The sequence below is a fragment of the Mangifera indica genome, chromosome 1 (genome assembly GCF_011075055.1).
Source record: "Mangifera indica cultivar Alphonso chromosome 1, CATAS_Mindica_2.1, whole genome shotgun sequence".
In the NCBI taxonomy this organism is placed as follows: domain Eukaryota; kingdom Viridiplantae; phylum Streptophyta; class Magnoliopsida; order Sapindales; family Anacardiaceae; genus Mangifera; species Mangifera indica.
Genome location: NC_058137.1, coordinates 19608129 through 19680217, shown reverse-complemented (window position 1 = coordinate 19680217; position 72089 = coordinate 19608129). Strand labels below are relative to the sequence as shown.

The 72089-nt window shown below is 32.1% G+C and overlaps 1 long non-coding RNA gene and 1 pseudogene across 1 annotated transcript; one reads left to right on the top strand and one right to left on the bottom strand.

Moving 5' to 3' along the window:
• Window positions 1-39692: 39692 nt before the first annotated feature.
• LOC123215592 lies at window positions 39693-40499 on the bottom strand. Its single transcript, XR_006502119.1, has 2 exons — window positions 40014-40499; window positions 39693-39925 (listed from the first exon to the last, which is right to left on the bottom strand). It is a non-coding gene; the product is annotated as an uncharacterized LOC123215592 (long non-coding RNA).
• A 14390-nt stretch (window positions 40500-54889) lies between these two features.
• LOC123221759 lies at window positions 54890-64216 on the top strand (annotated as a pseudogene).
• The last annotated feature ends 7873 nt before the right edge of the window (window positions 64217-72089 follow it).

The window sequence follows — 72089 nt, the reverse complement described above, 5'->3', positions numbered from 1 at the left end:
TGAATCCTCTTTCCAATGATATATAGCTTGTATGAATTAGAGATCATTTGGACTGTTAAATATTGTATGAACTAAAAGGACTGTTTTACCAAATAAACAGTAAAAGATGTTTTTTGCCACTAATTTCATCTCACGTTTTGACTATCTTATCTAATGAAGTATGAGTGCTATTATAGCTTGTTGGAAAGCTCTTTGAATCCTCGTTTCAACGATATATAGCTTGTATGAATTAGAGACCATTGTGACTGTTAAATTGTATGAAAAAGAAGGTTGCCCTACCATATGAACAATATTTTACAGTTTTTGGAAAGAAAGAAAAGGAGAAAAAGGAAAGGAAGAAAGGAAGAAAGGAAAGAAAGAAAAGAGAGAAAAAGAAAAGAAGAAGAAAAGAAAGAAAAGCAAGAAAAGGAATTTAGGACTCAACATTCAGGGGTTGTCCCAAAAGTATGGTTTGGTGAGTTATGGATAGTTTTAGATGGAAGCAAGATTAGTAAGATATAATGCACACTGCATACTATGAACTATGAGGGGGCACTATACAGTACACTGCCTACAGTAGGGCACGTCCACAGTAGGACACGTCCGTAGTAGGACACATTCGTAGTAGGATATAGACCCCTAGTAGGGTCCGCTTACAGTAGAACATGCTCGTAGTAGAGCTCAATTCAGATTCAAAAATAGTATAGTGCGAGAAAGGAAGAGAGCTCGAGTTTAGAAAAGTGTCAAATCCTTATAGGCAACTTCCAAAAAGTATCAAATAGATACCAGATAGGACAAAGTATGACCCAAATAGTAAAAAATGAACTAGATTATCCCTTTGATTTCTTATGGAGGTTATGATGTGAGGTTGAGTCCCAAGAGTGAGTTAGAATAGGAAATGAGATAGTTTATTTAATTCTTTCCCTTTACTAACTGTTCTTATCTCTCACTTCCTTTTCTTTCATGATTGCAGGTACGGATGATCGAGATAGCTACGAGGCAGGGTTAGGCCAACGAAGATAGACCCAGGCTAGGGTTGGTTACCTATAGTTTTTGTTACATACATATGATACTATTGATTTTTAGCCTTATTCAGATAGTTGTATAGTTGTATCTAGGGGCATGTATATGATTACTCTATGATCTTAGATGTTTCAAATGAGTTTTCATATGGGATATATACATCTTTTGTTCGCTTCCAGATTTTCAGTTTTATTAGAATAATTTCTAAACACTTTTAGTGATGCATTCATTTTAAAGTATTTTAAAAGAAAAAAATAGACGCTCTGGATATTAATTCATAACATTTCTCCTTCGGTGGATAGTACTTTTAGGGAGGGGTGTTACAGAAGTGTTTATATTAGTGATAATAGTTCTATTCAATCTTCCATACCAAGCTCTATACAGGAAGACTAACTTATATTTAGTTATTATACAATACAATGGTCAAATTAGTGCAATATATAGTTCACTTATATTTATGATATAATGGTTTAACTAATGCAATATTTAATTCACTCATTTATGATATAGTGGTCGAAACTAGTGTAATAATTAATTCACTTATATTTATGATACAATGGTTGAGCTGGTGTAATGTTTAATTCACTGTTAGTGAAATTTTTAACTCACTTATATTTATGATATAATAGTCAAACTAGTGCAATGTTTAATTCAATTATATGCACATTTACATTTACATATATAACGTCTTGATTTACACATGTATGTGGATTTATTGATGACATTGTCAAGACAAATAGGCCTTATAATGTCAAGTTATTGTACCAAGAGTTTTTCTCATATACACATGTAGTGTCTTGATTTACATATGTAGTACTATAGCTTGTTATGTACATATACATATATAGAGTTTTGATTTAAATTTGTAAGTTTTCTTAATTTGCATGCGTTATGTAAACCCCCAAAATAGACCAACTTAAAAAATCTCCCTTAGGGGTCGTCTGGTTCAAATTATCAAATATTATTTTAATAATATATATTTTGTTATTGATATTACTTTATTTGATTTATTTGGTAATAAAAGATTATAATAATTTTGTATTACTAAAGATAATGTGACAAATAATATAGAAGGTAATTGGATTACTCCCTCAACTTTAGTTATTAAAAGTTTATTAATGTAATTTTGATTTTGTTACAATTCTATCCTTATTAATGAATTTTTTAGGACAAAAATAGTCTTATTTTTAATTAATATAACAAATAATGTGAAAATACTTTAGAATAGTTAAACTCAACAATTTTTAAGGAAATTAACTAAAATAGCCTAATTTTAAACCGACTATATTTTTTAGCCTCTTTTTTAATTGTATCTTTTGAACTAAGATCCTAACTTTATGCCTATGGTTAAGATCCCTAGTCTTTCTACAAATCTTTCATCCACGATCTTAACTAGAAAACTCACTAAAAAAAAGGATGGTTTTTGCATTAAGATCATCATATTCCAAACAAGTCTATTTCCCATCAGTTTAAATCAAAGATTTTTAACTTATATTCTTAGTGTTCATACTAGTGATAAAAACATTGAAAAGAGATGTGTTTTGGTGTCATCTGTTTTCAGTTATGTGAACTTAAATTTGTTATATTATAGTTAGAGTTATATCAAACACATTTTATATTGAAAATTAGACTAGTTTTAGTTATTAGATTAAAGAAAAACATATTTTTCTTTAACTGCACATAAATGGATGTGTGAGTAGGCGAGATTGGGATTAAAATGAATTTTTTAACTATTTGGGAGGATTTTAATATACATGAATTCAAAGTAGTAATATGATGTTTTATAGAAACATAAATTCCATATGAGAAATTAATTTATTATTTTCACTTTTTTATGAATGTTGATGCATATATGAAATTGTGTTATCAGTTAGAAACCCTAAATTGACCTTGTGTGTTTTTGTAATCTTAGAAATTTCAATTCATTCTTAAAATGGTTGAGATAAATAATATGCTCGGATTTGGAAGGGAGTATATTACTAGTATTAATAATAAGCAGACATGCAAAGGTGGAGATCATAAATTGCTAGTAGTTGACTGAGAAACTAGTTACGACAGATTGATTGACGTCATGTTCTTATTTGAGAATCAATAGTTGTAGTGAAGTCCACCTATAATTGAAGAATGCCAGTGAATTGTATTCATGTTTCTATAAATTATCATATAACTCCTCTAAATTCTCACATATTAAATCCACCCAAATAGTTAAAGAATTTCATTTTTAAACCCAATCCCTCCTACTTGCACACCCGTACCCTCTTTTGGAAAATCATATAATATGTTTATGATAACTGAAATTAATCTACTTTTCAATCTAAAATGTGTTTGATAAAACTCTAATAGTAATATAACAAGTTTAAGTTCACACAATGAAAAAATAAAAAGTATCAAAACACATCTTTTTTCAATGTTTCTATTGCTAAAGTATGAACACTAAGAATATAAGTTAAAGATCTTGGTTTAAACTAATGGGAAATAGACTTGCTTGAATGATCTTGATGTAGAAACCATCCTAATTTTTAGTGAGTCTTCCGGTTGAGATCGTGGATAAAAGAATTGTAGAGAGGCTAGGGTTCTTAACCTTAGTGATAAAGGTAGAATAGGAATAAAGTTTGGATCTTGACTAAAAAAGTATAATGAAAAACATATGGGCTAAAAATGTATACAGAGTTAAAAATTAGACTATTTTAATTAATTTTCCTAATTTTTATGACATTTAAATAAAATAATATTTTAGTAATATTTTTATTACTTCCAACTAAGTACAATAATTATTTACTCATAACAATTTTTATTAAAAATAATAATAATTTATATTTAGTAATATTCTAAATAATCTACCTTTGTGATAATATTTTATTTTTTATAAAAATATTACCTAAACCAAACACACTTTTATGATTTATGTAATACTTATAGGTATGTCTCGAGAGTATTCTAGTCATTTTATTTTATTTAAATTATTTAATTTTGAAAATTTGTGAAGATGAATGGTTATGCATGTTGGTTGTGCGCCCGTGCATGAGCTAGAATTGTTCATGTAGTGTGAATTGTCATGAGTCCGAGCATGGTTGATTCAGTATAGTGTTACTAATCCATAGCTTAGATTATGGAGTCAAGGTCTCACTATGAGATATGATTACATACTCAAAGGTTTCCCTTTGACCAAAAGATTTTCATCAAAGGAAAAGGTTAATCAATCTTTAAAAAACTGATGGATTGGAATATCATTGATGTTTGCTAATGTTCTATCACAGTGGAAGCATTGGTGGGCACATACAGTAATTTTATGTTGTTTAAGGAACGATTTAACTATATTGCAAATGGAAAATTGTCGGAGTATGTGCTTTAAAGCCAATATTCTTAACAATATAAATCTATAAAGAGTCATATTTGAAGATTCAAATGATAATTTTTATTTGCAAGTGCATATGTTTACATGTATGTCTGGATAAATGTCTTTACATTGATAAAACTATGACAAAACAATTTGATCGTGAGAACCTTATATATAAGCATATATGGTGGCAATTTAAAAGTGTTTATAGTTTTAGTATTATCATGACCTAGAACATAAATAAAACGATAGACTATCATAATATTAAACAATTTTATCAAAAGATAATAACAAATTTCATGTATCGAGATTGTAGATGTTAACCTGGTGCAACACACAAGTGCATGTTGGGAGCATTTCTAATGAACTAACTCGCAAAGAGCAACTAGATTATTATAAATGGTGTCCTGTGTAGTTTAAAATTACAACACAAATGAAAAACCCATAAAAAAAATTTGGTATTAATTAACCATCTAGTTGTCCCTAAAAAAAACATTTTGACAAGTTATTTCACATTCACAGAATTTCCTAAAATGACAAAGGCAAGGAGCCACAATGTATGATAACCTTGCCTTTTACTAAAAGAGAAATAACTTGTCAAGTCTTGTTTCCTCTATTAATGCTTTGACCACTAATTGAAAAACAAAATAGTTTGTCAAGTTATTTCACATTCACATAATTATATATATATATTTTAAAATATATAATTATATATATAGATAATATATTAATATGTGATTAGATATTATTTTATTTTTATATTAAAATTATTTAATTATATAATAATATATTATTTATATATTTAATTATATATTTATAGATATATATATATAATTTTATTGTTTTGAAATAAATAAGCTGAGTTTGTATTATTGATGTCCTTGGTATGACGTAACCTACAGGTATAAGGGGTCACGCCAATTTAACCCAATACAAGTCATTGCCGGGTCCACAACTTGATATTAAAGAACCGTTCTCTCAGATGAAGGATTCTACTGCTATGGGGTGTTCTCTAGTCAAACCAAAAAATTTCATTTTGCAAGCTAATACAAATTTTCCTTTTTCCAACGCCACCTATGATTATGTACGTGCACGTCTGCTCACCGCACAAATGCTTACGCCCACAAAAACTGGTGACACCAATGTCCGAGCTAATACAAATTCACCTTATTTTGAAAATGCCACCTCTAATTATGTACCAGCATGTGCTAGCCGTACGGATGCATATGCCTCCCACAAACATTTTCAAGCCCAATAGACACCAGTTTGACCATGACAGACCCCCCAATATTGCGAAGTAATCAAGCCAGAGAATTACTCTAATTTGAGATATTAATTAAAATAAATACAAAAATTTCCACCTAAATATTTTTGGATAAGTTTTTGATACAGATATTTTTTTAAGTAAATTTATCATTTATTCTAGTAATATTATTTTTCTTTAATATACCTTCTTTTTAGTTATATTTTTTTTTTATACAATCGATGACGTTATATTCTAACAGTATATTATCACATTGAATACAAGATAGTTTAATAACTTATATTAGAATAAGTTCAAACTTTCACTCACTTCTTTAGTTTCCATATTTTACAAGTATAGGTTATTGTTATGATTGTGCGTCAAGTGATAGTTAATGAGCTTGATCCAATATGGGGCATAGTCATCATTTACTAGTTTCTACTTATGTTTTTAGTTTATAACTTGATTGTCTGGATGTTATTTATGTTTTATGATACACACATGGGATATTTATTTTGATGTTGTTTATGGACATACTTTGTATGTTTCTGTAAATTTCATCAATAAGAGTTCTTACATAATTTTGCAATGTACGTTGAATGTTTGCGAATCAACTTTTTAAGTGAATGCATGTTTAGTAGTTTAAGTTAGTGAAACCATTTTTTAGAGGACACTTTTCTTTAAAGGGTTGTTACATATTCCCTTCCTCACAAATAATAGGATATTTAAACCCTTTTGACTTATCTTTTTTTTATGTTGATATTTGAAATTAAAAAAACAAAATTCATTATAATTTAATTAAATTAAATGTTAAAAAAATAAATAAAATTTAACAAACATACTTCATAATAAGAATTTGCAGAAAAATATAAAAATATGAAATGATATTTTACCCCTTGGCAGAAAATATTATTCGAGGCCTTCATAGGTGTGACATAACAAATATCTTTGTGTCCTGTGTGAACACTATGCCTAAATAGATATAATCATATAATATTAATCAATAAAATTATATGTATATATTTTTATATATAATTTAAATATATAAATAATATCTTACTATGTAATTAAATAATTCTAAATTAATAATAAAATAATATATAATCTAATGATAATATATTATCTGTGTATCTAAAGTATATGTATATAATATTACTCAATATCAATAATGGTACAATATCTAACCGACAATTTATAAGCTTAAATTATACAATAACACTAGGATAATTCCTGATAAGTTTATGTTATGTTCACAATTTATTTATTACTTACAAAATAAACTTAATATCGAATCTATATTAGTAGGAATCAATTATTAAACGTAAACTTTTTTTACACGAACGGTAAGACTTGTGATATAAAAAATTATAACATGGTTAATAGTATATCGTTAAATTCGAAAATGGTTCTAATATTTAATTACAAGAAGAGGACTGATCCATCTTTATCAGTAGATAGGAAGCTGGTTGCAGTCTGATCAGGGTTCATTCATCATTGACTTTCATGACAAGCAAAGACTTATTAGGGCAAAAAATTAGGTGGAATTGACGGATGCCCAATGGCAATGCAACGGCTTACCAAAGGTCTTTATCATTGTGTTGAAACTAAAAAATTTAGCTGTGTGATGGCACCCACTTCACCTCTCCTTTTTCTTTTTTCTTGCTCAAGAAAATTGTTGGACATAAGTAATAGTAATAGTAATCGTAATCATAATCATGCGTGCTAATTTATTGCCCAAAAATTTATCTTCTGTAAGGAAGATTTCGTTCACATTAAACTTCAGACGGCCGCAAGCTTTTTCGGAGTGTTTTTGACCTTGAGCAATTCAACTACCTTTCTCATCCAAGGCCTCTTGATGGGAAACGTTTTAGAAAGGAACCTTTGAAGCCGTAGTTAGTAAATATGTATATTATATACATATTATATACATCTATTGTATTTATTGTTTTAAATATGTTTCATTGTATTTTCGACCCAAAACGTATAAAATACATATTTTATGTACACTTGATATATTAAAAATGTGATAAACAATTATATTTTATGTTATTATATTTTTTTTTGACAAAAGAGAAAATAATGCCTTACAAAAAAGAAAGACATATCGTTTTACAAAGCTAAAATTCTTGTTATATAAAATCTAATCAAAACAATTAAAAGTGTGATTATTTTCTTCCAAAATTGAAAATTCCTAATAATCCTATATTTTTTCTTTACAATTTTTGTTTTCACAAACAACTTATCACTTAATTGTTTAATTTGTTGATGCCAAAAAATAACAGTTCACTTTGGTGACCCAATTAAAGTAAAAATTTATTACTTTGTCAATTTTATATTAAAATACTCTTGTAATGATAAATTTTGGCCTTCATTATTTCTATTGCAAAGAAAATTTTGAATTTGATTAATAGTAATATTAATAATATATTTTTTATTTCTATTATTTGGCCTTAGAGCTCAATTTTGACCTATTTCTGAAAAAAAACACATGTTTGATTATTCTTGTTTTGTAGCATACAATCAAAACTTAAAGTTCTTTTCAGTGTGGGGCAAATATGTAAGACAAGCACATATTTTAGGGATATAATTTAATTTCCATATGATTATTTTTATTTATGGTTCAGAGTTTTTTTTTTAATTTTACTTATGAATTAATTTTTTTGTATTATTAATGTTGATATCTACATGATTTAAATCTGACTTATACAGAGGTTGAATTTAGGATGTAAATCATTTATTATCATTAAATCTGTTTTTTTATTAAAAATAGAAAAATCAATTGTCGTCATTTATTGATAATTCTTTCAGAAATTCTTTTTATTGAATTCTAAAGAAGTCAGTATTAGTGTTGAGTTCTAGTATAAACAAAATGGTTTTAGATATATTTAATGTGGGAAAATTCCTTTTATTGAATTCTAAGGTGCTAAAATTATAATTAATATTATTATATTTTTTAAACGTATTATTAACGATGTGTTGTATTTAACGTGTCTATACATGTTCTATGTTTTTCCCGTATCTGAATTTTATTATAATATTTCCACAAACTTACTTTTCATTATTTGTCATATCATACCCATATTATTTTCATACTATTTTTCCTGGGATATTAATTAAAATAGGTAAAATTTTATCCGCTTAAACCTTTTTAGGCAAACATACAATCATTTTACCTTTATAAGCAAATTTATTTGTAATTCCAAAAATACCCTCTCAGCCCTGTAGGTGTCATACAGGATAGGCGCGGGAAAGAATGCTTGAGTGCGTGCGGAATGCATGGGTGCGTGCGGGATGCGTGCAGATTGCGCGGTGCGTGAGGAATGCGTGGTGCGTGCACCCTCATATATATATATATATATATATATATATATATATATATATATATATATAAATAATATAATATAACTCTTTCTTATATATATATATATATATATATATATATATATATATATATATATATATATATATATAAGAAGTGCGCACACTTCGTACGCACCGCACACTCCGCACGCACTCCGCATGTACCGCGCGCACTCCACACACACCGCGCACTCCGCACGCACCCAATCATTCCTTCCTGTACCTACGCACCCTGTATGACACCTACAGGGTTGAGAGGGTATTTTTGAAATTACAAATAAATTTGCTTATAAAGGTCAAATGACTGTAGGTTTGCCTAAAAAGGTTTAAGCGGATAAAATTTTGCCTATTTTAATTAATATCCCATTTTTCCTTTTTTTGTATTTACTAATTAGGTTATAACCAAATTCATTATATCCTTATTCTCAACAAAGAAATGATCATTTGGCTTTTTACCATTTAATAAAATTATACATACAAACAAATTATATAAATTTATTTATACAAACTAAGACGATAACTTATGATTAGGTGATTTGACTATTTACTTTTTCTCTTACTTCGAAATCACTCAATTAAATATTACTACCTTAGTTTGTACAAATAATTTTTTATGATTTGTTTATATATATAATATTAATCTTTATCGTTATAGTGTTGTATCAACACTACACCAAAGTTGTAAACATTGCTATTTTCTTCTTCACTTTGGATGTGTATGCATACTTTGTCAAAATTCAACACATAGATATTACAATTCAAAATTGTTGTGTGGCCACACTTGACTACATTAAAAAAACAGCTTACTATGAGACTAACAACTAGACATGTTACTTACACACCGATCGACCTTGAATACGGGCAAAAATCCTCAAACTTAGAAACATTAGGATTAACAACTCTTAGTAGTTTCACACATTCTCATGATCTTCTCAACATGTCTTCCAATCTCTCAATATATGAGATCACTTTCCATCTTTATTTTATATCTTTATGGGATTACAATCTTCTCTTTCTTTTTTTTTTTTAGATCACACAATTATGCAAATTTTGTGGAAAGAAAAATGAATAAAATTTCTAAATTCATTTTATTAGGACTTAATTGATCCAATTATATATGCATTCAACCTAGACACGTCAATTGGGTCGGGTCGAATGGAGGCTCAGCACGAAGCACGAAAAAAAGTACGACACAAGAAGACCCGACCCGATACTATAGCGTGTTGGGCTAGGCACATGAGCTTATTGGGCCGGGCCTCGATCTTTAATATTAAGCATGTGGGTTGGCCCGACCCGACCTGATACTATTTTAAAATAAAAATAATTTTTTTTTCTTGCTTCTACCTTGTGTGCTTCCTTCTGCCTTGTGGTAGAAGCCTTGACCTCCTTAATTATTTTTTTAAAATTTTAAAATTTATTTATTTTTTTAGCCTATATAAACCTATTCAGTTTTTCTTCATTTTCACTTTCATTTACAAATCTTTCAATCTCAATCATTTCATTATATTTTCAATCTCATTTTCTCTCATCAATTCTCTTTTAGAAAATATCTGAATTCACAAATAATAATTTTTTGTATTTATAATTTCATTTTTATTTTATCATTACAAAATATTACAAATGGATCAAGTATCAAATAAATTCAATCCATTTGAATATTATCATAGTATATATTTATATAGTATGTAAATTAATTTATTTATACTATGTTATCAATTTATAATATTTTTCATCATGTAACCATAGTATTCTTTAGGGCTGGACTCGAGCCGAGCCAACTCGAGCTCTGTTCGGCTCGGTTCGAGCCCGAAATGAGCTGAGCTCGAGCTCGAGCTCGATAGATTTTTTTAAAAAATTTTTTATACAAAAAGACGTCGTTTTGATCCATATATATACAAAACGATATCGTTTTGATTTGAAAAATGAGCCGAGCCGAGCCGTAAATGAGTCAAGCCGAAAACGAGCCGAACTCGAGCCGAGCCGAGCTCGAGCCGGCCATAAATAAACCGAGCCGAGCCGAGCCCGAGCTGGCTGCGAGCCGAGCTCGGCTCGGCTCGAATCCAGCCCTAGTATTCTTCCACCATAAGTGAGAGATTATAAATAAAATATTCGAGGTGCTATCTTCAGTTTTAATAATTGAAAATAATTTGTGTTTAAAAATTTTAAATAAAATTTTTTAAATATTGATTAAATAGGTCGAACTGACCCATTTAAAGCTTGACCTGACCCACTTCAAGCCCAGCTTGGCCTGACCCGATTAAGGCCCATTATTATATGGGTCGGGCCTTTATATATTAATGGCCCCGCTCAACCTGAAAGTCTATTACTGTTTGAGTTTCGGGCCTAACCCGACCCATTAGCCTGATAGGCCGAGTTGGCCTGACCCATTGACACCTCTAATTCAACCATTTTTCTTGTCTTATAAATATAAGATTGTACAAAGGAAAATGGAGAGAAATTTGTAATTACTATTGTTACTCTGCCAATTTACACAGAAGAACATATTAAGATAACAGTTGATGTAAGGTTTGAGTACCCAGCCAAACCATCATAAAAATATCCAATTTTCATTGTGTCTTGCACCAAAGTGCACTTTATATTTTGGTGTATTTCTCATTAGTGTGATTTTTTATATCAATAATTTGGTGTTAGAATGAGAGCTTTTGAAAAGCTTTTAGTATTTTTTTTAGCAAAAACACACATTTCTTTCGTCAAATCTCTAACAACGTTTTTTTGATGGTCCATGGAAGAAGGTCAAAGAAAGTCCTAAGTGGCCAAACAATTGAAGAATCTTGATTCAATATAACTCACATCAAGATGATGCCAACCATTGATGTATAAAACATAATTCATGTCTCAATGGTGTTAATCAATGACAAGTTGAATATAACTCATGTCTTGATGACATCAATAATTGATGGAAGAATATTTCTCGTCTAGCAATGACATATAAATCATAATTTACATCTTCATGATGTCAACCACTAATGTGTAACACATAAATCATGTCATGACAATATCACCCAACAACGTATGATATCAATAAATGATGTATGGACAATAACGCGTATTATGTAGGTGTCAACCTACATCATCTAGGTATCAACTTACACCATAAGACACCAACCTCTGATATGTAAACGATAACTCATGTCTACACATTATTGATTGACATGAGATCACTTAGACACCTTAAAAAATATAATGGAGCTTTACTAGGTTTTTTGAGATGGCTAGATGCAATTGCCTAGTGACTACACTCATTAGAGGAGCCAAAAGATGGTTTAAGAAATTATCCATTGTTCTATAACTTCTTAGAAGTAACTATCTACACAATTCCTTCGATAATTCCAAGACACAAAAAAAATCCTTATGTTGATTAGCACCTAGAAAATGTGTGACAAGAAAAAGACAAAACCCTAAAGCTTAGGAATGCTTTAATTGTAAGCACTCCAAAGTGGACTAAGCCCTAAAAGAATCAATTTGAGCACAAGAGGAGTAGGAGCCAGTCTAGCTTTTTCAAGCCAAACTTATTCAAAACTTTCTAGTGAAAGCCATCTAGGAAAGATATAACTTTCCATTTGGTCTATTTCTAATGATCTCTATCCCAAGGATTTTTTAACAGCTCCAAAAACTTTCATATAAAACTTAAAACTCAACTATTGTTTTACCTGTTTAGTCATGTTAGATGTTTCAACTCATCCATGTATACCAATAAGTACATACTAGTAACATCTGGAAGTTTATTAAAATAGATAGAATTGTCATAATTGGATCTCTTAAATCCAAATCCCTTGTTAGGGCTGGATTCGAGTCAAGTCAAGCTCGAGCTCTGCTCGGTTTATATATAGCAGAGCTTGAGTTTGTTGAGCTCGTGGAAACCAAGCTGAAACTCAGCTCGAATTCAACTCAGCTCATTTCAAATTCGAGTTTTTAACTATTTCGTTATTAAAACGACGTCGTTTTAATACATATTGGTCAAAATGACGTTGTTTTGTATTAAAATTTTTAATTGAAAAATCTGGCAAGAGCTCGAGCTCGACTCGACCAAGCTTTTATAAGGCTGACTCGTTTTATGTTCATTCGAACTGAACTCGAGCTTGAACCGGCTCGATTCTAATCCAGCCCTACCCCCTATAAAAGAATCAAATCTCTTGTACCACTACCTAGACAATTCCCTAAAATTATACAAAGACTTCTTTGATAAACAAATGTGATCTTTTTCACCTAGGATTTCAAAACCCTCCAGCTAACTCATATAACTCTCCTCATCAAGATCACCATATAGAAAAGTTGTTTTTACATCTAGTTCTAGCTCTAAATCATTCATTGCAATGAAAGATAATTAAATAATAATAGAAGAATGCTTAACAAAGAGTGAGAAAATGTCATTGAAATCAATGCTTTGTACCTAACTATAGCCTTTAGCTACAAACCTAGAGTGTATCTAATGTTTGGAACAATTGAATTGTCCATCTTTCTTTTGAAAAACTATTTACAACCAACAATCTTCTTCTTTTCTAGAGGTTTGACAATTGTCCGAGTTTGATTTCTTTATAGGGATTAAATTTCTTCTTGCATAGTTGAGATCCCAATTTCCATTTGTTTTTTTTTTTTTTGAAGATATGGCTTCTTTATAGCATTGAGACTTGCTATACTCCAGCTCCTCAGCTACAACAAGATAATAAGTGAATTCTAATAGCTTGTACTTTTCTAGTGGTCTAATGGTTATTCTAAGTATGTATCATGCAAAATTGTAAGGTTTCTCTTGCTGATTTTCTAAAACCTCCTCTGACATTTTAGAACTTATCATTAGTTTGAGAATCACTTTATGCTAAAGTAGAACAAAAAGGTTGATTAGGTTGAATAACAATTTCAAAATCCACTTGTTCTTGATATTTCTTTTTATAATAAATTGATGAATTCATTGTTTCACTCTTGCCTTTAAGCATGGAAAATTCATCAAATGTCACATCTCAACTAAACATGAACTTGGAACCTTTTTTGTATGGACATCATATTTTGTATCCCTTCACACCAGATGAACACCCAAGAAACACACACTTTCTTGCTTTAGGTTCTAGCTTTCCTTCATTTATAAGTAGGACATCCAAACACCTTCAAGATAAAGTAATTAGTTGGTTGCCTCACCCATACCTTTTCTATAGTCTTGCATTCAATGGATGTGTTAGGAGATTGATTAGCTATCCATGTAATTGTGTTTATGACTTTACCCTAAAAAATCTTGTCAAGTCTACATTTGAAAGCATATGCCATGCCTTCTCAAATAGTGTATTATTTAACCTTTTCATAAATCCATTTTGCTGAAGAGTTCTCACAAAAGTTGTGTCTTACAATGTCTTCATTCTTACAAAATTCATTAAACTCTTCATGATAGAATTCAAGCTTGCTGTATGTTCTAAGTCTCTTGAAGTTCTTCCCTGTTGCTTCTCAACTAAAATCTTCCACTGCTTGAAATTAGCGAACACTTGACTCTTATTCTTTAGGTCCAAAATTTTCTGAAAATTCATCAAGATGAGTATTTATCTAGTTCTACCTCATTTAGAAAGAACATGAGATGACCACCGAATGTTTGAATGGATGTAGTCAAGAGTTCCCTTGATCTTGTGTATGGTTGTGTTGAAACTCAATCTCTTCTATTTCGCAATTACACCATGCTCCTAGAATGCCAATTTGCCTTAATGTTATCTACATTACAAACCTCTTTTACTTAAAACTACTCTCCCTTTCTCACTCATGTGACCGAGCCTCATATGGCAGAGTTTAGTATTATCTAAATCAATTGTAAAAATGGTAACAATTGTTGAACTTATAATGGTAGAACCATGCAGAATTACAAAGTACCAACTTTGTCTACTTTTATCAACAATATAGCACTCTTAGAAACTTTAAGAACTTCATCCTCACTTCTAAACTTGCAACCATGTTTTTTCAAAGATCATTTTCTTCTTCAAATTTAGAATGTACTTAAAACTTGAAAGTGTTTTGATCACCCTATCGTGCATTTTAATTTGTACTGTGTCTATTCTAGCCACCTTGCATATGTAATGATTACCCAAAAACACACCGCTATATAACGACTTATAAGTAGTAAACCAATCTCTATTAGGAGTCTGTTTTGTGAAGCTCATGTATCCATAACCTAACTCATCTCAAATTTGTGCTTAACATCACTAAAAAAAGTCAATTCATTGATTTCGTCATCAACGATGTTTGCTTCTTCTGGCGTAGACTTATTGTGATATGTTTTTTTTTTTTTTATCTATTCTTCAATTTAAAGTAGTTGACCTTGATATGTCTCTTCTTCTTACAAACATTATAAATCAAATTTGAATGCTTTAACTTGGACCTAGATTGTCTAAAACTTGAATTTTTATTCTTTGTTCTTCCTGTATCAACAAATAAATTGACACTCCAATAATTCTCTTCCAAAAATGTCAAATTCTTTTTAATATTTTCTTTATTCTCTAAATTTGACTTAATATTTTTTATAGAAAGTTCATCTCTTCCATATATCATCAGACTCTAAATTTTTTATAGGAAGCAAGTAATAAACACAACAGTAAAAGTGTTTGATCCTCATTCTCAATTTTCACATCAACCTTACCCAGGTTTGCAATAATTAAAGAGAATTAAGCTAGACGTGAATTTAATGAAGTACCTTCTGACATTCGTAATGTAAAAGCGTTAGGCATTTATTCTTCAACTTCATCCATGCTCTTGCAACGGTATTTTCCTTGACAATTTCTTGGAATACATTGGCACTCAAAACCAACTTGATCTCTGAAAGGGCTCTTTCATCTATATCATTCCATTCATCTTCATACATATTCTTAGGTTGCCTTGCTTTTCCACGCAGTGCCCTTTTGGTACCTTCTTTGGTCAAGACTACCATTATTAACTTGCTAGATGGTAAAGCTTATTGTACCATCAAAAATTTCAATTTCAGTCTTAATAAATGATGCAGAAACCCAATAATCAAAAAATCAAAGCAAATAACACAAGCAATGCAAGAGCAAAAGAACACAAGGAATTTACGTGCAAACCCAAAATTGGAAAAATCACATATAGAGGATGAAAAAATAACTAATACTGAAGTTTTATATACAAAGAGAACACAAAGGATTGAAAACTGTTTCTAATATCAACTGCAAAACCATAGCCACTATCTTAAGCCTCTAAAAATCTTAATAAAACGTGCGAACATAACAAATTTATATTCACAAGGAAATGACCATTTCATTCAATAAGATGTCCGTTTTGGAACTTTAAGTCGTGTTCGTTCAAAACAGGAATTAGAAAATTCCTCTAGTCATTGGACATTCTGTCCAAAATTAGAAATTCAGGGGAAATGCCCATTCATCACAGTGGAACACCTACGTTGCTACTGCAACACCTGTTATTCACCAAAAATATCTATTTCAAAATTAAGATTACTATATCCAACAAAATTAGGTAGTAAAGTATGTGCCACAATCCATCATTTTTCCCTCCCATAAGAAAAGGAAACCCAGCCCACACTCTAGTGCAAGTTCTAAACATTGCCGATTAACATCACTGGCTTAGCTTGAGACAGATAATTAGATGAATCAAATTGTTACAAATTATATTACCAAAATCTTAGGTGGAGTTATATAAACCCAAAATGCGCTCTGCACCTCCTTTTCTCGATTCATTTTCTTTTACTATTCACAATCTTTAAAATGACAAGACTAAACTTAGTTTCTTCCTTTTTGTATTATATAATTTTTATACACCAGTAAAATATAATCGCGTGTTTCACTTGGTTAAGAAATTCAAAACATGAATGAACACTCTCATGCTATTATGTACCTCATATAAGGTTAAGGCTTCCATTTATTGCGGCTTCCATGAATCGTTATGTCTGCTAATAAATTTCTTGAAGGTTGAGCAGCAGTTATGTTCTCTGATCAGAATTGTTAATCCAACGTATAAGATAATACGAAATACACATTAACATTGAAAATATATTAAATATGATCTAAAGAGTAATGATGTTGTATTTAATGAGTGTTATTTTGATCATTAAATAAATTATTTTAAGTTATAGTAATAATTTGTTTATTATCTTTTTATATAATCAATTGTAGAATTAGAGGTACGCACGGTTTGATTTGGGGTTATCTAAGAGTTTTTTTTCAAACCAAACTAAAAAATTGTTTGAAAAATTTTCAAATCAAACTAATTTATTTTAGGTTTCAAACTAAACTAAAAAAAATAGTTTGATCTGGTTTAGATTATGATTTGAACATATTAAAACCATTCATTTATAAATATATATTATTTTATAAAATTAATTGAATTATAGTTTTCTAGAATATAATATTAGTATGTTAAATAAATATGAAACATATATAAAATATACATTTAAAGAAAATGAAAAAAATAAGTTATACACCTAATTGCTTATTAAAAAAATTTATCAAATATAATTATATATATGTATTTAAAAAAAACAATTTATAGTTTGGTTTGATTTGAAAATCCCCTATATCATAGCATAAACTAAAAACTATTTTTAAAAAAATTATCAACCTAAACAAAATCATTTTACAAATCAAATCATAATTTTTAAATGATTTAGTTCGATTTTATAGTTTGAACCGAATTATGCACACCTCTAATAGAGATAAAACAATAAAATATCATAATAAAGAACCCAAATAACTCTATAATTTTAATTTTAAAATAAAGTAATTGATAATTAACGAGATTAACAGTCATTTGTTAAATATTTTAAATTAATTTTCAATTCACATGATAAATATGACTATCGTAAATATTAAAACTATTAACAAATATATGACACATTAAACATAAGAAATTCAAATCAGTAGTACTTTTAACAAAAAAAATCTATAAATAGTTTTTTACAATTTTGTCAAAAAGAGTTATTAATTAAAATAAATATTTTTAGATAATGTGAATTTAATCTTTGGTGATATAATATCAATTTCTTTATTGATTCAAATTAGCAATAAAGATTTTGTGGATCTCTTTTATCAAACGAAGAAAATAAAGTATATTAGATTTTTTATTGGTATGGTGTTATGTAATAGGTTTTTTTAAAATGTTCGAGTAATTGGTTTTGCATCAACTTTAACCTGATTTGACTTTTTAAGGTGTCAATCCGAACTTGACTCAAACTATTTTTTGTGTAAAAAATTATAATCCTAACTCAATTTTTTTTGTATTATCTCATATCAGATTAACGGGTGGTGTCATATTTTGTCCGTTCTAATTTAAATGATATAAATTAAACTACCTAAAATTTGGTATTTATGAGTGCAAATCAGTCATGGACTTTAATTAATTGGACCGAACCAACAGGCTACATATATCCAAGGCAATTAAAATTAAACAAAAGATATGTAGTTGGATAGAAATCTATTGATTATAGAAAGGCAATCAAGTCATATGCAAACAGCAATAGCTGAAGAGTAGCCCAGCACTGGTATGACTTCCTTCTAATACTGTTGATAACCTTTTCAGTTACTTGTTGATTTGGGAACTTTAAGAAATGGGTTTAAATGACTCGAAACACGAGATGAATTGAATTTCCGGGCAAAGCTCTATTCTCAAAGCCAATGAAAACATAGGTTGAATACGACTGGTAGGCATAGAAATGCCCATATAGTTGTAGTCATTCTAACCTCTTTCGCATATATTGGTATTTGATAAATTATCTGATTAATCGAAGCAGGTCTGCGTCGTCGTGAAGAAGCCGTAGTTTGGGGCTAGAGGTTGAAGAAATTTTGTCCCTCGAGGCTCTTTAACGATTGGTAGTGTGAGATAGATTAGAATAATATGAAATGACGCAAATTCCTCATAGTATCCTGAGATTTGCGTGGAGCAATGGGAATTGTGCCTGGAACCAACTACCAAGGCGCAAAGCCGAACACAAAATTTTTTTGTTTTGTGTGTCTGAAGTTTTGAATTTGAACCATAATCTTAGAATGAAAAATTTCCTCTTACAAGTTGAGAGAAGAACCATAAAATTAAAATTAAAAAAAAAAATCATTATGTTAAATAATAATAGCACGATTGGATAAAATTAAAGAATCTGAGAAGCATGTGACAGAATTAATAAAATGATGTTTGCTTTCCATATAACATTCACATATTTGAAACCGCGATATATTGTATCTTACAAAGTGAAGTGAAGTGAAAGGCATTAATTTAAAAGAAAAACTTAGCCGCCCTAACATAGTGAATGGCTTGAACACACTGGCACATTTTCCACTTCTGGGGCGACATTTCTTTGTGTCTTTAGACATTTGCCACATCTAGGTCACCATATTCATGCTACTTTTGGAACATGTACCACTTCTAAGGCCTTTGTTTTTTGTATGGCTTGTGTCTTTTCAAAGGCATAACCCCTCCTAGACTTTGTCTCTTCAATACACACACACACACACACACACACACACACACACACACACACACACACACATATATATATATATATATATACAGCTTTGTTAACAACACTACTGTAAGGTTTTTAGTTTATTTTGCTCTTCTAAGAAAAAGTATCATTGGATTTAGCGTGTTTGTCATGCTTTAGTATAATAATACTATACACACAATTTTTGTAAATAAATAATGATGAATTTTATGTTATTAAATAGTTAAAAATTAGAGATAAAATAATATTTAATCACATGATAATACATTATTGTTTCTACACAAAATTGTACATATAACTTTATTAGCTTTTGCATGCAACAAATAAATAATTTGTGGCCACTTTAATACATTGTTAAAATTAGAATAATTATATATGCTAGATTATTCTTTGCACTTCACATTTCACATTAAGGTGTGTAAGAATTCAAGCAAGACATATTATGCCTATTTCCATTAAAGTTTATGCTTTATTTCATGAGACTTTATCTTTTTCCCTAAATGTAAGAATATTGTCAACTATGTTTGTGCTCCCTTCAAAAGTTTAGAGCCTTTTTTCGGTCGGCGATGGACTCTTTCTCTTCTAGGATCAAGGTAGCTTGGGAGGATATTTGTTTGCCCAAAGAGAAAGGGGCCTTGGGGCTGGGTTGTACAAAGGAGTGGAACCAAGTAACGATGACGAGGCACATTTGGAATATTGTGAACAAGAACCATAAATCCGTTCAGGTAAAATGGGTCTATGCTAACTACATAAAAGAGAAATCCTTTAGAGATATCAAACCGTCCCAAAGTGGCTTTCGCACTTGGAGATTGAGAAATTTAGTGAGAAAACATATTTTTTATAAAATGGGAAATGACAAGAACATCTCTTTTTGGTTTGATAATTGACATCCTTTCGGGCCTCTTGTTGAAAAGTAGAGGGAAAAGATTCTCTACAATTCTCGCATCAATAACTATGAGAAAGAGCGTAAAATCATTAGAAATAGTGTTTGGTTTTGGCCTTGTGCTTCTTCTAGGGAGCTTAGGGAGATTCGTAATACGCTTTCAAATGCTCCTAAAAAAGAGGGGGTGGGATTGTGCGGGTGGGGAGAGGAGGGAGGAGATGATTTGGTACCAAAAAGATCAAGTGTGTGTGTGGGCAAGTTTAGTATTAAAAAGGCTTGGAACTTCTTGAGAATTTGTAAGCCTAGCGTTAATTGGGCTAATCTTCTTTGGTTCGAATTTCATATTCTCAAGCATTCGATTATTCTTTGGTTAGCCATTAGAAAAAGGCTCCAAACCAAGGATAAGTTGATGACGTTGGGCACTGTTGATAACAATTTATGTTGCTTTTGTAAATCTCAAGCGGAATTGATTGACCATCTCTACTTTAGTTGTGCTATAACTTTAGAAATTTGGAGAAGTATTCTTTGGTTAACTTTGAGTATGTTGTTGAGCCGTGGTCCGTCTTCATTAGTAAAGCTGGTTGGTGCTGGATTTCGCATAGTCTGCAGCATTTTATGGTTAAGATGAGCTTGGCTGCCATTGTCCATGCCATTTTGATTGAGAGGAATCGTCCGTCCTTTTCAAATAAAGAGAAAGAGACTACTGTTATTGTCGATTCCATCTCCAATATTGTTAGAGAAAGGGTTGTTAGCATGTCCAAGATTAAGAAGCTGGCAGGTGATGACCAAGTTAAGTGCGAGTGGAAGCTACCTAGTTACATTTTCGATGGTCCTTAGTGTTGTTGCTGGTGTCTGGTGTACAGGCGCCCTGTTTTCTCTAACTCTGTGTTGTTTTGCAAGGTCTTCTGGTGCTCTCTGGTGTCTTTTCTAGTCCTGGATTTTTCCTTTTTGGATTGGCTGCAGTTTGCGGCTTTTGTTTCTTTATTGTTTCTTGGCTCGGGAGGCCTTGTTCCGGGTGAAGCTTTGTTCCCAGATTGCCTGTAACCTTGTCCCCATTTCCTGCTGCTATAGTTTTACGAGTTGCTGTTGTCTACTTTTGCTTTTGCTGGCTGTGTTAGCATGTCACCTGGTGAGCCCTGGTGTGGTTGCCATTGTCTGCTTTTGGTGCTGCTGTTGTCCTTGGAGTTTCTTGCTCTCCTCTTATAGGCTGCTTTGGGGTTCTAGCTTCTGGTTGTTCTGTGATTTTTCCCCTGCTCTGGAGTGCTCTTTTTGCTTGTGCTGGTGTCGCCTGGTGAGCCTTGTAGTGGTGGTCCTTGTTTCCTCTTGGAGTTACTATCTTCCCTGGAGGTTCTTGGGCTCCTTTTGCTGCCTTGGAGTACTGGCTGCTTGTTAGTCTGTGAGCTTCCACCTTCTTAGATGCTCCTTCTTCATGTGCTGCTGGGCCTCCTGTTCGCCTTGCTGTTCTGTTTGTTTTGGTATTGGTTGCTCTGGTTGCTTTGGTCTCCCTCTTTCTTCTCTTTGACTTGCTTTCTCTTGAACTCTATCTTTGACCTGTTTTTGAGAGTTCTTTAAGAGAAAAACAAGTCTTTCTTGTTAGTTGTAACCTAGAGGGCATCTTATGCTACAACGTGTTGTTCAGTTCTCTGTTGTTTTTATCATTTGTGACTTAAACGAACTTAAATTGTTTGGATCACATTAACCCTTTTCTTTATCTATACATACTTACAAAAAAAAAAAATTCCACAAAAGTGTGCACAAATGATTGATTTCACCAATATCAAATTTAATATTGGGTGGTTATCAGTTAAAACAAACATAAATTCTCAATTTTTGTATCAACAAAGATTACAATAATTAGAATATTTACTTAACTCTTTCGGGGTAATTTATCCCATATAATCATCTCTAAATGCAAATTTGACATTTACCGGAGAACTGATTTTCATTTGCAACTTCATTTTTTCCTCTTCTAGCAATCTTATGTTCCACCAAGCCATAGAACACGCCTCCAACACTGATCAATTTTATAGTCCTTCTGGGGTTTTAAAATCATGTGAACATTTCAATTATGGTGGATGCTAAAGTTGTATTATCATAAATTATTCAATATTCACTTTTGGGTATGGTGAAATAATCGATTGGCTATGACTCGTAATTCTGAAAGCTCATTAATTATTCAATAATAGAGAGATTTTGCAACACCTCTAAATATTTGTAAATTGGCACTTAAACTTCAGGAGTGAAAAACTACGAATATTTTGTGAAAATAAGCAACAAGACACATAATAGAATTGAATCGATTAATCACAACTAAATACATTTAGGGTTTTTACACAAACTGAAAGATTACCGCTGAAAAATTCGTAAAATATCAACTTTAATCACAATAATTTATCTACCCATTGATGTTTCATACTTTCATTGTTACTATTTATAATAGGAGAGGAAAAATTCATCACTAAAAACTGCTTTGTGTATCAAAATTCTTTCATTGGTTAAAATCCAAGTGATAGTAATTAAATGACAAATTAACCAAAACAATTTTTTCATGAACTATAGTTTTAGTGACCATTTTCGTGGTGTTGACTCTTTAAATATTTAGGTAAAGGCCAAAGGACTATTTCTCATCCAAAGTATGCTATTTTCTCAAGTTTTTCTTTGTTAACTTTAAAAATCTCGTTTACCCACCTATAAACAGTTAAAATTAATAGTTTCAAAGGTAAAATTATCATTATATCTGAAATATTAAAAATAAACTTCAATTTGATTTCATTTTTTCTCTCTAAACCTTAAAAACTAACAATTTTTTTCAACTCAAGTTTTCAAAATTAGCATTCTCCCCCCTAGGATTTCCAATTTTTCAGATTCAATTTTCTGGCGATGTCTCTTCCTCTCTAGCAAGACCTCTTTTTGGCGGTCCTCCTCGACATAGTTATCGATGAAGACTTTACGTTAATGAAGAGTCTTCGTTGTCAACGAAGACCTTATCTTTGTCTCTAGATGAAGACGATTTGTCTTTGTCAAAGATGAAGATGATTTGTCTTTGTAAAAAACAAAACGGTTCGTCTTTGTAGATGACGACACTGAGGAGAATTGCTAGAAGAAGGCCACGCCAGAGAGGAAAAGATGTCACCTGGAGGTCGTCGAAGAGGAAGAAATGTCATCAAAAAATTAAATCTGAAAAATAAAAAACCCTAAGAGAGAAAATACTATTTTTGAAAACTTAGATTTAAAAAAAATTATTAATTTTTAGGGTTCAGGGGGGAAATAATATAATTAATAGACTCAGTTAATTTTAATCATCTATAAGTAGGTAAATAAAATTTTTAAAGTTAATAAAAAAAATTTGAAAAAACAACATACTTTAGATGGAAAATAGTCATTTGGCCGTAGGTAAATGTTTAAATTCTTTTGTGTTCACCATATTAAATAATTAAATTCAAGGTTGTAATAATTGTTGTGCATTAATAATAACTTTTCGTACCTTATATGCCCTATAACATAGACATGGAAATGCCACTCCAATGGACTTGATGTCAACAAATACAATAGTTTCCACCACCATTAATTTGCGAGCAAGATTATTAAAAATTTGGCTTTTAACCTAATTAAATAGGATATTTGTATGAAGTGAAATTTGCTCCAGAGTAATATTATATGTATATATTTTTTATATATAAATAATATATTAATATATAGTTAAATATTATTTTATTTTTCATTTAAAATTATCTAAATATATAATAATATATTATTTATATATTTATATTATATAAAAAATATATATTGATGTAATTTTATTGATTTGAGCAAATAAATTTATTATGGCGCAAGTTTCTATTCATGTAGAGGAAATTACCGTTTACAAAAATCCATTTGCTGCACATATTAATGCTTTGAAGCTGAATCTATAGCTTCATATATTGGGTGAGTGGAGGCTGTCAACGACATCAATAATTCATTATCATTACGCTCCGAATTTTTTTTTATCTTACGAGACAATAGTGACATCAAATGTCTCACTTTTCATTATGAGGAATCACTATATTCATAGAGCCTCCCGCCTTGGTATACTATTATCAGTTGTAATTACTCTTTTTTTTTTTTTTTTAAATCTAGATTTTATATACATGGAAAAATACACATAGAGTAAAATAGGCATACCCCAAAGAATGATTACAAAATTACAAAACCTGCCTCTACAAGGAGTGGGAGTCCATCTAAAACAACAACAATCATAAGTTTTCCCTTTTTAACTTCAACCCCAATCAAATGACTATGTTGAAATCAAAAACTGAGAAGTCCAATAAAATAACAGTACAAAACCAACATCAGATTCAACACAAAACATGAAAATGAAAGTGCATGCAAAAATGGCTCCAAGTTGTGGTTCAATCTCAAACCTGGAGGTTATGTGATGAATCTTGGCTCGAACAAAGCTAAAAATATAAGTAATGATGCCTTGTAGGAGCTATAGTACTGGTGGAATATCCAATTACTCCATTCATACCATAGGAAATAGGCTATGTTAAGAAGGCTAATTATGAACGGATGTGCATGAAGTCAACTTTGCGAAGGAGGTTAGTAACAGCCTACTAGAGCAAGAAGAGCCACAAAAGAGCCGACCAAGCCATGAGTGTCTTGGTTGAGAATATTCCTTCCATAAATAAGAGGAGAAAGCATAACTAAATAAAACGTGCTCTAGGATTTAGAAGAGGATTCATATTGCACATGCTCAGATGATGCAATAGACCATATAACACTCATTTTCAGTTACATACCCCTAGATGGAATATAGATCTAAAGAGGCATGTAAACTTGAAACTTTTATTCAAGTATACAACAGAAATTAAAGCAAGATGTATAGTAACCAACTCAAGTACGCAAAAAGGTGTAATTAACATAACACAAATGGCTAAAATGCCCTTCTCCACTCATGTATGGGTGTATCCCCTAATGTGTATAGTTGTAAATGGTCCCTTATACACCATAACCAAAAAGCAATCAAAGAGAAAAAATATAGAATTACCCTTGGATGTACCTGTGGGTGTTACAAGCCATAGGCCTAGAGATGATCCACGATATAAAGTCTCCCTAGGGAGGCCAACCAAATAATGAATGTGTACCTTAAGACATGTCCCAAGAACTATAAAAGATGATGAATGGATTTCACCCTTCACTTGTCTATTAGTAAATCACAGGTTGAGTCAAAAGAGAACATACAAAATGAGTGAGTCTTCTAGATGTAGTGGTCAAGAACCCCTACTCATGGGATTATGGTAATATAGTAACACATATGTTGGAGATTTGGGTTGGTTGGTGGAAAAGTCCATCAACCATGGAAGATGATATCTAACACTCTAGCATTTAAAGGTAGGCTCATGGATAATAAAGTCCAAAAAAAGAACATCTCATATAAAGGCCATTGTGAAAACTATGAAATAACCTTGAGAAAAAATATTATATTATGAAAAATGAATTTACATCAATACTTATATGCATTTCTAAATCCTAGTTTTACTAAGATACAATCTCTTTAATTATCCCTAACTATATCCTTAATTATCCTTCTCCTTAATTATCTCTAATTATATCCTTCCTAATTTAGAGATACAATTCATATACAACTCAACACTCCCCCTCAAGCTGGAGCATACAAATCATATGCACCAAGCTTGTTACAAATGAATTCAATACGAGGACTCCTAAGAGACTTAGTAAGGATATCTGCAAGCTGATCATTAGAGCTGACATGGTTGGTAGTTATACACCCTGATAAAATCTTTTCTCGAATGAAGTGACAATCTATTTCTATATGTTTCATTCTCTCATGGAATACTGGATTAGAAGCAATATGAAGTGCTGCTTGATTATCACACAATAGCTTCATTTGTGATATATCTGCAAATTTCAACTCTTGAACCAATTGTTTCAACCATACAAGCTCACAGGTAGCCAATGTCATAGCGCGATATTCTGCCTCTGCACTTGATCTAGCCACAACATCTTGCTTTTTACTTTTCCATGAAACCAAGTTACCACCAACAAGAATACAATATCCAGAAGTCGAGCGCCTATCAGACGGAGATCCTGCCCAATCAGCATCAGAATATCCAATAATCTGAGTATGACCTTTATCGTCATAGAGTAATCCTTTTCTTGGTGCTTTCTTAATGTATCTTAGGATCCGAATAGCTACATCCCAATGAGAATCGCATGGAGACTGAAGGAATTGACTGACAACACTAACTGGAAAATAGATATCTGGTCTTGTGATAGTCAAATAGTTGAGTTTACCTACTAACCTCCGATATTTCCCTGGGTCTACAAGTGGCTCCCCCTGTCCTGGCGCAAGTCTAGTATTAGGGTCCATAGGAGAATCAATAGGTTTACAATCCAACATCCCAGTCTCCTCCAAAATATCCAAAGCATACTTCCTCTGAGAGATAATAATACCTGTCTTAGACTGAACAACTTCTATCCCAAGAAAGTATTTAAGTGTTCCCAAGTCTTTGGTCTGGAAATGATTAAATAGATGTTGTTTTAATTGATCGATACCCTCTTGATCATCGCCAGTGATAACAATATCGTCGACATAAACAACCAGATAAATGCACTTTCCTCGCGACGTGTGTCTGTAAAATATAGAATGATCCGACTCACATCGAGTCATACCAAATTCTTGAATAACTGTACTAAAACATCTAAACCAGACACGTGGAGATTGTTTTAAGCCGTATAGTGAGCGTCGAAGTTTACAAACCAAATCAAACTCCCCCTAAGCAACAAAACCAGACGGTTGCTCCATATAGATCTCCTCCTGAAGCTCACCATGAAGAAAGACATTTTTGATGTCTAACTGAAACAAGGGCCAATGACGAATGACAGCCATAGATAAGAATAACCGAACGGAGGACATCTTAGCCACTAGAGAAAATGTGTCACCATAATCCAAACCATAGATCTGAGTATAACCTTTAGCGATCAACCGAGCTTTGAGACGATCAATAGTACCAATAGGACCAGTCTTGACTGTGTAAACCCAACGACAACCGATAGTGGAATGACCCGGAGGTAATTTCACCAATTCCCAAGTACCATTATGATGTAACGCAGTTATTTCATCCACCATTGCTTGCCTCCAACCTGGATTAGAAAGAGCCTCACGAATAGATTTAGGAATTTAAATAGAGGATAAAGAGGACACAAAGGCATAATATGGTGAGGATAAACGGTGATAACTAAGAAAAGTATAAATAGGATGAGGATTACGAGAGGATCTTACAGTTTTACGGATAGCAATAGGAAATTGGTCATCAGGATGTAGGACCTCAGCCGGGCTAGATGTGGCAGCAGGAAGTGAGTCAACAGGGGTCGTTAGAACAATAGAAGTGATATCAGTACCTGCAGGAGAGTCAATAATCAATGAAACAGGTGCTAAATCTTGTGGGAGGATAGACTGTGGGACGATTGTAGGATGAACATCGAAATGAGGAATAAAAGTAGGTAATGGAAGACTCTCAGGGATAGGAGATTGGGTTTCAAATGAAGAGAAGTAAGGAGAAGACTCAAAGAAAGTAACACTAGTAGATATAAAGTAACGACGTGTCGTAGGAGAGTAACATTTATAACCTTTCTGGAGACGAGAGTAACCAAGAAATATACATTTGATAGACCGAGCAGATAGTTTATCAAGACCTGGGGAAAGGTTATGTATAAAACATGTACAACCAAAGACACGTGGAGGGATAGTGTATAAAGGGCTAGTAGGGAAGAGAATTGAATATGGAATCTGATTTTGCAATACTGAGGAGGGCATCCGATTAATGAGATAGCAAGCAGTAAGAACTGCATCAGCCCAAAAAGGTAGAGGAGCATGTGAATGTAATAATAATGTACGAGCTGTTTCAATGAGGTGTCTATTTTTACGCTCAGCAACCCCATTTTGTTGTGGGGTGTAAGCACAAGAAGACTGGTGAAGAATCCCTTGAGAAGACATGAAATTTGTGAAAGGAGTGGAAAAATATTCACGCGCATTATCACTACGTAACGTGCGTATAGAAGAATTAAATTGTGTTTTAACTTCGGCACAAAATGACTGAAAATGAGAAAATAATTCAGATCAACTTTTCATTAAAAATATCCACGTGCAACGCGAATAATCATCAATGAATGTCACAAAATATTGAAAATTTAAAGTAGACTTGACTCGACAAGGACCCCACACATCAGAGTGAACTAACTCAAAAGGAGACGAAGCTCGATTATTGACACGCCTTGGGAAGGAACTACGAGACTGCTTCCCAAGTTGACAAGACTCACACTCAAGAGAGGATAAACTAGATAAATGAGGGACCATCTTCTGAAGCTTAGAGAGACTAGGATGCCCCAAACGATTATGAAGAAGAGTTGGAGACTCAATAGCAGTGCAAGCAGCGGAAGAAGGAAGGGACAAGTGATAAAGCCCTTGTGACTCACATCTTGTGCCAATCGTCTTGCCCGAACTTCGATCCTGTATAACAAAGGCATCATTAGTAAATGTAATGGAACAATTCAAGGCTCGTGTTAATTTACTAACGGAAACGAGATTAAATGGGCAATTAGGAAGATAAAGAACCGAATCTAAAGAGAGATTTGGTAATGGATTAGCATGTCCGACGGCTTTAACTATCCGACGACTTTAACTATAGATTTTGTGCCATCCGCTAGTGTAACAGAAGAAAAAGATTTGGAATGATTAAAATGTGAAAATAAACTAGAGTTACCAAAAATATGGTCTGAGGCACCTGAATCTAGGACCCAAGGTCCTAGAGTGGAGGATTGTGATAGACAAGCAATCGAATTACCAGACTAGGCAAAGGAAGCAACAGAGGATTGAGATGACTGTTTCATCGCCTGGTACTGAAGGTATTCTTCATAATCAGCTCTAGTGAGAGTAACTGATTGAGGAACTGATTGAGACTGTCTTGCTGAAATCTCTGAATGATGATCAAGAGGAGCTGATTGAGGGACTGATTGTGCAACATTGACATTGTGTGTAGGTCTCCCATGTAGCTTATAACATTTGTCGCGAGTATGCCCCCATCTATTGCAGTAATTGCATCTTGGACGACCGCCTCTACTCCCACGGTCACTTGACTCTTTAGAGTGGTTTGGAGATCGAGAGACTAGGGCAGCAGAATCTGTAACAGTAGGTCCTATGGTAGAGGAAACTCTGATCAGATGAGCAAATACATCATCCAATGTTGGAATGGTTGCACTTCCCAAGATTTGACCTCTAACAGGAGCAAGATCTGATTTTGAAGATCCTTCACTAGCCATTAATAAAAGAAAATTAACAAAATCAATACTGTGGAACTGTTCCGGCGACGACAACGGTGACGGACAGCGAAGAGATTACTCGTTGGAATATTCTGAGTTCAACAGTGCCGATAGTGTAGCCTAACGCACGCCGGGAAAACAGATCGGAGATGACGATCCGAGACAGAAACAGTCAGAGCGTGATGCTGATTCTGATTATCGATGACGACGAAGTCACCACAGACAGACTCGTTGGTGTCTTCTGAGAGGACTGGAAGAGGCGGTGTCGATGCACGCTCGTCGGAGAAACAGATCGGAGATCACAGCCTGAGCGCGAACAACGGTCAGTGTGTGCGTGCTATTTCGGCGTCGGATGGCGACGGAGTTTCCACGGATGGAATCGCCGGTGTCTTCTGAGTCTGATTGAGAGGGTGGTGTCGATTCACGGTCGTCGGAATAGGAGATCGGCGACGGAGATACCGAGGAACAAGCCGCGCGTGTGGGCGCGTGCGGCGGCTAACGGCAACGGGACTTCGACGGGTTTGACGGCGAGACTATTTCGATCCCTCCAGTGTGAGCACAATCACTGGAAGATGATGAAACCACGGTGATCGGAGAAACAGTCGGAAATGGGGTTTTATTCACCGGGAAGGATGCTGGAAAAATTTCAAATTTTTATTCTAGGCTCAGACACCATATGAAATAACCTTGAGAAAAAATATTATATTATGAAAAATGAATATACATCAATACTTATATGCATTTCTAAATCCTAGTTTTACTAAGATACAATCTCTTTAATTATCCCTAACTATATCCTTAATTATCCTTCTCCTTAATTATCCTTAACTATATCCTTAATTATCTCTAATTATATCCTTCCTAATTTAGAGATACAATTCATATACAACTCAACAAAAACCAATAATCCTTCCATAGTGAAGTATCTCTAATATCCTTTATACATGAGACCATGAAACTGTAACCCTCACAAGTACATCTCAAAGACAAAATTTTTATTTTATATGTATTTATGGTCATGAATGAATATGGCAAAAGTTAGTCTTTAAAATAAATATTTTTATTGAATTTTTAAGTTTATAAACATCTATTCATAATGGTTGTACATCCATTCATCCAAAGTCACATCAGTATAGTGGATAACGTGTCACATTAGAATATTTAAAGTGTTGGATGGTCGTGCATGCTTAAGATACATGCCTATGTAGTCGATTATGAAAAATTCTATAAAAAGGCACCTTGTAATGTATATATATGTACTTTCTCTTTACTGTTGATATATATATATATATATATAATGAAAATATATATAAAATTTAAACTCTCAAGTTCTTGAATTAACATGGTATCAAAGTAGGTTAAAACTGTTCCAATTCAATTATAAAGTGAGGGAGTGGTAGAATGTTGATAAAAAATTCAACCTAGCTAAAGTGAGCACGGAAAGATCAATATAAAATTGGAAATCTTGTACATTATCTACTAAGTGCTTCGGACAAACTTGGAGACCAACTTGTGTCTCATCCTTTAAAGGGGACAAACTACTTAACATGGTAAAGGTTAGTTCTCAGTGCTTTGGTCTCCAAACACAAAGTTGGTTTTGTAAATGGAAGATTGCCAAAACCACCTGTTGGGATCAAGAGAAGGAAGACTATATCACTTACAATTCAATGGTAATGTCATGGATTTTGAACTCACTTAATGAGAAGATTCATGAAAGTGTTGTGTACCATGAAAGAAGTTACAAAATGTTCAAAGATCTTAAAGAACATTTTTCCCAAAGAAGCAAACCACGCATCTAAGAAATAAAAAAAGGAAATAGCAAATGTAGGATAAGGAGACTTAAACATGTCAACCTATTATGCCAAAATGAAAGGACTTTGAAAGTGTCTTGGTGGCTTTGCTAAACCACACAAAATAAGTTGTATAAGATGCATTATGGGTCACATTGCAAAGGAAAATGAGGAAGAGAGGCTTTAACAGTTCTTAATAGGCTTGAATGAGGTCTACGATATGGTGAGATCAAAACTTCTTTGTAAAGATCTTCTACCATCTTTATCTATAGCTGACTCATTTTTAGCATATAAAGAAATAGTGATATGAAAACTACCCACTAAAATGGTAGCCTTCAAATTTCAATATAACAATTACAAAGGTAAAGAACAAAACTAAAAATCCAAATGTAAGCCCTATAAGAAATTAGGCCACACATAAGAAATTGTTTTGAAATTATTGATTACCTACCAAATTGGCAAACTGAGAGGAAGGGCAAATTTGTTGTAAATGCAACCATCACAAAAGCAAAAATTGATGATCTTGACAAAACAACTTGCAAACGCTAGTCTTTAATCCTTCAAATTTTATGTTCCAATTGTTTGAACAACTTGTGCTCTATTAGGAGGAGAAAAACAAGGACAATAAATAATCAACTTCTTTGGTAATGTTTATAAACCCATTAAAATCTGTATGAGTTGGATTTTTTATTAGGTGTTACATAGGAAAACAAACCTGAAACCTGTAGTCCAATTAAAGTATTGTTGCCCAATAGAGAAAAGATCTTTACAAACCAAATTGGGCCTGATCAATTAGACAAAGATATCCTTTCAAAAGATGTTTCGTGTTTTCCTTATTTGACTTGTAATTTAGTCTCCATTAGTAAATTGATTTGAGATTTAAATTATTGTATTATTCTTCTATTGTATAAGAACTAGTGACCAAAAGGATTATTGGAATAAGTAAGATGCAAATTGGTCTATATTACTTTGATGAAGAATCACAAACACAAATAAATGCTATTAAAACTAGTACTAGTGTAAAAACTCTCCATCCAAGGCTCAGACACATTCCATTCCAACTTAGGACTATGTTTGATTTTAATATTTTAAATAAGAATAAAAATTCAAACCCTTGTGACTCATGTCATAGAGCAAAACAATCTAGAAGTATTTTCCCAACTAAAAATAACAAATCAAAAGAACTTTTTGATCTTATTCATATCGACACTTGGGGTCCCTATGCTATTAGCACATGCATAGGTGCAAAATATTTCCTCACACTAGTGGATGACCACTTATGAAGCACTTAGGTATATCTCATGAGAACCAAAACTAAAAAATTTAATTTGTTTAAACATTTCACTGTGATGATCGGAACATGATTTGATAAATAATTAGAGGGAATAAGGACAAACAATGTAACCGAGTTTCAACTTTCTAAAGAGTTCCAAGAATCCATTTAACAACAAGGCATCATCTATCAAACATCTTGTCCATACACACCTTAACAAAATGGAGTGATGGAACAAAAACAAAAACAACTTTTATAAGTACCACGAGCACTTAGGTTTCATTCTAATCTACCTATGAAGTATTAAGGAAAATGTATCTTAATAATGACATATCTTATTAATTTATTGCCCATCCTAACATTAAATGGAAAATCCCCCTGTGAACTACTTTTTAAAGAAAAACCAAGGTATGAGCACCTACGAGTATTCAGATGGTTATGCTATGTGTTCACTAAGCTTAAACCCTTAGATAAATTTTCTACTAGAGCAAGAAAATGTGTGTTTCTATGATACATTTTAAGAAAAAAAAGATACAAGGTGCTTGAATTAGATAGTAACAAGGTTTATGAATTAAAAGATATGGTGTTTTATGAAGAGATTTTTCCTTTACAAATAAAGGAAAGTAGGCTAAATTTTATACCAATTCAGGATCATGAAAAATATAAAACTACCAACAAAATATTGGGAACATCACCTTGGAATCGAAGAGGATTTCTAACAAGAAACCATTAGAGCAGAACACTTAGAATAAGGCCAACAAGAGACCAATGAAGTAGAGAACTTGGAAAAACATGATAGAGAAATTGAGGATGAATACTTCAACAAAGAAGAGAAAAACCAGGAAGATATAATGCAATGAGACATAGAAATTGAGGAAGTAATTGATCAAAGAAGACCAATAAGGGAATAAAAAGCTCCCAAGAGGTATAATGATTATATATTAAATAAAATTAACGTTTTTCCTATTTTTGCAGGAAATCTGATCTCTAAAATGCAACCAAGAATGTTCGAAGAAGCAATGCAAGATCTTATATAGGAAGAAGCAATACAAAAGGAGTTGTAAGCACTAACAACAAACAACACATAAAGCCTTATGACACTACCAAAAGGAAAAAAAGTAATAGGATACAAATAGGTTTTTAAAATAAAATATAACCCTAAAGGATCAATTGAGCGATACAAAACACGTCTTGTAGCCAAAGGATATAGTCAAGTGAAAGGACTTGACTATAATGAAACATTTGAGCTAGTAGCAAAACCAGAAAACCTGGTGTCCCACTAGTGAATCTCAATGTAGTCACAACTTGACATTCTTATGTCTTAACATAGGTCATCCACAAAGATTACTGAGGCCTAAATTAAACTTTATATATCTAATACTTGGTGAAAGCAAATGACACCTTATGTATGTACTCACTATTGTGCCTTACGCACATATCATACAACTTATTAGGCTAGCTAATTGTGATAACTTAGCCACATAAGGAATTTGGTTGTAGTTTTCCCTTACCATATATGCTAGCTATGAGACAACTATCTAAAAACCGTCTTTAGATGACCCTTACCTGTATATATGTGATGTATCCTATTAACAATATAAGGAACTTACTGAAAGGTCATATCCTTTATCGTGCACACTTAAACTAAATTAAATTATGTGGCTAATGAGCCTTAGTGTCAAGTGCATGATACATCTCATTGATATCTATCTCTTGTATAGCCCTAATGTTTTCATATATCATACCACTTATACATACAGTTGATGGTTATCTAGGTATTATTGCTTACACCATTTTTCTCTACTCAGTCAGGGTCTGTGTCATCTTTTACATAGTCGGACACCTTTTCTATGGCTAATTTTCTTATCTGATCTTTTTAAGGTCTTTTTATACTTTCTCCTTGCTCTTCCCCTTCTTGCATATAGTCTAAGGGTATAATGATCTTTTCTGTTTTTGGTGTATGCACAGGTGTGTCTTTACTTTACGCCCTCATGTTTCCCTAATTGCATATACGTAGGTATGTTGCATTAGCCATACCCCCCATGTGTCTACTATCACCTATACACGAGTATGTTAACTCCTATGCACAGTGTTCACTTTTGGAAAGCTACATATGGGTGTGTGTATCATACCACACTACTATGTGTGTCTCTCCTCACGGCATATGTGAAAAAGGCAAAATTCTTTTATCATGCAAATAATACATGGGCTTGTAGGTTATCTTATACTATCATGTATCACGATTTGGAAATCACATCCTACTAGTTTCTACAAATTTCGACAAACTGTCGACCATCCAATCAATCACACATATTTAAAGTATATCTCTAAACATCGTATATGCCTTTTATTTATCGAGATCAAGCAAATAGAATGTCATAAACTTAGATCATGCTCAATATTATTATAAACCTAAAATTTCTTCCTATTAACATATCTGTAGAGTTTATATACTATTTTCCCATGATTTGTACATTTACAAAAATTAATGTGACCATTATTGCGGTAAGTAACATCCACAAAATCATAGTTTATAATTCTCAAATCTTAACTCGTTAAAATCAAACTTAAAACCAAGAAGAACACCAACTTACTTGTCTTCCGATGAACAAGCTAGGTCTTTGCATGGCTTTGGCTTTTCAATGATTAACAACCTCCTTTCGACAACCAAAAATCTCTTTCTATTTTGGTGTGCAGCTAAGGTATGTAAAATAATCAAAATTAGGTTAAACATCCCTTTTAATTTTCACTGTTGAATGCAATACATAAGCATGTAGATAATATACACGAGCATGTATGGTGTTATATAACTAAGACAATTTTTGATTTTATCACGATTCTCATCTTATCTTAAATTCAAATTTTAATGATGATGCAACGACCATGTATACAAAAATACATCGGCATGCATTCCACTAAAAACCCATTATTAAACTTGAATAAATGTAAGAAAAAAGTCCAAAACACCCATAAGCTTACCTATAGGTGCTACAATCCTCCCTTTATTTGAATTTCATCATCGAAATTCACATAGTGCAATGGGAATCTTTGTCTCATGTCCTGCTCGACCTCTTATATAGTCTCCTATACTATGTGATTCCTTCATAAAACCTTGATTAGGGGAATTTGTCTACACCTAAGATCCTTAATCCTTTTGTCTAGAATCTAAATCAGGCGTTTCTCATACATTAAGTTATCCTCAACCTCAACATCCTTCACTTAGCACACGGGTCAAGTCACTGATATACTTGTACAACAACGACATAAGAAACACATTATGAATGTGACTGATGCTCGCTAGCAATGTAAGTCGATAGGTGACCTGGCTTACACACTCTAATACCTTAAATGATCACATAAATCTTGGTGCTAACTTGCCTTTCCTACTAAACCTCATGACATGTTGTATGAGGCTACTCTGACAAACACTTTATCAACCGCCTTAAACTCAAGATCTTATCTCCTCTGGTCTGCATAACTTTTCTAAGGGTCTTGAGCTTGTCTCATCCTTTCCCATATCTATCTGACATCCTTTATCATTTTCTAGGTCATTTCTAGTCCTAATGTCTGAGTTAGTACATCTCTCTCATCTATCTCATCCCAAAGCAACAATGATCTGCACTTTTCGTCATATAATGTCTCATACAAAGCCATCTTGATAGTTGTCTGGTAACTATTATTATATGCTAGAACTGGATCATATATGAGGTCAAGAGATCTACAACTCAATCCTTTCATAATTAGAACAAAGAGATAAAGAGATAAAGGGTGTCCCTACCTAACTCCTTGGGATGAAGGAAAGACATACGGTGAAGTTAGGTATCCTCCAATTTGTCAAACCATACAATAAGGTATACTAATAGTTCATAACCCCAAAAAAATAAAATCACAGCTTGCAAAATCATAAGCTCTAACTACGAATGTCCACCTTAAGAAAACATATGTGTGGTCCACTATCAAGATTGTAATTGTGTAAAAGCTCTTTAGAAAAGAGGATGTTATCTAAGATTCATGTTCCCAAGATGATGATTGATTGAGAAACGCTAATGACCTTAGGGAGGACAACTTTGAACCAATTTACAAATTACCTTTAAGATACACTTGTACAACAAATTATACCATGAGATATGTCAAAAGTCGCCCATACTTGTGGGATTCTCAACCTTGGGGACCCAAGCAGTCTTGGTTGCGTTAATGCATCTAGGCATGTAATTGATTGTAAAGAAATATCTCACAACAACCCAACAGTCAATACCAATAATGTCTTAACCTTTTTTGAAAAAAAGAGGGATTTATCATCAGGAATTGAGAACAAATCACACTTAATCTCTTCATTAATCAAAGGATTCACTATATCATAAAATTTCTAACCTGAAAAATACCTGGAAGCATAATCAGACAAAGGTTTGCGAAGGGGTAGTGAGTACTCTTTGAAAGTATCTCATAGCCAAGTTTCCCATATCTCTCACATCACTAGTGTAGTTATTGTCTTCTTCCATCATGTTATAGTTCTTCTTCATGGCTTGTCCATAAATTAGTGATTTGTGAAAAAAATTGGTGTCTTTATCTCTGAAGGCGAGTCACTGAACCCAAAATCGTTGTTTGAAAAAGGTCTCCTCATCCTTACAAAGCTGAAAATGCTTCGTTGCTAAATTCATTTCCATTGTAAGATATATTTCAGCGGAATTTGGATAACTATCAAAATTAGCTTATGTTGCATTCCACAGATCTTGGGTCACCATCACCCTCTGGGACATATGAGAGTAGTCTCTAGCATTCAAGGTCTCGAGGGCTCACTTCAAATTTCTTAGCTTCTTTATAATCCTGAGCAAGAGTTATTCTTCATAGACACATCCCAAACCCTTTGTATATCAACCATAAAGTCCGTGTGATAGACCCAAAAGTTAAAAAATTTAAAAAGGAAGGGTATCTTGATATGTGAGGATCCAAAACGGACCATAATAGCACTATGGTTCTGATTAATATCTGTGTTAATTCGTTGTTATCTAATTTATCAATTTATTAAGTAGTTTTATTGTATAAATAATGATATATCACCGTATGATTTAATAGTTTTAAATTATAAATTAAAAAAATATTCAATTACACAATGATATATGATTATTTATACAAAAAAATTATACATATTATTTATACAACTAGGTTTATTGATATTTATTTGTATAATTACATTAAGAATTGCGGCATTTCTCGTGCGCATATTGAAACGTAAACAGCGACCAACAAGAACAAAACGTCTGAAGAAAATTAAACTCTGAAAATTAACACTAAAATAATAGTTAGTTCAATAGATTTACTTAAGCGGAGCTGACATCTTTGACTTCACTACTTACAATCATCAATATCTGCTTGCATGCGCATTTTGAAACAGGCGTTAACTGTATAAAAAGTAACCTTGAAATCAACACAAATCCTGGAAAACCGGCTCGTTCAAGACTGCAAGAAATTTGAAACAGGGAATCGAAATCCCAACTTGAAAAAGAATAATTCCGTTTTTCCATGGAATATAAATTGTATAATTATCATATACTTACCGTATAAAAAGGAATAATTACAATTAAATTAATCAACATAATGAACATGACAAAGAACAATTCTTATATATTTTTAGTACGGATCAACGGGTGTTCCTTCTGGTTGCAGCATTATATCAAAATATATAAAAACATCTCTCAACGTAAATAATCTTCCTCCCAAAAGTTATAAATAAATTAATAGGAATCCTGTTACTTTCTTTGTGGTTTCCGATTTCTCCCTGCAACCATGAGATCTCTCTTTTTCTCTCTCTATATATATTATAATATTTTGTCCTGCCTGCTACAACAGCATTGAGCCAAACTGCTGCGTTTCGGATGCTCATAAAATTCAGAAAAATTATACACCATCAAAGGTTGATTGCAAGAATCTCAATGGGATTGTAATTTCTTGCCGTTCATGATCTTGAGTAATTTTATTTAATTACCTCCAAAATATTATCATTTCAAGTAACGTGAAATTTATTTTGGCTTTATTATATCATTCACAATGTTAATTGATCATCTACACAGTAATTTATTTAAGATTATACATCATTTTGTGATATGAAAACTTTCGTAAAAACAAGCTATAGCTTCTCTGCAGAAAACTTTGGCCGCTGGGATGGGGATTTATTGAAAGTGGATAAATTTATGGCAGCCCCCATGTGGAGAAAGTGAGAACTTTTGCTTAAAGATAAATATATTCGTTATCTCTATCATCACAAAGGGCAGCCGGTAGTTTTTCCCCCCAAGTGTTGAAATTTTAGGGTGGCGTTTTTGAAGTACACCACGAAAAGATCATCAAAAGCATGTAATCAGCTTAATTACAACATGTTATGTGTTGGAAAGTAGGTAAAATGAAAATTTTATTTAAAAGAATTAATCGAAATAATTTTACTGGATTAAATTCGGGATATGGAAAATGGCGATGTACTCCTTGATAAGACAACATTAAATTAACTTAATTGCAACACAGTCCCAAAAACCTAATTTTTTGACTAATGGTTTAATAGAATTTAATTGAGTTTGAAGTTTATGTTTGCTTCGTTAACATCACCAAACACGTACGGCATCTAATATTCAAAGGTCGCCGGCAGGAAGGGTGGAAAGATAAGCAGACAGGAGTGGACATAATAAACACCATGTTGAGTAAATTATTAATTGAATTTGTTTCATATATTTCATAAACACCAAAAAGCCACTGGCGTAGTAGTTCTAAAGATCAAAACGATTGACAGTATAAAAAGGAAGTGAGAACGAAAACCCCCTCCCAAATGAAAACCCTGAAAAATATATACACTTATATGGAACCAATTATCTCACAAACTTGTAAACATGCCTTCACCAGATTGAAAGAAAACACATGGACAAAATTTTAAAAGTTTCCTGTAAATATAATCAGATCTGCAAATAGATTTTTGCTTTTCTTCTTTCTTTAAGTATATTTAAACACCTAAACAAAAAGAAACTATATGCAACAAGCCAAAGAACACTAATTAAATATAAAGGAATTGCATAAATTATATCAAAGCAGTATTCAATATTAATAATATCTATTAATAAAAATGGGAAGAACAAGCGACAACAATTCTCATAATATATGACATGAAAATTAAAGTTCTGATGTACATACATAAATATATAATACTCAGATTCTCCAACCCATATGCTACAGAATGATGAATGGCGCTTGTTGCAGTACTGCTCTCCTTTCTTCTTCCTCAAAATCCTAACAAGTTGAAATTTAAGACGGATTCAACGAAAAGGAACCGTATATGAGAAATCTAAAACTAAAATTGTAAGTACAGGACTATAACTACAATTGCCTGGCTCCATCCTGTCTGCCAAGTTTCTACTCAGTGAAGGAAAATGTTGTAGAGCGAGAGTGGGAGAGAGGTTGCAATATAGTGTAATATTAATTATTCTTCTTCCTCACCATAGCTTATAATTCTTTTAAACACCCAAAATGACCTCCGATTTACAAGGGATCTGATGAGCATCAAGGGCAGTTTCGCCATAACATCTTTGAACAAAATGGGTGGTTGAGAGAGATGAGAAGCGCTTGTCCTCTTAGGCACAATCCCACCGAGATATCCCTCTCTAAAAATTACAATAAAAATCTCTCCCATAACATTGAGAGAGAGAGGACAGAAAGAAGTGAAAAGAGAGAGATGGGATTATAAAGAGAAGGACCCATCCATCCAGGGAAGAGGAAGAGACACTAAGCATGTTGTGCATGCGACTTATTTTGGCAAAAAACTGTGCGTTTTGGCTGTAGGTGGCCGGTGAAAAGCCTTTTTCAACTTACCCTTTGGTTCGTTTTCTGCCAGGAAACAAAAATTTCTCTTTCATGGTCCCCTTCATTCAACCATTTATTTATTTTTCATGGGTCATCAATTGCTAACAGTAAAAAAATTCATCAAATTTTACTGCAATTTAAGGCCTTCTTTTTTGTCTTATAAGTCGTCTTAAAGATAATGAAAACAATTGTTCGGTATCATCATAGATTGTGTTGTTTCTTTTCTTTCATCAAAATGGAACCCAAAGGCTAAATTTACTAAGTATTTAGCCAACTACCAAATTATTAATCACAATTTTAGAAATAATACCCATATTTTGTGAAAAAATTACTTTAGAATTTGTTTTTAACAAAGTTGCTTTGCATTGAGAGCATTTTTTAATAGTTTCTTCTGAAATTATCATCTTTAGATTATAAACATACTTTAGTTCTTTTGGTGAAAAAACTTTCGATTCGTAAATCAGTCTATAGTACTTCAATTGAAGAAAAAAGAAACTAATAAAAATGAGAACTCGGACAAGCGAGCCTTAGAACGGAAAATCAACTCGTTATATAAAATTAATATTTGGCTAATGGATCTATACGGAATATAAATCAATATATGTATACATAAGCCAACAAACCACAGCCAATTGAAAGACAATTGTAGGAAGATTTCTGAGTTTGAAGAGTTTATCAATTGCAAGCTTCAGAATCATATTTTTATCCAAGGTTAGAATATCGTTTCCTTAACATCGGTATCTATAAAAATCTTTGTTGAATAAAATGAAGATATGAAATGAGCATTATCCTTGGATTCATATTGCATATGAGTGGGCTAAAATGATTAAGACATAGATACTTACATTAAGATTTCATTTGCCTATGTAATATATGAACTAATAGATATAGAAAATCATACAGTCAAATCCATTACTTATTCAATTAATTAATTATAATTTGTTTGACGTACAAACATTGCACCAATGAGACAGCCACCCTCTTTGACAAAGAAGCATTGGGTGGTGTTGTGCCTCAAACGTCAATGTTCTTTACATTCAAAGAAACCCATCAAAACCTTCTCCAAATTATCACCAAAAGCGACTTCACCTTTTCTAGAAGCATAAAGCCTTCGTGCTTATTATAAGGGTTTGGAACGGAGAGGCCGACAATAAATTTTGCTCTCCTGTCAACTTCCTAATATAATTAATGCACTTCCATGGGCTACTTTCTTTTTCGAATTTACGAATTTATGGTACAGTTCCACTCACTCAAGAATTAGGGCTTCCGAATTAATATTTGAATTTTCAAATATATTGGTGTTGATCTTCTATTTTTATACTTCCAAAAAGAAGAAATCGTTGAGTCACAATCGTTTAAAAATAGAAGAGATTATATATGAATTCACAGGAAATCTGTGTGTACTAAGTAAGCTGCTCATATGCGTAACTGTTTGGTGATGGAAGTAAAATTATGATACCAGAAAGTATATACATAACCAATTATGTGTTTAAGTGATTTAATGGAAAATATAAGATTTTCAATTTCAAGAAAAATAGTGTTATACATACAAATTAATCCATGTAAATGGTATTATAACCAAAATAGAGCCCATAAATTAACATAGATTGTCATAAAAACATTTACATGATTATCAAATCAGAATGTAGTAAAAAAAAAAAGTGGGTAAAAATTGTACTATATAGGCCAATTCATTCTTTAATAAATCAAACCAATTATTAGAAACATCCATTTTTTTTAAGTCATCAGAGGAACCTGTCCAACTTTGCCAGATGTGTAAACCACCAAAATACTAGGGCCAGATTCGAGCCGAGCTCTTGAGTTCGGGCTCGGCTCGGTTCATATATGGGCGGCTCGAGTTTGGCTCGAACTCGACTAAGGCCGGCTCGTTTCGGGCTGGAGTTCAGCTCGACTCGTTTTTCGTTATCAAAACGATATCGTTTTTAATATATATTGATCAAAACGACGTCGTTTTGTATAAAAAATTTAAAAAAAAAATCTACCAAGTCAGCTCGAGCTCGATCGAGCTCAACCAAGCCCGACTCGTTTTGGGCTCGACCGAGCCGAGCTCGAGCTAGCTCGGCTCGAGTCCAGCCCGACAAAATACAGTAACTGAATTAATAACCATTGCACCAAATAAAATTAGAGTTTAGCTATATTGTTCTTAGCTAGTCAACCACTTAGGGAGGAAGTTTATGTTATTCAAACCTTGGTCTTTTAGGCTTTCTTGACATGAGAGAGAAAGTTTATGTTATTCGAACTTTGACCTTTTATGAGAAGACCTTTCACTTCACATTGTTAAAAAAACCAAAACTCATCAATAGGGTCTCCTTTTTTTAACTATTGCAATAATATTGATGAGTCAATACATCTATGAATCTAGAGGAGTCTGATTTAAGAAAGGGCCTAAAACACTTCTAACGTACTCATCTACATTTTGGAGAATAAACAAAGTACATTAGTTAAGTTAGACCTAACATGATCATCTCCTAATTTTTCACCTAGTGGAAGTGTACCCTTCACATTGGCGAACAATGTTCCAACAAACAAAGGCTTAATTAGGGCATCATGTTTGAAGACACAAAATAAATCTTAGACTTAATATTTAAGTTAAGGTTTTATTATTTAGTCTCACTTGGTTTTAAGCTGTATGTTAGGTGATATTTATAAAATAAAACTTACACATATATTCTAAAATGTAAAATAAAAACATGTCAGCATACGACCATTACTAATGTCAAACCTCTCGAGCCAAGAGGAGCTTGACTAGTCAACCTAGGTGAATTTTCATCTTCAAGTCTTCGCGTTTGTCCTTTTGTCTCTAATCTCCAATTATTAATATTGATGAGTCAGTACAAATTCACCTAGTGATTAGTCTGAGATCCAATCACCACATCAACTTTTTTAATACATTCCTTTGTTAGTGCGACATAGAATATAAGAGATGTATTTTTGCAATAATATGTTGGTGGTGTACTATAACAACCCTAGTCCAATAACCCGGGCCACTGTCAAGATATTGTCCACTTTGGACACACATTCCATCATGGGTTTGCTTCTGGGCTTTGTAACATAAAACGCGTCTTAACAGTTATGGAGCTCACAGGCTATTTAACCAATCAAATTCTCCCACCACTAACCAATGTGGGATACATAGATAGACCCAACATCCCCCTCGTGCTTTGTCGATGTAGGATTCACCTAAGGGTATCACCTGTACAAGACCTAATCTCAAATTTTGAAGAGGTTGCATAGGAGGACAAGAATGAAGAAGCAGTGAGTATATTATACTATCTACAAGTTGGATTATTGGGTGGAAACTTACAAAAGGCAATAAGGACAAAGATATCAACTTGTGAATTACCATATTTAAAAATTACCAATGGTATCTAGGGGTTTGGGATCTTAGTGTGAAATCCATTAGAAGGGTGATTTCTATGTAGTATGAGGAGATAGCCAAACAAAAGAAAAGGAAGCCTTTGCTAGAGTCATATAGTCTTATGCATTCTATGCATGTTTGGTGTTTATACCATTTACATAAGAAATTTCTGGCTTTCCTATTTTGTTGAATCACTAACATTGGCTTCAGTTTTGTAATCTAAATATACATGACACTAGATAATCTGTGGATCTTTAGCTTATAGGAACCATAACTATATTGACCTAAGGCTTCAAACCTTTGATGATGATAATCATGGTATAAACATTGGACTATTACAATTAGAGTTGGCCACTTTCGACATGATATGGAAAAAATCAGGTTAAGATTGAGATTTCCAATAAGAAATGTAATTTGGTTTGTGCTTGGATCAACTAAAACTAAATTGGGTTATGTTGAGGTTGACGTGAAGCCAACCCAAATATACTCAAACTAACCTAAACATTTAAAAAAATTGAATATACATCAATATGTGAGTGTTTTGTCAACTATTATTTGAAATTTCAATTGATATACTGAAATTGAAGACATATACAACTCCAAATTTCTTTAGAATCCCTAAAAACTAAATTCTTAAATTTGTCAAACCCATTCATTGTTTCACATAGGATTTGGTCTCGACATCACCATCGAACACCATTTAATGAATTCACACACAATACGTCTCCACTATCTCTACTAACCCTAACTGTAGTGACTATCAGTTGACCACCTTTATCAATTTGATTGTTCTTCAATTGTCTCAACAAATAAAATCCTGTGATTTTATTTTTTTTTCTTTTTATTGATTCCTGATTGTGAATCTGTAACACCCCCCTTTAGAAATATTTCCTTCTAGAGGAAGATGTCATCAACTTTGACTAAACGAGCATGCATTCACTAAATAGTTTAAACCATTCATACCAAAATTCAATCATTATTTAATAATTAGCAGAATACCTTTCTAAAAAAATACTACAAAAACGTATAAAGGATGTGTCTAGGCCATATAACATTCAAAGTCTACCCCTAAACTCCTTATTAGGATGATAATGGGTCTCATATCTTATAATTGAAACTTATATTTGAAGTCAAGAATCTCTAGGCCACTTAACATATCTCTCAGGAAAGTTGTGTTCCATTTGGATACTAAAGAATCACTTTGGATTCTAAACTAATATGACCATATCATCTCTTAAGCCAATTGCATCTCACTTAGTTACTAGGAAATCATTTTAGATTTTGAATTGATGTGGTACCATATCATCTCTTAATGAAAATACTATCATATCTATAATTATAATTATATATTAAGTCGATAAGACTATACCAATACAGGGATTTGACATATTAACCATGTGAGCATTCATCATGTAGTCCACTCACTATATAACTATTGGATTGTTGAACTATAACTGCAACCCTACTTTATTGCAAGCAAGTATCTTACTACAAGTACAATGTCCTTCAATGGATATGCCTTATAGTGGGTAGTGTAGGGAGTATATACTCATGGTGCCCCTTCATAATGATTCTATGATATGTCTAGCATGCATACATCTCAAGCCTCAAATCACGTCGAGCTTATCTTAGCTTTAACTCTTAACATAGCTCGTGGCCTATTATTATCTCATTTCTTGGGCACATTAGGTACTATTGTATACCTGACACATTTGTACTATCTCTCGAGATATCCCTAGAAATATCTATTATGGTTCCTTTTTAACTTTCTTTATTTTGCTCATATAAATAACATCCCTTTTTTGGATACACAGGTGTTCATTTCCTTATGCATGAGGCACAACTATCCCCTCAAGGGCTTACCACCTTTTTATTATAAGGATAGGCATGTATCCCACCAAGGATAAACATCCTTTTTCTTTATGATAAGAACGACCTTCTTTCATCATTAATTCTCTTTATGCCTTCTTCTAAACATAAACGGGTGGGCATCCTAATCTAGACATATTCTTTATCAACACTTAACTTCATTTTCACATGCTTACCTTCTAAAGGTATTTTTCATCATGTTTCCCCCACTCATAATTGTTCTTAAAACATGAATAGACAAACTTTATGCTCTAGTTGACCGTTCATCAGTTAACAACGTCTTATAGTCATCTAATTGCTAGAAAACTTATCCTGAACACTAGGTTTTACACGAACTAGCTTGTGTCCCATATCATATAGTCATTCATAATCTAAAATAGAACACTTTCTAAGTATGGCATAATCATCCCTAGACTAGGGATGATTGTCCATGACATTTAGAATGCATGAATCAAAGTTGTTTCGCACCCTAGTTTGTCTCTATGCCAAGTTTACGTAATCTACATTTTCTATCACATATCAAACATACTTCTAATGTCTCTAAATCCTTCAGATATAGTAGGCACACATAAATACAATCTAACACCACCCTTAGGGGGCGTTTGGTTTGGATAATATTTTATTATCAAAATAGAAAGATTACTTTGAAGATAGATTACTTAGAAGATTATTGGGTATAAATGATTACTATATTTGATAAAATTTGATAGGAATAAATAATTATTGTGATGGGTTAAAGATAATAAAATATTACTAGTAAATTATTTTACTTAAATACTCTTGAATATAATTATTTTTAAATATTTTTTATATTATTTATCATATTAATTAAAAATAAATTTATTTTTGTCTCAAAAAATTAATAAATAATAATATAATTATAATAAAATCGATATTACCTTGGTAATCTTTAAATACCTAAGGTGAAGGTAGTAATCAGATTACCATCTATATTACCTGTCACGTCAGCATTAGTAATAGAAGATTACTGTAATATTTTATTATTGACAAATCAAACAAAAAAATAAAAGATAGATTACCAAGATAATCTTAAAAAACTGAAACCAAACGGCCCCTTAAGGTTCATCATATTACCAACAAAGATAGTCACAACATATGTATCAAGCTTAAAAGAAATCAATTTATAGTCATCATAGATCACAAATACATCTCAATCATCAATAATAAATCCTAGTATCACATGATTTAATTCAATAACAAGTGTAGCCAATATAAACATGCTAGCACTTCAATTTGTCATCATGAACAAAACTAATCAATAGTCATACTTCTCTCATCACATCACCTTTGCAACTAATAACCATTACTAAAATTCATATATGAGAAATTCCTTACTCCACTATTAAACATATGACATGGAAACATTAAAGAGCCATATTTACATTTTCTTCCAAGCTTGCAGATTTGGGATTGAATATCTTTTCTCCTTTCTAATTTTATTGTTTTGCTTGCCAAAAACCTTGTCGAACTATTTAGGGAACGTTGGAATATCAAATCAAAACACTTTTTCTCTCTTTTCAAAAAGTGTGCACTTTTATATAGTGATAAAAGATCCCTAAAACATAGTTAACGTACCTTATTTAAACTATCAGTGCATACCACCATGAACAGGCTTGTGCCTCGTACACATGACCGTTCATCGTTTAAACTTATTTCAATGCAGTGCTTCTCCACTCTAGTTGATATGACAACTGACACACGAGCATTCCTATCCATGCACCATTGTCTCTCACATATATTTCTTAATACTTAATTTATTTTATCTTAATTCATCCATGAACATACTTAAACATATCAATACATGAAAAATGACTAGTTTACCCTTTAGATGTACCTGTGGGCGGCATAAGATCCATAAATTTTTGCTTTTTTAATATCCTCTTACATTTGAATATACGCATTTCATTATTGATTTTTATTGATTTCATGATGATCGGTTTGTTTTATTGCTTTATGACTTTGTATGTAACATCTTTAACATGGCTAAGAAATAAGGAAAAAAAATCACTTATAGTGGCAAACATGAATCAATGATATGCAAAAAATAAAGTGGAATGAAAGATAAAAGCAATTTATTGCCCTGATAAAGACACAATCGTCAGTCTTGGTTTAGTGAAGAAATTAAGTAAACTTTCATTCTTTATGATTCCTATTTAATTTTTTTTTAGCCTATTATAATGGTTTGTTGTGGATTAAACCATATACTTTGTACTACAAATCTTCATTATCAAAAACATCAGTCAACCCTTTCAAAGTCATTAACCCAAGACCAATTATGCATTGTTAGCAAAATTTGAAAATTGAGATAAGGTTCATGACAAAATCAGAAACTGTCTTAGTGAGATGACACCATATATGCCCGTGTATAGGATATGCACGCTCGTGTATCATGTTTAGTAGTTGAAATAAAAAGAGGCATTAAACCTAATTTTTATAATTTTATTTGCTCTTTAGCCACACACATAGAAAAAGAGGTAAGAGGTGAAAGTCTTGGGACATCGAAAAAAAAATCTTTGAAAGAGTTTAGATGCCAAAAATCCTGTAGCCATATGAATAATCATCTATTCATCAGAGGACAAGTAAGAATAGTGTTCTTTTGGACTTTAAGCTGATAGATTGAGCTTATATGACATACATCCATGAATTTAAGATTATTTGAATGTATTATGATGATTATGATGATAATAGTGATGGTTTTCATGCTTATAAAAACTGAAATATGTTAATAGACTATGAATGATCAATATAAGAATTTATGTTCAGAAGCTTGTCATGATCAAAGAATTAGATGAGATGTTGTTGTGGTTTATGCATAAATACATGATTATTAAGGTGTTATAGACTAATATGTATGTTTTGAGTAGCTAGATTGCTGAAAATTGGTCAAAATTCATAGAAAAATAGTTGGTCACGATTTTTAGATTGTGATACATGGTTGTGTATAAGAGCGCACATGCCCATGTATCATTTGCATGAAAAGGAAACTAAGCAAGCCATGTGTTTATTTTGAGGAAAGGCATACATGATTGTATGGTATGGCATACACGCTTGTGTATGGCTTTCCCAAAAGTAGATGTCGTGTTGACAAATAAACACACACGTGTATAAGTGTTTTATGAATACGAAGGTGTAGGTAGTGTAACATGCCCATGTTTGTGTAACTAGAATGACACAAGGGTGGAAGATAAAGACTATTTACCTCTAGATCATGTGCAAGGAAAGGAAAAGAAAAAAAAGACCTTAGTAAGACAAGGTAAGATGGTTAGCTATAGAAAAAATATATGATTATGTGGAAGATAGCTTAAACCCCAATCGAGTCAAATTCAAATAAAAAATTAATAACATTAAGAAAAGTGGTGTATATCTAAATTGCTACCAGTTGTGTGTATAAGTAACAAGATATGTTAAAACAATAAATCCATATGAGAGATAGATACCTATGAGATGCATCATATATTTGACGCTAAGGTGAATGAGTCATATAGTTTAGTTCAATCCAAGAATGCATGGTAAGAGATAGTGACACATCAGTTAGTTCCTCACATGGTTAGTTGGATGCATTATATACATACCTGTGATAAGGACCATCTGAGGATGGTTTTTCAGTTTGCAGTCTCATAGTTATGCGTATGTAGTAAAAGAGAACTATGACTAATTTTTTCTTATGATCAGGGTATCATAGTTAGTTAGTTTGATATTCCAGTAGGTATGTGCACAAAGCACAATAATTAGTAGACATTAGATATGTCACATTGCTTTCACTAGGGCATTAGATATGCTAAAATTAGCTTAGGCCTTTGTAGTTTTTGTGAATGACCTATGTTTATGGCATGAAGGTGCCAAGTTATATCCACATTGAGATTCAAAGATGGAACACCAACTTTAGTTTTATGCTTATTGTAGGACGTTGAGATGTCACTTACTTACCTAATGCTTTTTCACTCATATATTCATTTTTTGTGGTTTTACAAATAAAAGTGAGTTGTATGGAATACGGGGAGCCAACGGTCTAATCGAGCAGTTACATAAGGGCAAGGGGCAAAATAGTTATTCCTAGTTTATTTGATATTCATGTATTTTGATATTCTACTTAATACTACATGGATATTTTATGCATTGAATTTATAAAGATTGAGTTTTCAAACACTAGGTACATGATTTAATAAATTAAGGTATTTCAATTATTTTTCAGTTGCACCTTTTTGCATGCATTTAAGTTAAGTGTTTAATGTCATATCATATTTCTGTTGTATGAATTACGGAAGCAAGTAGTGTAAGTATCTTCGGGTCATATTCTGTATAGAAATATGTATTTGAAGAGGGGTTTTACACTATAAGCAAATTAGGAATATTTTTTAGGCGCCCTTGCCTACATACTCATCTTCAAAATGGAAAAGTTGAAAGGAAATATTGGCAAATTGTAGAAACTGATCTCACTTTACTTGCATAAGTTAGTCTTCCACTTAAGTTTTGGTAGTTGTCATTCTTAACTTATGTTTACTTCATCAACAAATTACACTCTTTAGTTTGAAACTTTGTATCACCTTTTCTATTTCTATTATTGAAATCCCAAATTATCTTACACTTAAGGTCTTTAGTTTATGTTGTTTACCTATTTCTAAGACCCTACCATAAAAAAAATATTTCAGTTTTACATAACAAAATGTTTTTCTAGGGTATAATTTATTTCACAAAGGCTACAAGTGTCTTGATCCAAATGCTAGGATATATATAGTTCAAAGTGTCAAGTTTGATGAATCTAATTTTCCTTTTTCAACTAATTCTGCCTTTAAAGGGTCACTTACTCTTAGTTCTAAATCAATCTTTGAATCCTTTTCACTATCTTTACACTGGTCAACATCATCCTTCCAATTAGGTAGTCAGTCCAAAACACCTAATAACTATGTGGATCAACGAAAAAATTTCACTACATCATAGATATTGGTTTTGTATCATCCCCCAATCAAGCCATAAACTAACATCTAATACCAAATCTTCTTCATACATTTAGCCAATCCAATACATGTCCTCTTAGTCACCCTCAACTATCAACTTAGAAATAGGTCTACCTAAGTATGAACAAGAACCATGGCATCACAGTCTTTACCATCAAACACCAACCTTATAGCTACTGCATCTTACTTTCCTCTAACAATTTATCTTCTTATTGATCTAACAAATTTTCCCACAAACTAGTCCATATTACCGTATTATGTCACCACTAACACTTATACCATGATAACTAGATCTAAATCCACAAAACATAGTACCTTTCTAGCTAACAACACATATTAAAGCTTTGTGAGACCTTGATTGGAAAACAACATGCCGGTTAAGTATGATGCTTTACTTAGCAATAAAACTTGGTCTTTAGTTCCTTCGACTGAAAATATGAATGTTGTAAACAAAAAATGGGATTTTAGGATAAAATACAATGTAAAAGATACAAAGCTAGACATGTTACTAAGGGGTTTCAACAAACACCCTGGGTAAAATGTTTTGAAACTTTTAGCTCTATTGTAAATGTTGCCACCATAAGAATCATACTTAGTATTGTAGATCATTTTGATCAGGAAATCAAGAAAGTAGATATCAACAATGCCTTTTTAAATGGGGAATTAGAGGAATCTCGATTTATGCAACCTGAAGGGTTTTACTCAAACCAATCAGATGACATGCCTAATATGTCTACTAAAAATTCTACCTCTATACCTAATCTAGGAAGTTAGTGTGTAAACTAAAGAAAGTATTATATGGACTAAAACTAGCTCCTAGAGCATGGTTTGAGAGATTGAAATCTACTTTGATTACCTAGGGTTTGTGTGCTCAATCTCAAATGCAAGCCTTTTTGTTTATAGAGACAAAAATAGGATTGCATATGTTCTTGACTATGTTGTTTACAGAGATTGAAATCTATTATGTTGTTGATATCCTAATCATAGGAAATGATAATGAATTAATCTCACTGTTAATAGCCTACTTTAATGATAAGTTTGTTCTCAAAGACTTAGGGCCTTTGCACTACTTTCTTAGTTTTAAAGTCACAAGAAATTCACATGGATTCCACATTTGTCACATCAAGTATGTTGAAGACTTGCTTGCATAAGCCAAATAAGACTTAAGCCAAGCCTTGTTCACACACACTTTTCCATTGGCATAAAGTTATTTCCTAATGATAGTGACCTATTTGAGCAACCTACCATGTATAAAAGTGTGATAGGAGCCTTGCAATATTTAACTTTGACTAGACTAGACTTGGCATTTTTTGTAAACTAAATAAGTCAATTTTTCCAAAGGCCAACCCTTCTACAATGGTAGGCTTGTAAAAGAATTCTAAGGTATGTCAAAAAGACCATGTCTCATGGGCTGGTGTTTGAAAAAGGATCAGTTTTACAAATGGAATGTCAAGTTAATGTTGATTGGCTCATATTTACAACTCAAGTTTATAACTCATTGACAAAAAACCAATGTTTTTATAATTATTCGACATGACTCAAACTGAGTCACAAGCAAGCTTAAAAAAATTTAAGCTGTCTGTCTAACTTGTGAGCCAAACCAAATAGAACTCCATCTAGCTCAAGTTTGATTTGGTTCCATAAACTAATTGACTCTCTTGGCTTGAACTCAACTTAAGCTCAATTTGAATGAATTTGAGTTAAGGTAAATCAAACCAAGCCGACTTTTAAGTTCAAGTCAACTCAATTTGGGTTCAACTATACATACCTGTTTTAACATTACTTGTACTACAGCCATCAACACATTTTTCAAGTATAATTGTTATTTTTCTATCACTTATTTAAGTCTTATAACTAAGTTTGTCAATTGGGTCGGGCAAGGCCGAGGTCTGATTGTTTAGTCCTAAAAATTCAGTTTTGAGTCAAACAAAATTTAGGCCTTAGATGATCCTAGACAAAAAAAATTGTCTATTGAGTTATTAGGTTCAAACTTGAATAAAAGTTGTTTAAACCCAAGACCAAATAAGATTTTACTAAGTTTATATTAGGGTGTTTTCTTAAAACTCAAGAAACCAATCAAAACAACCACACAAAGTAGAGTCTAGAGAAAATAAACCTCGAACTAAAACAATAATAAGTTGCAGCAATTGATTTACAAACGCAATTCCCTCATAAAAGGAACATGCATTAATGCAAAACTAAATATTCATCAACAAAATTCTTAAAAACAAGCCAAAAAAACAGGCCAAAGGACTTATTCCCACCCAAAGTTTAGTCTTTTCAAAGTTTTCACTCATTTATCTTTCAAAAACTCAAACATCCACCCATAGGTAGTTAAAATTAACTAAATCAGTTAGTTTCAAGAGTAAAATTATCATTTAACCAATAATATATTAAAAATAATAAAATTTTATCTCATTTTCTCATTAGTTTAGAAAACTTACAATTTCCCTCATGATTAATTTTGAAAAATCACATTTTCCCTCCTAGGTTTTCATTTTTAATCTATTCTTCTTCGTTGACTAAAATTCGGTCGTGACCTCTGTTGTCCTTCGCTGACCTCCCTTTGATCGTGACTCCCTCCACCATCTTTGCCTCTAAAGAAGACGAATCATCTTTATCAGGGACGAAGATGAAGACAATTCATCTTTGTCAGAGGCAAAGATAGAGGAAGGAGTCATAGCTAGAGGGAGGTCGACAACAAAGAAGAGAGGTCATGGCTAGAGGGAGGTCACTGAAGAAAAATAGGTTAAAAATGAAACCCTAGGGGGGACATTATTAGTTTTAGGGTTTATGGGACAAAATGAGATAAAATATTATTATTTTTAATATATTATTAGTTAAATAACGATTTTACCTCTAAAACTAATTGATCGAGTAAATTTTAACATTCTAGGGTGGGTATTCAGGTTTTTGAAAAATAATGGGTGAGAAGTGAGAAAACAATAAACTTTGGGTATGAATAAATCCTTTGGCAAAAAAAAAGAAGAATGAGCCAATTGTACAATTGTTTGATAAAATTACATTTCTCACACATATATTCTATATATCATAACAAACACATAGCCTTCTAATGTCAAAAAGCAGAAACCCAAATGAGAAAATCCATAAAAGAATCACAAAGAAGGCAAATACAATCATAATCTTATAAGAGAAAGATAAACAGTTAAAGAAGGGGTGGTATATAAGCTAGGATTAAAGAGATGTTGAAAGTGATGACCCCTTGGTCATACATGGAGCGAAAGAAGTTTTCGAGTTATTGTTATTCAAGGCACTATTTTAAAAATTGGACTTGACCAATTAGTTCAACTGATTGAATCAGAAACCAACTCCAAATCTGATCTTATTAATATTAAAAAGTGGTTTATTTGTTAACTCAGTCAAAGTCAATCAAAATCGATGAATCAGATAAACTAGTCAAAACTAAATTTAGGGTATTTTTAGAGAATTTAATTATTTTTGAGTAATTTGATTATTTTGTATTAGATTTAATGAATTTCTAAAGATCTGTAAATAAAACATAAATTCAAAAATAAAATGAAAAAAAAGATATCTCAGATCTATTGAAATGTCTTCTATAGGTAATAAGTTACTAATAACTTACAAAATTATATTTTTTTTTCTATATCCTAAGATGGAGACATTTTTTCATCTAATTTTCTCATTGAAATCAGGTGAATAATTATCACTTCCTAGAAATGATATATTATAATCACTATAGGTTTATATATCCTAATTGATTTTGTGTTTTACAAATTTTTAAGCAAAATCTGTTAGTTAATTTGATATTATTTAAAAAATTTATTGTAATTTAATAATAAATTAAATCAACTAATTTCTGATCAGATTGGTTGAATCATAAATCAATGAGACAACATACTTCTCTGGTTTTGAAAACATTAGTTCAAAGTTTGATCCCACCACTGTGTTTGATATATTTTTATTTTTATTTATTGAAATGGGAAAGAAGAAAAAGGACGATGAAATAACAGAGTGAGAGCTAGAAATGAAGAATAAGAATGGAGAAGAAACTGGTTACAAAGCAAAATGGGAGTGAGAATCAGTGACAGATGAGCAGAAGGACACCGAATAAAAATGCAGTAAAGAATGAACAGAGGCTTTTAGTGGTGTATTTGTCTTGTTTTTAAATTTGTAAAAGATTTTTAGAATGTTTTACGGATTTTTAAAGTTACATAAACAGGTTAAAAATGAGCCCAATATATTTTAGTAAACTTTCTTGGCCTGCGCAAACAATATCTGATTCCCAAACAACCGGCGTGAAGTTCTGAACTCGAACAAATCAGTCCCAATTTAATAAGCTCGATCGACTAGCCTACTCATACCTATCTAACTGTGAAAAGGAAGTGACGTGGAGGATAAGATCAATTTCCACGGATCGCAATTCAATCGACCCTGTTGTGCTTGCATCTCTTGTCGCAATTTCCAGCCTTCAGTCAATTTCTTGTAAGCTCACATAAGTTTCAATTTCTCAGCTTCCGCATCCCAGCAAAGTACATAACTAAACTTTCTGCAAACTTAGAGCACGAGAATCATGCAGCCCATTTCACAAGTCAATCAACGAATTGCAAGACTCGCAGCTCATCTCAATCCTCCTAATCTTCTGGTCAGTTATTACCTATGATCTGTTTCTCTATTTCTTTATTTTGTTATTTCGGTTGTTGATGCTGAAATTCATTTTGAAAATTGATTTTTAGACGGTGGAGACTTCCGGTTTGGTGTGGGAGAATTGCATGGCAAAAGGTGGATCCCCAGGATTCAAAGTGGCGATAGTGGGAGCAGCTGGACGAATTGGACAACCTCTCGCAATGTTGATTAAGATGAATCCGTTGGTTTCAGTTCCTCATCTTTATGATGTGGTCAACATTCCCGGCGTTACTGCTGATGTCAGCCGCATGGACACTGGCGCTGTTGTATGTTATTTCTCCTCAATTATTGATTATCGTTAATGATTTTAATTTGTAGGAAATTGTTTTGAGATTGCCAGCTAAGAAGTTGTAGATTTTATGGGTAGGTGCAGAATTGATTTGTGATTATTAGGAGTGTCGAATGCTTTAATTTAAATATAAAATATGGTTCGATTTCTAGGTACGTGGATTTTTGGGGCCACAACAATTGGAGGATTCCCTTACAGGCATGGAGCTTGTAATCATTCCAGCCGGTGTTCCTAGGAAACCTGGAATGACTGGGGATGATTTATTCAACATTAATGCTGGAATTGTTAAGACACTTTGTGAAGGACTTGCAAAGTGCTCCCCAAAAGCTATTGTCACTTGATTAGTAATCCTGTTAATTCAATAGTTCCAATTGCAGCCGAGGTTTTCAAGAAAGCTGGCACCTATGATTCAAACTGACTTTTGGGAGTCACAATGCTTGATGTTGTTAGAGCCCACACTTTTGTGGTATGCCCCACAAGCTGATTATGCCATTGATTTATAATTCTTATTCTATTTAACGGCCAAGCTTCAAATACATCATTCAGAATTTTGCTTTGTTTGCAATCAGTATCAGTTGTGATAATTAAAGAGCATGCGTCTTCCAGTTGGGATTCAGAGCTGTGCTTCTGAGCTCAGTGGAGAATTGATCTTTTCTTTGTAGTGTAGGGAGAAGCAATTCATTACCTACCAGAACAATTTTGTGTAATGTTTGTATGAAGCAACAATTTGGCTAGTAATGCTCTAGATGCTTCTGCACTGAATCGCGATGTATGGTGGTATCTGAAATCTTAAGCTATACATTTCCCAAGTTCTGGTCAATGTTGCTTGAATGACATAATTCGAGCCATCAAATGGTTTATGGCTTAAAATCGTGCAATTCTCAACCTCACGAGTTGCAGGATGCAACCTGTTGGTGTTTTAAGTTGATGAAAGATATGTGCTTGGTTGGGTTCCTTCCCTACATTAATCTTTTGTATGATTTCCTATAATCCATTATAGACTACAGCGGTTTTAACTTTTATCTTTTTATTATACTCTCTGGGGCTTGTTGCTGGCAGAAGTCTTGAGTCTTGATCCTAGGGATGTTGATGTTCCAGTTGTCGGGGGTCATACAGCGGTTACTATCTTACCTCTTCTATCTCAGGTATAAGACAGAGTTTACACTTTGAAATATGTGAAATGTTGTTTGTAAATCCTTTGATTGTTACGTTTCGGTTTTGTTTTCTTAATTTCTTTGTGTATCCATTGTTGTCTTGCTATATACAGGTTAAACCACCATGCTTTTTCACCCTTGAAGAAATTGATTATTTGACAGACCGTATTCAGAATGGCGGAACTGAAGTTGTTGAGGTATGATGATGAAATTTTCTTTATGTATATATATATTGTTAAATTTATGGTGGATATGTATTTTGAGATTATCTATCTTGGACTACCAGTAATGCTCAAAGATATTTCTTCCTGTTGGTTTACTATTTGTTATGATTTAGAGCTTGATTGACTGGTGAATATTTGGTGTACCTGATGTCAATATGACATAGGAACATAGGATGAATTTCCTGACATGGCTTACCTAGCTTATAACTTTAGTTCTTCTTTTATAATGTGTTAGGAATCTAGCTCTTGTTTAGTTAAAATAGAAAATTAAAACACTAAAACATAATAAACTAAAACTATTTCATTAATCGAAAGATTACAAAGATAAACAAAAAAATTTGAGGAGTTCGAGATTTCTCATTCCGGATAGTTCGAAGAGTCCGGGACCTCCTATTTTTTGGCCATTCGAGGTGTCAGAAATCTCCCTAAATCAACCAAAGATGACTACTCAAATATAAAACCCTAATATTTTTTTCTTCCTTCTTTCTTTTGAAACCTAAAGGGCAAATTTATAATAGCGATTTACCGTTAGATCGAAGACAAGTGTCTCAATCCTAACATTTCCCTCCCTTCAAAACCATCTTGTCCTCAAGGTATATATATATATATATATATATATATATATATATATATTCATATGTATTTTTAATTTTTTTTCTTTTGACCTGTTATGCCCCACTCATTCTCGTCTTTTCTTTTCTTTTTTTTTTTAATAATTTTGTCACCTGTCCCCTATTTTACAATTTTGCCATTTGTCTACAATTGTCTCCAACCCAATGTTTTGCATTTATTATTTTTTCCACTTTTTACAGTTGTCCCTTCTCTTTTCTTTAATTTTTTTCTTTCCGTTTTCTTTTTCTTATTTTTCTTTTTTTTTTGGCACTTTTCCAGCATATACCAACTAAATCGACGACTCTTCACTTTTCCAGTCATCGTCTGTCTTTCCCACTAAATCAAATACTTTGTTACCATTTTGTTAAGAACTCAACTCTTATTCAACTAAAACAGAAAATTAAAACATTAAAACATAATAAACTAAAACTATTTCATTAATCAAACGATTATAAAAATAAGCCGAACAATTCGAGGAGCTCAGGGCCTCCTATTCCAGACAATTTGAGGAGTCCAAGACCCCTTTTTTTGGCCATTCGAGATGTTGGAGACCTCCCTAGATCAACTAAGGATGGCTACCCAAATATAAAACTCTAATATTTTTTTCTTTCTCCCCTCTTTTGAAAACTAAATAACATATTTATAATAGAGATTTACAATTGGATTAAGGATCAGTGTCTCAATCCTAACATAAAATGTTAGGATTGGAACATTGGTCCTCAATCCAACGATAAATCTTCATTATGTTAGGATTGGGACACTGATCCTCAATCCAACGGTAAATCTTCATTATAAATATGTTTTTTAGGTTTCAAAAGACAGGAGAAAAAAATATTAGGGTTTGTTAGTTGGGCAGTCAATCTTGGTTGATTGTGGGAGGTCTCCGACATCTTGAATGATCAAAAAATGGGGGGTTCCAGACTCCTCGAATTATTTGGAATGAAAAGTCCCAAATCAAATTGTTTTAGTTTATTATGTTTTAGTGTTTTAATTTTCTGTTTTAGCTGAATAAGAGTTGGGTTCCTAACAAAATGGTATCAGAGCATTCGATCTACCGGGGAAGATAGACAATGACCGGAAAAGTGAAGAGTCCCCGGAAATGTTAACAGAAGAGGTTGATTTGAAGATGAATCATCACCAGGAGAAATGAGTCGGTGGGTACATGTTGCAAAATGCCAAAAAACACAAGAAGAAGAAAGCGAAGAAAATGAAAATAGAAGACTACGTAGAAGAAAATGGAAAGAAAAAAATCACAGAAGACAGAAGAGGGAAAACGTAGAGAAGAAAGGAGGAGAGAGGAAAAAAAGATTAAAGAAAAGAGAAGGGACAACTATAAACAGTGAGGAAAAAAATGGTAAATACAAAACAGTGGGCTAGAAATAGTTGTGGACAGATGGCAGAATTGTAAAATAGGAGACAAGTGGCAAAATTATAAAAAAGAAAAGAAAAGGTAGGGGAATGAGTGGGGCACATTGGCCAAAAGGAAAAAAAAAATTTAAAAATATATATGAAAAAAATTACCGACCTTGAGGACAGGGTGGTTTTGAAAGATAGAAAACTATTAGGATTGGGACACTTATCCTCAATCTAATGGTAAATCTCTATTATAAATATGTTTTTTAGGTTTCAAAAAAGGAGAGGAAAAAGATATTAGGGTTTGTTAGTTGGGTAGCCAATCTTGGCTGATTGTGGGAGGGCTCTGAGGCCTCGAATGACCAGAAAATAAGAGGTCCCAGACTTCTCAAATTATTTGGAATGGGAGGTCCCAAACTCCTTGAATTGTTCGGTTTATCATTGTAATTTTTTGATAAATGAAATAGTTTTAGTTTATTATATTTTTGTGTTTTAATTTTTTGTTTTAGTTGAATAAGAGTTGGTTCCTAACATAATGTCATTACACTCGCAAATTTGAATCATATTGGTATTAGTAGAGGTAACATCACATTGCAGCAGACCATACTCCTTTAAGAGAGAATGTGTTATTTCTCCAATTGTTAGCTTTGGGCGATTTAGGCAATTTGTTTAATAGCTGTGGGGTCATTTTTTCCCAGAATTAAGAAGACTTCTTGACAGATGTGAGGTCATAAAGCTCAATTTATGCCTTTGAATACATTTGTATTGCACTAAACCAAACTTTTATGGACATTCTCTAAGCTCTAACGACTATTAGATAGCTGCATTTGGAGAATGTTTGAACTATAAAGGTTCAAATATTGGGTTTATTTAATCTATCTCATTTTTAAAAGGAAAACCCTTCTGAGGAATAATTTAATTGCAAGTTCCTTTCTGTTTATTTGTATGTTTGTAAGACTCATACAAAATTATGTGTAGCTAATCTATACAAAAATAAACCAGTAAATAAAATGTTTGGAGTTATGAGGCTGTAAAGGGCACTAGGTAGAATTCACTAGAAATATGTATGGTTGTTATGATGAGTGTAGCTTTCTACAATTCAACCTTTGCAATACTTGAATACCTTCAAAGGGGCTCAAGGGATAGGCTAGTGAGTAAATTATCTTAGGCAGTTAGCCCTCCTCTTGAATTTAGGCCCTCATTTACTAACACTGACTTGAATATTTATTATTTCATTTAGGTGTCTCTTAGTTAAAACCTTGTTTAATAAGGTCTTCCCTTGAATTAAGGCCCCCATTTTTAAACATTCAATGGAACTTTTTATTTCCATTTAAGGCTCTCTTATTTAAGACACTAGTTAATTATTTGCTTTGGACTTTTAAAATTAAACTTCTATATTTATGTATTTATTTCCGTAGAAAATTTTCAAATTTAGAAACAAAATGTTAGTTAACTTTGTTTTCCAAGCTTTTCTCTCTTCAAGATTCAGACTAAAGTTGAATTGTTTTCTTCAATTAAATTTCTCATTTGTCTATTCTCCTAAAACAACAGTTATAATTATATAAAAAAATGGTTTCATTGAAGATCTAGTGAGAAGAAAACATGAACACAATGCAAATATATACACACACACACTAAAACAACAATTCTTTGGTAAGAATGTCCTTATATTTATTTTAATGACTATACTTGAATATCATTGGATTCATTTGCCAAATACCATTTTTGTTCAATAATGATGATGGCATTTAAGCATGGTCCTTACAAAATTTATGGAGGACATATATATATATATATATGTTAGAAAAACAATTATCATCAAATTCAATATGCTTTTTCCTTTTTCCAATTTCAAGGACTTAGCGTGTTTGCATGTAATTATATACTAACCAAAAAGAGTATTGCTACATACACTTATAATGAGTATCTATTTGGGTATCAATGATGAGGTGTTACCATATAATTAAGTGTTACTTTATTTTTAATTCAAAATCACCAACTCACATGGTAACGCACCATCATCGATACTTATTATAAGTGTACATAATTTTATTGAACAAAAAAATGAATTATTTATCATTATATAAACTTTTTTCATCATATATGAAAAGACGTAATGTTAGAATTTTGCCTAAGACCTAAAATTGTTTTTAGCAGACTTTGCATTTACCTTACTTAACTGCAAACAGTGATTTCAGTGCAATTCTAAAAATTGGTAGAGACTGATTAAACGGATTCTGTAGCTTTTATGATTGTTGGGACTGGCTGCATTATCTAATCCAGTGCAAGGCAGAATTATGTAGGGTGAAGGACATTAATCCTTTGCCTGACTCTTTCGATGCATTATCTGATCATGTTATTATGAATCTTTATCATCTAGTCCAGTTCAAGGCAGAATTATGTAAGATGAAGACATTAATCCTTTGCCACACTCTTTACCTGACCCTGTTATTATGAATTTTCAATAAGTAACAATCTGTTTTTCTTCCATTGAGCAGTTTTACCACATACAATGAAATCATAATTTGTCAATGAATTGCAGTTTTGATTCTTATTAAATGTTTGAATTTTATATTGACCATTTTGATGGTATTTTTGTCAAGACATTGACAAATTTATGATTTTATTCCATGAAGCAGTTTTACCACATATAGTGGAAGGTAATCTTTGTTGAGATGGCCACTTTTTTGTCAATTTCAAAGATGATCAAGACAGACTCTTTTTTTTCTTTGGGGCATGCTCTGTGGAACATTGCTCAAGTTATAAATAGACATATAATATATGTTCACATCACTACAATTTGCACTTCAATTGATACTTCTATGCCAAATTCTTTGTAATTCAGTGTTGTTCTTAACCCAATTTATTATTTGTATGGTAAAATTGTAGTTGAGTAACTATTGTTGATATTGCAGGCAAAAGCAGGTACTGGTTCTGCTATACTATCAATGGTTAGTAGTTTAAATGTCATAACATTTTCACCTTTTCTTCCAATTTTATCCATTCTTCCCTTGCTAAATTTGGGCTATCAAGTGGTTAGCACAAATTGTGACCATGGAAAATGTGGATAAAAAATAAAGGCATATGCTGCTGTCAAATTTGCTGATGCATGTCTGCAGGGCTTGAGAGGGGATGCCAATATTGTTGAATGTGCATATGTGGCTTCTCAGGTTTTAAATGAATCCTTCTTTGGCAGAGCATATCCTAAGAATTTTCCTCTCTACAGCCATATTGCCTTGTGAAATTAGTGTTTACCTATGACCATGCTTGTTGCCTTTATATAGGTGACTGAACTGCCTTTCTTTGCATAAACAGTTTGGCTTGGCCGTTATGGAGTTGAGGAAATGTACTCACTTGGCCTCATGAATGAGTATGAGAGGTCTGAATTTGTTTTGTTGTTTAATTATTTATTATTTATGTTATTCCTTGTAACTGCAAAAACCTATTCTCATTGTACTGAAAGTTTGAAAGACTTACTTTGTTGCAAACTGAGAACAGGGCCAGCTTGGAAAAGGCAAAGAAAGAGTTGGCAGGAAGTATTCATAAAGGAGTTACCTTCATCAGGAAATGAGTTGCCAGTTACATGGTAGGATGATATTCGAGTTCTTATTGTTTGTTTTATATATTTGAATTTGTTAGTTGAAAGAAATCAGAAGAAGAAATTGTTTTCTCTCTATTGTATTTTTCCCTCTGATTAGGGTTGAGTTTATACAGACACATCTACAGAAAGGAAACAACATAATTACCAAAATAATTACAATTGATTCTTTTTCCTAAATTCGCTCTTTTTGTATTTTTCCACTCTTCCTTAGCTAGTGAATAATGTATATTTTTTTTATTCCCAGCTTTGATACAATTGTTTGAAATACCGTGTTACTCAATCCCTTTCTAAACACCTATGTGAGTTGACATCTTATAGACACATAAGGTGTTAAGAACAACCCACCTTTCTACTTCTCTTTACTAAAGTGTTTGACCACCTACTTTACACTTTTGTTCAGTCATGTTGCACTAGGTTATATGCTACACTAATTGCAAATTCGTTGTCACAACAATCTTAGTGACCATCCCATTAAATCTTCAAGTCTTCCAAAATAATCTTCTAACCACATAAGCTCACAAATGTCTTTGAGTTATTGCTCAGAGCTTTGTTTCAACATTAGAACTTGACACCATATTTCAGTGTAGACCTCTTCACGTCCCACAATCTTTTTTTCTACAGGCAGGTTCACTAGCTCCAATGTCTTATTAAGCCTCCATGTGTACATTCATAACTTGTTTCTAATAATCATTGGACAATGCCTAATTTAGAGTAGCGGGAATGTGAATACTGTTCAGACTTACCAGAAAACTCTAGTGCGATGGTGAAAACAGTTCAAATGAAACTACATAAGAAAGTGAGTATAATAGTAGTTTTCTGCATTTTCTGGTTCATATCCTAATGGAAATAGGCAAATTAAGATCTGATTAAGTATGTGAAGAAAAAGTTAGAAATTGTCACCTTATTCTCTGGACTTACATAAAATTTTGAATTTGCACAGTTTCAAGAACTAAAGCTTTCTTCTTTTGAGTACAGTTGACCAACCGTCCTATCATTGGAAGCAACCACAAGTGTTGTCTCACTGTGTTGTGACTCAGTCGAGACTAGAGACTGAGGTACAGGTGGCTTGGCCAACACAATGTGTTTGGATGAAGAGGGAAGATAAGAAAGATTTATGAGATGGGAATTTCATGAATCGATATCCTTATCTTCAATGATTGAATTCCCCTTCTGAAGGTAAGATTTACTTTTATGAAAGATGACATTTGCTAAGACATAAAATTTTTTAGATAGTGGGTGATAACATTTATATCCCAATTGTATGAAAGATTATACCACAAACACACACTCAAGGACACCGGGATTGGGTTTTTCCCTGTTGTGACTATGAACGTGTTTGAAGGAGCACCCAAATATTTTGAGAGTGAGGTGATCTATGGTACAAAAACCAGAATAAAAATGGAAAGGCATGTTCATGGGACTTTGAAGATGTAAGACTTTAGATAGTAAGCAAAATAGAAGTTGTGTGGTTGTAAGAACAACTTCCCCTTGAGGAGATTATTTTTCCTTTCGACAACCCTATTTGTCAAAGCAGTATATAAACAAGATGACTCATGAATTATCCTTTTGAAAAGATAATATTAAAAATTGATTGAATAATCCTTAGCATAATCAAACCTAAATTGTTTGATTTTAACATCAAATTGAGTTTACACCATGGTACGAAAATTTGGGTGAGTACTTGCATCAAATTGTGTTTTAAGTAGAAAAATTTACAAGACTCCAAAAGCAAACATTAATAAATGGGTACAAACCTTTTCACTCCATAAATATTAGCTATATTTAAAAGTTCCCAAATATCGATATGAACTAAATAAAAGGAAAGCAAACTTCTTCTATCTCTAATTAGAAATATTAAATGTTTTTGTTTGGTTAATTTACACGCATCAAAATGAAAACTTTACAGTATCTAGTCTTTTAAATGAAGAAGAAAGCAATGTTTTAAGAGTATAGAATGACGGGCATCCAAGTTTATGATGATTAAGGCAGACCTTTTCTTTATTAGATTGTTAGATTGATTTTGTTCAGAGGAGAAAAACGGTATTCTTTTGACAATATTCAAGCTACTAGGTGGCTCGTAGCAATACAACTTGTCCTATTCCTTAGCAGGTCCAATCTTCTTCTATAAATTTTGGTCTTGAAATACACAATTGGTAGGGTTATAAATCACATTACAACATGAACCATAAGTAAGATTTTGTTGAGAGAAGGTTGATAGAAAATTTTGGGACATAAAATTCATTTTTAGGAATGAGTGAAGGTCTAATTTAAACATCTCTTATACCAACGATGATAGTTAGTGAATTATTGGTTATGATAATTTTTTTGTTACTCCAACGAGGTGGTTATGTTTTGAATTTTTTTGATAAATAAGTCATGTGATCAATTACTCCTGAATCTATAATTATAAAATTTTCATTCAAGATATTTAATCCAATTGAAATAGGAAACCTACCTAAATACGCTAATACGCTTGCATGTAATGGTATGTCCAAAGATCGCAGAAGCGGTCTTAACTACTCAATTTTCAATAGGGTAATACCCTTTTTATTCTAAAGATTTTGTTTCCTTTGTTCGAGCGACAATTATGCACCATTCTCCTTAATTCTTGTGTTGTTCCCCTTTTCGCCCTACTCTTTGTTAGGTTTTCCAAAAAGTTTCCAATATAGCTCCTATTGTGTCTTGCCATCTTGCAATGTATATCAGAAGTTGTCCCTATGGATGGTTTTAGATTGGTCTATCTTCACTTTGTCAAGAGCCAACGAAGCTTCTTATCCTTGGCTATTTTGTTTTGGGATCATAGTTGAGCTTTCCAAATACTCATAATAAATTTTGACTCCTCTTCTAGCCTCCTCTGCCTAAGCCATGGATATAACCTCATTCAAGGATAGAAGTTCCTTAATGAGAATTTGAAATCTTATTTGATCGAAGCCCCCATTGAGTCTTGCAAGAAAATCATAAACCTGACCCTAATTAGTAAAGTTTTATTAGGATTTACATCCCTTGGACATTTTGTTTCTATGTATCGAGAGTGATCAAACTTTTACCATAAGTTCTTTGGCATATTAAAGTATAGGGTTATGCAAAAGAATCGACGGAAACCAAAACAGTCGAGCACCTAACATCCAATTTCAATTCCTACTTAAAACCAACTAATTTAAGATTAGTAGGGCTTCCAAACTTGGTGGAACATGCAAATTCTAGTTTCAGTTCCACCATTGTAAGAAATCGAAATTAACTCGAGAATCAAATCCAAAATCAAATTAAAGGTACCTAAGTACCCAAAATTAGACCTAACATTTTTCAATATGACCCGTTAACTTGACACGACATAATATAAAAAAAAATCAAGTTAAAGTTAAGTTTTTCTGACATGAAATTTATTTTCGATTAACTCGACATGACTTAAAATTGAATCGAGCAGTATTATTGTTCACACAAAAATAACTCAACATGATATGAATGATTTGAATATTTTAAAGAAATATTATTTTAATATAATTTGTTACGGAAAAATTATAGAAAAGTTGAAAGACAAAATCAACAACAATTAAAATTTTTATAAATTGTCTATAGTTGTATATTTATATAATTGTAATGACTTATATGAGTTTTTATTTTTATTTAAATATTTTATTTTATTATTAAGTAGTAAAAATGTGATTTGGTTATTTAGATTATTAACGTGTTTTAAAAGTTTAAGTATGTAAATTTTATACCATTTATAAATAATATAAAATGTTATATTATGTAATTTATGAATGGTAAGTTGGAGTAATTTGATAAAAAGATTAAAACGGTAAAAATATTTTGATGAAGAAAAACAATAAATAATTTCAAATTAATTCAGATCAAATCAGATCAACTTAAATATTAAAAGATTGGATTAAGATAAAAAAAATTTATACCATTTTAATTTAAATCAAGTTTGAGTAGATAATCTATAACATAATACCTAAATTGATAGGTTACCAATATAATATAATAATATGAACTGCCAGATGTACCTAGGGTCAAACCCACCGACATTTTTAAGGCCCTGGAGACTTCTTATCCACATTAATGACGTTATCTTTCGCACTATTATTAGAATTGGCTTTGCAGCGACAAGCGTCCATTCATGCCTCCATGCTGTGAAAAGACTGATTGAGAGCAAGAACTTTGTCATACCTGTAATTACTAATTAGGAATATAATCTTCAAGAAGTTGTGGCTCCGGGTTGCCGCTATCAAGCAGTGAAAAAGAAGAATAATCTGGCGGAGAATTATACTTGGTCCAGATTGTAGCACGACAGCTACAGCTAGCAGAGATGAACTGACAATCATGGGACCAGACCTGGTGGTTCTTCTCTTGAGTCTTCTTTGTCTGGTTGATTTTCTTGGTAGGTCAGGGAAATGGATGTCTGAGGGTTTTGTTTTTGTGGGAGAATTGTAGAATTTATGACTTGGGCTAATCTCTGTGGTGAAAAAAATAAAACTATTCTTGGAAACTGATAATGGTTGAGGGTTCCTTTTTTTTTTTTTTTTTGGGGTGTTGGTTTTGGTTTTGATAGTTGTGCTGTAGTAGTAGAAGAAATTGACTGTTTTTTTAATCAAGGAGTGAGAGTTTGAGTTGGTTGAATTCTGGTTCTTGGCTCTTCTCATATCCTTGAGCTTGTAAAACAAGGCATTGAGCATCATATCAGATAACTTGAATTTGTAATTAGCCAATCACAAAAGACCCTACAAAGAAAAAACTAGAAATCGCTTTTTGATTATTCTGAAATGTGTTAAAAGACTAGAAATGATGAAATGTTGAATATAATAATGATGGAATTGAGATTTTGTTAAAACATCACTCTCCGACTAATAGGAATTTAAAAAAAAAAAAAAAGTGAACATTCTAATGGCGTTTGGTTGGAACTTCTGCGTGCAATGGTAAGTAGGTTCAAGTAGTGATGGCCAAAGTGGGAAGGCAACTTGGAGTGGCTGGATGCTTCCATCCACTCTGGGAGCCCCAAATATTGGAGGAATGATAGAAGATAACGTAGCTATCCGCTACTATTTCTGCAGGCAGAACTAAGAAAGGTTTGAATTAATATAGGATGTTTCAATTCGTCTCTTTTAGGCATGGTTGTTTTTGGGTAAGAATCAAAACCTATCTTAAACTAAGACGGTCATTTCTAGGTAAGAACTGATTATGGTTGGTTTCGATTCGGGCTTTTATGTATAAGAATCAGCCGATTTTCAATTCCGGTTCTCTATTTTTCGACAGGATATTCGGACATGTCCACTTCTATTAGCATAATGTTTGGCCGTCTTCTCGAGCTTTCGATTAAGTTTGTTGGATTGTCTCTCGTACAACTCTCATGATCGTAAAAAACATGCACCTGTCACTGATCTCTGGTGACATTGAATTCCCCGGCCAGGCCACACTCAATTAGTCTTCCTTATCCTAAGCATCGATTTGAGGATTTCCTCCTCATTCTAGGAGATGTCTCAGCTTCTCTTGTCCTTTTAGAATGGTACAAGAAGTTGTGACTATGTCAAATAATTTTTCCAAGTCAACAGATATCTGAATTTGATTTTGTAGTAGTTGATTTAGCAGCCTCAAACATTATCAGGTTACAATAAAATTTTATATATATATAATTTAAATATATATAGATGATATACTAATATGTAATTAAGTAATTTTAAATTAAAAGTAAAATAATACTTAATAAAATAATAAAATATTATTTATATATATAAATTATATAATAAAAATATATGTATATAGCATGGTTAATAAGGTATTTTTATATACCTTGCTAAGAAAACTAAATTTTTTTTTTATTTTTTTGAAAAATGGGTCTTAAAGAGGCGACAAGTCGTTTAGCACAAACATTGTGCTTTTGAAAATTGACACACTGGTTTAATTTCTACAGAATTGTACTTTGTAAAAATGACAAGTTGTTTTGTTTGATGGGCAACAATAAAATGGCACGTCGTTTTAGGTTTTCTCCTTAAAACCACACGTCAATTAGATTTTCTTCTTCATAGAAGAATCCAACATGTCATATAGGTTTTAGCCTTCTTGGAATTTCCAACAAATACTCGATCTGTCTCCTCACAGACTCCCACAAGTTGAGCCAATATCGTAAAGATAAGCGTAATTTCATCCAAACTATAAAAATAAATTAAATTTTTAAAAAATTATAATTTTTATTAGTTTATAAAATGATTTGATTTAAATTAATAAATTTTTAAAAAATAATTTACAAAAATTGTTTATAGTTTAGATTGTTTTTCATCATTAACTAAATCATAAACTGAATTTTTTATATATATTCACACACACACTAGTTTTCACCCAAGATTCAGAGGAAAGACAATTCTTTCTTTTTAAGTTGAAAAAGTTATTTTCTCTATGTTAAATTTATTAAGTTTTTATAAAATTAAAAAAAATCCTCTAATTAAATAACATTTTGTCCCTAAATTTTTATTAAATATTTTTTATCTTTAATTTATATTAATTTTAGTTAAATATAGGCAAAAAATTTAGAAATACAAGTGGAACTGGATACGAATTAAGTTCGCTAGATCTTAGAAGATGGATCGGTTCGAATTTGAATTAAGCAAATTCAAGTCTAATTCAAGCTAAAAGATTCGATTCATTTTAAAATCTAGTCAAACTCAAGTTAAAAGATGTTCAGCTCAATCTGGCTTGAGTTCAAATTGAATTCATGGTTTGAATATGTGGTTCAAATTCGTAGCTTGATTTGGTTGAAATTCATTGTTCAAATTTGCAACTCAATTCTGCTTGAATGCATCTCGAATTGATAATTTTGCTTATTATTTAAGTAAAATAACATTGTTTTGTCAATGAACAATGAACATTAACCAAAAATTTGAACAATCAATTCAAAATATGAATTTAAACTGAACCAAATCGTGAATTCAAACTATCAATTTAAATTATAAATTCAAATCAAACTCTAGCCAAACCAAATCGAATCATTTTTTAATTCGAATAGAACTTATGCTACCGTTAATTTTGGTTCAAAAAACTTGAATTAAACTCAAATTGAGTCATTTTCCATTCATGTCAAACTCGAATAGAGAAGTGTTGATGACGTATAATTGTATATTTATAGATGTTTATAATTTTTGAAAATTTAGAGATGTTAATGATTTTTTTCAAGAGGCTTTTGAAAATTCAAAAAATATTTGTTGGTTTTTTTTAATTTTTAAAATTTTAATGTCTTTCAACCATTTCTTACATCCCAAAGAATTGAATATACTACAACAAATTAGGGGTTTATAGTACTTATTTTTTATATTTATCTTGTCATTTTTTTACATGTTTATTGTATATATATTTCATGTTTATTTTATATGTTTATTTATATCATAGATAACTATAATTCAATATCATATATTAAGTAGAAAATATTTGAAGTAAATAATTTTTAATTTATTCAAACTTTAATATAAACCAAATCAAATAATAATTTTTCAATTTGGTTCAATTTGATTTAAAAACTAATTTGATTTGAAAATTTTGAAATAGTTTTTTTATAGTTTAGTTTATATAAGTTATTAAATCAAACCAAATTACACCATTTATACCCCTATCCAAAAGTCCAACAATGTCAACGACATGTCAAAGATCAAGGGCAAGCCAAGGGGGTCAACGAGGATTACTTGACCTCTATTGAGTTAAAAAAAAATGAGTTAACCCCCTTGGATATTAGAAAATGAGTATTTAATACCCTTTAGATTTGAAAAATTACTAATTTAATATAATTAAAATATCAAAATAATCTCTAAAATTTTACACTCATTCTTTTTAGATTTTATCATTTCTAATTGACTCCTTATATTTTTACTGCTATTCAATTTTAACCCCTTTGTATTGTATTTTTAAATCCGCCACAGAAATGATAACTATCCACAGTTGGCAATCAAGGCCATGGTAGAGAACAATGACGTCGAATATCGCATCTAAGGCCACAACAAAGAAAAGACTAATGACAATGGAAGGCTCTTATACCATGTTAGTTGTAAAAAGGAAAAAGAAATTATTTTCTCTCTGTTTTATCCTCATCAAAACTACGTGTACAAATAATTAATACAAATAATGATATATTATCGTGTAATTTTAAATTAAAGATAAAGTAATATTCAATCACAATATGAAATGTCATTATTTATAATTAAATTTATATTCAATATTTGTTCACATATAATTACTCTTTTATTCTTTCCTTGGATTAGGGTTGAGTTTATGCATGCCCACTATGTAAAAAAATAATTACAATCGATTACTTTTTTCTAAATTACTTATTTTCCTACGGAATTAGTTTCCCACAATAAGTGGGAATGAGAAAATGAGTTTTACCCTAAACTAACAGTCTCAAAAAAATATATTTTTTTTTTTGAGTGAGATCACGCAATAAATCCATAAGAAAAAAAAATGTAAATTCAGAATTGCTTCTTGTTTCATTGTTTTTAATATATTAAAGATTGTCACGATACATACTAATTAACCCACCAAACCACCCCAGGTATCCTTCTGTTTACATTTTGGGCCCAACTCATTCTGCGGACACAAAATCATTAAGACCTTGTTGGGTCCAACGAGTTCTGGGCAGAAAAGATGAACCAAAAATAAAAAAAAAGACACATACTTGAAATATGTGAAGGGATATTGAACACTTAGATGTTATCTTCCGTTTTCTTTCATAAATGGAATATTATTATGTATACTTATAAAGAATATCAATAATAATATGTTATCATATAATTAAATATTTATTTATTTATTATTTAAAATCATCAAATCAGATAGTAACATATCATTTTTATACTTAATTTGATATTCATTATAAATACACATAATTTTATTTTTATCACTTACAAATTTTTACAATTACTTCCAACTCATTGCTTCACAATTTACGTAAAGCCCCTGCAAACTTTCCATCCTTTGATTCTTCCTTTTCTTTTTTAATTGGCCTTTGTAAAATTTCTTTCCTCTTTATTTATGTGTGGGGGTGGATTCTATTCAAGTTACTTCAATTTGAATCATTGTTTGGCTTGGTTTAAACTCTCTCACTGCATAAGAGGTCACCTCCTTGGTGATCTTCTTTTTCTCAAACAATTAAAATGAGTCAAAGTAGATCTCGAGCTAGTCGTTCAAGATTCAAATTGAACTTGAGTTGACCTTTGTTAAGATTTTACTTAGGGCAAATCCGATAGAAATTAATTAAAATGACCAAAATTATGGGGGTTCACATGAAATTGACTAACTCTATAAAAGTTATACAGGTTTGACCAATACATCACACTTTGTCAAAATTCTTTATATATAAACAAGTCTTAAATTTATTTTTCTACAATTGAAAACACATATGGTAAATCCATGTGCTAAAAACAAATCGGACATACCAAATTTCAATGAGATTTTTGATGATTTCAATCATTTTTTCACAATTAAAATGGAGGAA